General features: G+C 41.3%; 1 long non-coding RNA gene across 1 annotated transcript; it reads left to right on the forward strand.

Moving 5' to 3' along the window:
• The first annotated feature begins 32761 nt into the window (after positions 1-32761).
• On the forward strand, positions 32762-47301 carry LOC126235766 (uncharacterized). Its single transcript, XR_007544807.1, has 4 exons — positions 32762-32910; positions 36356-36486; positions 36597-36772; positions 46500-47301. It is a non-coding gene; the product is annotated as an uncharacterized LOC126235766 (long non-coding RNA).
• The last annotated feature ends 17832 nt before the right edge of the window (positions 47302-65133 follow it).

Here is a 65133-nt window from a genome sequence, read left to right on the forward strand (position 1 = left end):
AAGGAAACAAGAGTTACGAACAAAATACCTTAAGTGGCCTTCGAAGTCATCACCATTAGCTGCAACACACTTCCGACATTGGTTGTAAGACTGTTGGAAACTCTCAGCAACAACTTCTTGTGGAATCGCTCGAAGCACCGTAGTCATGCGTTGCTGGATGTCAGCATCATTACAAGACATGAGTCTGATGCTACCAGTACGATCCAGAGACCAAACAACAATCAGTGGCACTGTGTTCATCATCTTCCTCACCTCCCTGGGATAGAATTCATGATGGACCAAGCCCTTGCTGCCAAAAAAGGCAGTCAACATCGTCTAAATCTTGGATATTGTCAGCCTCTTTTTTTAGCAGGCAGGGAAGACTACCAATACCATGCCTCCCGATCGTATTGACATCACGAGGTATCATCTTCTGTGATGATGTGGATATGCAGCAACTGGTGACCACGCTGCTTCGGACGATTCCACAAGAAGCGTTTGCCGACAATTTCCAACAAGTTTACAACCGAAGTCAAAAGTTTTTTGTAGCTAATGCTGATTACTTTGAAGGCTAGTAAAGGTGTTTTGTTTATAATTCATGTCTGATTTATTTTCTGAGATCATTCCCCGAACTTTTAAGGCTCTCCTTGTTCAAGGAGGTTATAATTCAACTTTCGCTACCTGAGACGACCTCTATGAGAAACGAGTGATCACAGGACAATGAAACTTGGTGCAAACATGTGTATGCACATGCGGAAGAAAAATAACGAATAATCCGTTGAAAGAAGTATATTTTAATATCCACATGAGAGTATAACATTTGTTAATTGCGTACCATGGTTACGTTCCAGGTTACAAACGTTGTTTAGTGTGACGATCATCTACATCCACGGCAGACTGAAACCGTTCTAGAGATTGCCCTATTGCTGCTCGAAACATCTCAGGAGGGATTTTGGCTACCTCCCTCTCTATGTTCATCTTCATCCTCCAAAGTGTGTTAGTGTCCTGTTCATAAACCTTGTCCTTCAGGCTGGAACAGTACTAGAGATTGCTATACTGCTGTGCTCGAAACATCTCAGGCGTGGTGTTGACTAACTCCCTCGCTATGCTCGTCTTCAATCTCCGAAGTGTGTTAGTGTTCTGTTGATAAACCCTTCCTTGAGGTACCACCATAGCCATAAATCAGCAATTCGCCGTCGGCCTGGAGTAGTTCCCAAATCACTAGTTAATTCGAACTTCCGAAGCATGTTCTTCATCCCCACTGCGGAAAGAGGACCTTCCCGTATCCTTTGTTAATTCGAACTTCCGAAGCACGTTCTTCATCCCCACTGCGGAAAGAGGACCTTCCCGTAACCTTTGTTAATTCGAACTTCCGAAGCATGTTCTTCAACCCCAGTGCGGAAAGAGGAGCTTCCCGTGTCCTTTTAATGCATCGATGCTTGAGAAAAGCAGCACCAGTGTTTTGATAAGGCAGCTTTAAGGGTAGAGCCCTATTCACCTTGTCCAGACCCATTTTGACTGTCTCCAGCTGTAATGCACACTAAAGCTCGTGATTCACCCCTACGTCGCCTTCCCAGTACTGTCGCCTACCACTAATAACAAATCAAATACTGCAGCGCACAATCTGGACACGATTCCTATAATGTTGGGTACCGTACCCATACGGTAAATACAGTAGTTTTCTGCCTACACTGACTAAAGTAGTGACAGTTTAGTTATAACAACCCTTTATATCAGTAGTCTTGACATCGGCGTGTGCGTTCACAACGGTGCAGTATCCTTCAAACTGCAAAAAAGTAAGCTACTGAGGAACTTAAAATCTCCTTTTGGCCAAAATGAATTGCTCGAAAAGAGAACATGCAAATTTTCTCTCTATCTGGAACTGCGTGGCGTGACTACGCTGTAGCTTGTCAAACTGGCCATGGAGAAAGGCGTGGCGGACGGAGAGAGCGAGAGGGGGGGGGGGAGGAGGAGGAGGTCAGTGTTGGAGGAAGAGGAGTTCGTAGCCATTCGACCAAAGGTTGTTGCAGTTAGTTGTACTACCGTCGGCTAATCTGAGTTTGTTTTTGCGAGCTTTCCCTCTTGCATTTAGGGTGCGTATAAATTTGTGAGAAACGTGATGGCGAGCGGATCATTCCGCTCGGGAAAAGCCTGACGCGGCGACCCTCGTCTGAGCATTTTATGAGCCACCTCGTCCTGGAACTAGACTTGGCCACTGTTTCTATGTTTCGATACAGTGTATCGATACGTGGAACTGTCTCAGTGTTTCGAAACGGCTATGTTTCACTGTTTGGAAACCGTGGTGTTTCATACCGCTCTGTCTCGGATACCGGGACCAGTTTCGATCTCGAGCCAGACACAGAAACTGTATCGCTGTTTCAAAATAACACTGTTTCAGTCCACTTGTGCTTGGAAGGGACTAATTGTGTCGAAACAGTGACGTTTCATTCTGCTCTTGTCTCGGACGAGATTCGGGCACGGTACAGATACTGAAACACATTTAACATCTCACTTCATGAAATACTTTCAAGTGTGTCGAAATCTTTTTGACACACGAAGCTTAAGATTTCCGAAAATAAATTTCTTATTGACTGCCCTATTCCGAAATGGCGTAGTATCTGCTTTATAAACACCAACAAACAATAAAATAACGCACATTATTCGCTTTCAAAATAATAAAAGTGTGAAAAACATTCGGTTAAATTACACATCTCTTATAACATACACGTGCTGCAACTACAGTCGAGCTTGATAAATGTATGAAGATGCCACTGATACACGAACGACAAGATCAATTGCTGTGGTGGAAAGAAAATTGTGTGTTGTTTCCTACGATGTTTGAAATAATGAAACGACGCCTTTGAGTTATGGCCACCTCTGCTCCATGTGAGCGCGTATTTTCAAAGCAGGGACAAACAATAACAGACAGACGATCCCGTCTTTCAAGCTAGAAAGTATAAAAAATGATATTTCTAAATTACAACTTAGAATAGGTACAGTAGATCTACACAGAAATGAAACACTAAAATTTCAGATGATTTTGTTCTTCTCTGGAAAATATGCACTGAATTTGTATTTGACTGGATTTTGTTTAGTCCACTAAATCTTAGATGTATCTACCTTATAAGAACATTTTTCTCAGATTTGTTGCACGCAGAAGACACTTCCGTGTTTGCTCACGATTCAGTGAGTTTAATTTTTTTAGTACATTTATTTATTTATGCGTTCGAGAATAATTATCTGATTTATGTATGTATATGTTTGTCTGTTGTAAATGTGCTATGTTTGGTTATTACACAATATAGGCATTTTAGTACTTGTGTATCATAGGTAATTCCCACGCAAACCGACAACAGTACTTTGATACTTTTGTTTTTGGCTTTCAGATGCTGTGATAAAAATTGCATTTCGACAGCAACTTAACTTTATCTCTGATTTCCTGGGGAAGTTTGTAATAAAATGATAATACATCTGCTTGTTGTACTTTAAACAAACTTCCTTAACAAGAATCGTAAGTGGTGTAGAGCCAGATCTGCCATGATATAGGTCTCACAAAGGCATTACACTGTATGAATTGTTTCAAATTTTAGACTGGATTTTATACTTCAAGGAAACATACCGCAAACAATGGAAAGTTTAACTGTGAATAAAAAAGTGTGAGTGGCAGACTCAAATGTTAATTCAGTGCCTCGCTTCCCAGAATGCTATCTCAATAAATTATATCCCATGATATACCTTTTGAAGAGCACATGCAGATCATCACTCATGAAACCTATAAAAATTAGGCACTGGAATGCAGGGAAACGAGTTTGGTAAAATCTGTTATGTCAAACATACAAACTCTGACCTCAGTCTATTGAAAATATGAAAGTCACATGACACGAGAACAGCGCATTTGCTGTAGGAAATACGAGACTCCCAAGACACCTTAGGTGAAATTTTCATACTTTCAGCGATATGATTGGCGCTATCACACCTTATTTGTGTTTGTATGGCAATATTTGTACAGTAGAGAGTCAATATGATATAATGTGTGGGGTGTTTCGAAACATTATACTGTACTGTCTCATTCGTTTCGAAACAGTTACGTGTTTCAGTTTGCCCATGTCTACCTGGAACGTTTAGACTTGCGCATACGCAACAGTGTCCACTAGATAAGAGTGCCCCTTTGTTGTTGCCGGAAATCACTCGTGATTGAGGTCGTCAGGGCTCGGTTAAACGGGGCCCTTAGAGTTGGTTACGTGATGCACATTCAGCGACAGCTGTTCCGTCGAATGAAGATGAACTGTGATGCTGTACACTGAGGACTGAATCTCTCTGAGACATGGTTGTGTAGTCACCTGCGCCTGTTTAATTTGTAATTATCGAATACATATGCTGGTGACCAATTGTGCAAATCCAAGCCAATGGAATTGAAAAAAATTCAAAAATGCTGCTCAGACGTTTTCATCATTGAACAGAGCAGATGGTTATATTTAACTTTATTGCTAAGACCGTGTGCATACTTGTACATAATGTCGGGCGATTTTTGTATCTACACAGGTCCTACAGCCGATCGAGCGATTTTGTATATACAGGGTGGTCTATTGATCGTGACCGGGCCAAATATCTCATGCAATAAGCGCAAACGAAAAAACTACAAAGAACGAAACTTGTCTAGCTTGAAGGGGGAAACCAGATGGCTCTATGGTTGGCCCGCTAGATGACGCTGCCATAGGTCAAACGGATATCAACTGCGTTTCTTTAAATAGGAACCCCCATTTTTATTACATATTCGTGTAGTACGTAAAAAAATATAAATGTTTTAGTTGGACCACTTTTTTCGCTTTGTGAGAGATGGCGCTGTAATAGTCACAAACAAATGGTTCAAATGGCTCTGAGCACTATGGGACTCAACTGCTGAGGTCATTAGTCCCCTAGAACTTAGAACTAGTTAAACCTAACTAACCTAAGGACATCACAAACATCCATGCCCGAGGCAGGATTCGAACCTGCGACCGTAGCGGTCCTGCGGTTCCAGACTGCAGCGCCTTTAACCGCACGGCCACTTCGGCCGGCTAGGCACAAACATATGGCCCACAATCTTAGACGAACAGTTGGTAACAGCAAGGTTTTCTAAATTAAAATACAGAGCGTAGGTACGTTTGAACATTTTATTTCGGTTGCTCCAATGTGATACATGTACCTTTGTGAACTTATCATTTCTAAGAACGCATGCTGTTACAGCGTGATTACCCGTAAATAACACATTAATCTAATAAATGCTCAAAATGTTGTCCGTCAACCTCAATGCATTTGGCAATACGTGTAGCGACATTCCTCTCAACAGCGAGTAGTTCGCCTTCCGTAATTATTCGCACATGCATTGACAATGCGCTGACGCATGTTGTCAGGCGTTTACGGTGGATCACGATAGCAAGTATCCTTCAACTTTTCCCACAGAAAGAAATCCGGGGACGTCAGATCCGGTGAACGTGCTTCGACGACCAATCCACCTGTCATGAAATATGCTATTCAATACCGCTTCAACCGCACGCGAGCTATGTGCCGGACATACATCTGTCATGCAGTGAAACATCTTGTAGTAATATCGGTAGAACTTTACGTAGGAAATCAACATACATTGCAGCATTTAGATTGCCATCGATAAAATGGGGGCCAATTATCCTTCCTCCCATAATGCCGCACCGTACATTAACCCGCCAAGATCACTGATGTTCCACTTGTCGCAGGCATCGTGGATTTTCCGTTGCCCAATAGTGCATATTATGCCGGTTTACGTTACCGCTGTTGGTGAATGACGCTTCGTCGCTAAGCAGAACGCGTACAAAAAATCTGTCATCGTCCCGCAATTTCTCTTGTGCCCAGTGGCAGAACTGTACACGACGTTCAAAGTCGTCGCCATGCAATTCCTGGTGCATAGAAATATGGTACGGGTGCAATCGATGTTGATGTGCCATTCTCAACACCGACGTTTTTGAGGTTCCCGATTCTCGCGCAATTTGTCTACTACTGATGTGCGGATTGGCCACAACAGCAGCTAAAACACCTACTTGGGCATCATCTTTTGTTGCAGGTCGTAGTTGACGTTCCACATGTGGCTGAACACTTCCTGTTTCCTTAACTAACGTAACTATCCGGTGAACGGTCCGGACACTTGGATGACGTCGTCCAGGATACCGAGCAGCATACATAGCACACGTCCGTTGGGCATTTTGATCACAATAGCCATACATCAACACGATATCGACCTTAAACGGTCCATTTTAACACGAGTAATGTATCACGAAGCAGATGCCGTCCGCACTAGCGGAATGTTAAGTGATACCACGTACTTATACGTTTGTGACTATTACAGCGCCATCTATCACAAAGCGAAAAACGTGGTCCAACTAAAACATTCATATTTCTTTACGTCCTACACGAATATCTAATTAAAATGGGGGTTCCTATTTTTAAAAAACACAGTTGATATCAGTTTGACCTATGGCAGCGCCATCTAGCGGGCCAACCATAGCGCCATATGGTTTCCCCCTTCAAGCTAGACGAGTTTCGTTCTTTGTAGTTTTTTCGTTTGATGCTCATTTCGTGAGATATTTGGCCCGGTCACTATCAATGGACCACCCTGTAGACAAGATACATTTCTTACCTATAAACACGCTTTCGTAACAAACTCGCAAACTCTTGATTCCTACTAGAAATGGGGGACACGTGACGATTCTACAACGTTGCCCGACATTTCGTAGTGTGGACGTGTTTGTAGACAATGGCCTGCGGTTCTTCTCTTCGCGCAGTGGAAAAAGCTTCGTCGTTTTTTTAAATTATCTTCATTGTTCTTACTGTTAAATATCAGTTATGGAGACGTGATCAACGGTGAAATTGTTGTAGCTGATTGAAGATTTTTCACGAGGCAACATGTTTGTGGGAATTTAATATTTCCGAATACAAAAATCCCAAGAAGGAGTTGGTTATCGAAGGGCTGGTCAAAAAGTATTAAGCATCGCTGGGCGATGTTAAAAAAATCCTGCTTCTTCTACTTTCAAAGTCGAAAGTAAATTACAGCCGAAAGGTGGCCCCTCCACAAAAATTTCAATTTTGTACCAACGTCTCTTCTTTCGATTTCTTTCACTGTACTTTATTATCATTGCACTAGCCACGATCCCAACAAGGTCACCCATGAACAGCGCATTTAAGTGCGCACACGAGACAAAGTATCTGGATCGTCTATATACTGGGTGATCAAAAAGTCAGTATAAATTTGAAAACTTAATAAACCACAGAATAATGTAGATAGAGAGGTAAAAATTGACACACATGCTTGGAATGATATGGGGTTTTATTAGAACCAAAAACAAAACAAAAAAAAAACAAAGTATTGCTAGACGCGTGAAAGATCTCTTGCACGCGTCGTTTGGTGATGATCGTGTGCTCAGCCGCCACTTTCGTCATGCTTGGCCGCCCAGGTCCCCAGACCTCAGTCCGTGCGATTATTGGCTTTGGGGTTACCTGAAGTCGCAAGTGTATCGTGATCGACCGACATCTCTAGGGATGCTGAAAGACAACATCCGACGCCAATGTCTCACCATAACTCCGGACATGCTTTACAGTGCTGTTCACAACATTAGTCCTCGACTACAGCTGTTGTTGAGGAATGATGGTGGACATATTGAGCATTTCCTGTAAAGAACATCACCTTTGCTTTGTCTTACTTTGTTATGCTAATTATTGCTATTCTGATCAGATGAAGCGCCATCTGTCGGACATTTTTTGAATGTTTGTATTTTTTTAGTTCTAATAAAAACCCATGTCATTCCAAGCATGTGTGTCAATTTGTACCTCTCTATCTACATTATTCCGTGATTTATTCAGTTTTCAAATTTATACTGGCTTTTTGATCACCCGGTACATTGTCTAGCGACATGTCCACAGACAGTCCCTCTACAATGTCTATACCCTATAGACAATCGCTCGATTTAGTTTACAAGTCTGTACTTACCTTAATAAATTACGAATTTCCAGTAGAAATGAGACTAAATGAATGTAACTACAAGCTAAATAATCACTGATAATCGTATTTAACACTCCACAAAATGTAATGCAAAAGGGAGGAACCAAAATACAATGAAAATACGCTCGCCTGTCTTCTTCTAGAGCAGGGCTTCCCAACCTTTTCAGCTGGTGGACCCCATCTTCAGTCGAAAATCCATGGCGGACCCCTAGTCAGTCAAGAGCACAGTAACTTTAAATTACAGAGCGAAAGCCATGTTCCCAATAACCCCCTTCCCCCCCCCCCCCCCCCGAAGTATCAATAGTCTTTGGTTTAGAGATGAATGAAAACAACTTGAAGGTCAAAAATCGACTTATGAAATAGGTAGTGCACTGACAAAGCAAGTTTAACATTTAATGATGTCCCGCGCCCGGGTACCCGAGTTCGATTCCCGGCGGGGTCAGGGATTTTCTCTGCCTCGTGATGACTGGGTGTTGTGTGATGTCCTTAGGTTAGTTAGGTTTAAGTAGTTCTAGGGGACTGATGACCATAGCTGTTAAGTCCCATAGTGCTCAGAGCCATTTGAACCATTTTATGATGCCTGGGACCGCATACGTGCCAGCGAGCACTGTAATTGGTTGACAAAGCTCGCTCCGCGCATGCGTCAAAGGTTTCAGCGCATCTACCGCCGTGAGCCTGCGCACAAACGACCTCCATATTGTTGCAAAATAGTCGATCAGAGAAGCCTTATTCTCTGGCACTAAACTGTGTATGCGTTCTCACTTAGGAACCGCAAAGCCTGCTTGGGAATACAACCTGAAGTACGAAAAAAAAAATAGTGATGAATTTGATTTTCACATTTTTATTCAATAATTTTACTCATTATTTTACACGATTTGGTGAAGGGCGACCGCGGACCCCCTAGAAAGAGCCGGCGGACCCATAAGGGGTCCGCGGACCACACATTGGGGAGCCCTGTTCTAGAGTATTGCTGAGCAGTTAGGGTTCCTTACCAGGCACATGGACTGTGGGAAAACCAGAACAGAAGAGAATCGAAGCATTTGAGATGTGGTGCTATAGACGAATGTTGAAAATTAGGTGGACTGATAAGGTAAGGAATGAGGAGGTTCTACGCAGAATCGGAGAGGAAAGGAATATGTGGAAAACACTGATAAGGAGAAGGGACAGGATGATAGGACATCTGCTAAGACATGAGGGAATGACTTCCATGGTACTAGAGGGAGCTGTAGAGGGCAAAAACTGTAGAGGAAGACAGAGATTGGAATACGTCAAGCAAATAATTGAGGACGTAGGTTGCAAGTGCTAATCTGAGATGAAGAGGTTAGCATAGGAAAGGAATTCGTGGCGAGCCGCATCAAACCAGTCAGTAGACTGATGACAAAAAAAAAAAAAAAAAACAGGCAGAATTGACGGAAGACATTGAAAAAGTTCAAAGAAGGGGTACTGGCATTTTATTATCACGAAATAAGGGACAGAGTGTCACAGATATGATCAGCGGGTGGGGATGGTAGTCATTAAAACTTTTTTTCGTTGCTGCGGGATCTTTTCACAATTTCAGTCACCAGTTTTCTCGTCCGAATGCCCTATCATTTTGTTAACTACCATCTAAATGGAGAGAAATGGCCATAGTAGTAAAATAAGAGAAAACAGAGCTCGCACACAAAGATCAAGTATTCCTTTTTCCCCACATGCTATTCATGTGAAGAAAAGCAGAGAAACAGGCTGAAAGTGGTTCTGCAAACCCTCTGCCAAAAACTTGAGCGTGAAAAAGCTGGGTAATCAAATAGATGTAGATTTGATCGCTGTCATTATTTAAATTCATTTCCTTCAGGAACGCCACAACTGTTTGCCTGCAAAAAAAAATGAATGTACGAAACGTTGTAGTGTGTATAAAACAGAAAGAATTGATAAGAGTATCTGAAGTCTGTACAGTCTGGATAATAAAACAAAGTAGCATATGCCAGGTCATAACCAATTCCTGCAATTCAGTACATCACAAACTGCAGACATCCGAAGTAATGTCATTAAACTACCAAGGAAGCATTCAAGAGGCTAAAATAAAGTCATCGCCATAGTACACGTTAACACACCATCTTTTAAACTACCAAACTAACGTTTTATTCTTTGTTTATTTCTCATCAGGCACACTAGATCGTGCATGACGGTACTGTGAATTCCTCATTTTTTGAGAACTTAAGACGATCTGCTGTACAGATTGAAAGTAGTATCCAATGTTATCAGCTGCCGTAATCTAGACTGAAATAAATTTAAAAGTGAAAGTACACGATATTATAGGAATTCCTTGCGCAAGACCTTTACTGTTGGGAATGACTGATTGATCCACCACAGTCTTGAAACACGTTTCGGATAATATTCTGGTACGGATTATCGTTGTTCAGACTTGACACTTTTTCACGAGGGAAAATAACTACGCATTCTGGAACTATTTCATTGGTAAATGTTTGAGGAAGTCAGTTAACCTCTTTCTGTTCTCATATCTTTATTTTAATTTGAAAACGCGCCATAGTTCTATGACTTCAATTTGTAGTACTTGATTTGCAGAATTTTTTTTTTCCTTTCGTCGAGAATGCGATGTGCGGCAGTGTCCTAGTGAAGACCATCATTTTCTGTTGCCGAACAAATGACATGGTATAATGTCGATTATGGTGCTACAATTTTTTAATGCTGAAGATGAAAATATAAAATTATTAGGTGAGTTTATTTTTCAGAAAATTTACTAGATCAACATCGATAGTGTACAGCGAGACAAAATTTTCTGTATCTGCTTCAGGCTTGATACATCTGCTGTTACTGAAAACAAAAAACGGCGCTAGTGGTACTTGCTTGCATCGCCCGCCATCTGGCAACGCAGCAACAGTTTGCACTCACTGACCTTGTTCGCACTGCCCCTCTCGGCATTGGCTGTCAGCTTCTCTTACCGGCACTGTTACGAGGGCCGGGCATGGGTTACGGGTTACACAAATAACACAGAAGAATGTAGCTTTCAACACTCATTTGACCAGTAATGAAGACATTAAAATGATATAATACATCCATCAACATGACGAGATGCAAGTAAATCTTTGTAAGCTAACAAAGTGCTGTAAATTGTACCGAAATTAAGTAAACATTTTCTTTATATTAATTTACATTCCAGATTCTTTGTGTTAAACGTGATAATTTTTTTAACGCCCCGCGTTAGTTGAAGTTTATAGTGAACAACTTTGATAGTGGATCTTCTCTGAGATGCGCTTTTTGTTTCAGCTTGAATGACACAAGATCGTAAATTAAGGAAGGGGAGACTGTTGCACCTAGAGGGTAGTGTAGCCAAGAACATACATTTTTTGGTCAGTACATCAGTTTATGGGCTGATTTTAGAATGACATAAAGGAATGCGCACAAGTAACCGCCGTAATCAGTTCCCACCACTTTCTACCGTTCTTGTCGTTAGGCATGTTCAGCAGCATCTGTAAACAATTAACGTTCTACACATTTAAATGCCGTAAATATATATTGATGAAAAAAAAATCGCAACATCAAGACGGAGTTGTGCGAGATAAACGAAAGATGGTAGGTGTGTTGCTCCATCTGAAAGATGATGTCTTATCAAATTTCGCGCCAGTCGCAAAACAGTGGCGCCAATAGGGGCACTATGCGGATACAAATCTGGTTTGCTTGAAATGTACGCTGTAACTGTCGTGAGCGCTAGTTACCTTTGAGATTCGACGTGAAACTGCGTGAGCAGCAAAAAGGCCTAGTGTGATGTCCGTATAATAACGTAGTAGGGAGCAATTTTTTTTTTTTTTTTTTTTTTTTGAGAATAGAAGTGCGGAAAACGAGGTTATTGGTGACACATTTTGCCTGTTTCTGGTGGGAGATTTTAACAACTAAAACAATTATGCCTTTGGCGGAGGAAATGTAGCTTTTCACGAATTGATAGATGAAGTTTTCTTGGTGCAAAACGCAGTCTTCGTTTTTGACATCCAAAAAGTCTTAACAGGTAGGTGCAGGATCTGTGTCAGTAGAAGAATCTGTGGAGTTTTGGTTGCTACTTTCATTTCAGGATAAACAGCAAGGATCAATGAACAGCAGCGACGAAGGTACGAGGATTCTGATAGAGATCGCGACCGATTCAAGGAATGAGTATTGCAGACATTAGGTTGGGAAGCAGGAATGAGCAAAGCTCTTAATTGTTTACCAATGAATAGGAGTCATGTACGGGGAGCAAGCGAACTTAGTTCAGGGCAGAGTAGCAGTAACGAATACCATATTGATTCACATTCAGCAGTCGCTGTGTGCAAGACTGGAACCATCCATATTTCGCAGTAACAGGCATTTCGAACACAGATAGCATACGGACACAAACGACTGTAGTAGGCGGAGATACGTGGGTCAAGTGTGGCAGTCAAGACTGTAAAGACGATGCTTCATGCATCGTATACACTACAACCCTGCAACATTTCAAATCCCCACCACCATTAGTTTCGTAGTAAAATAGGCGTTGTTTCGTTTAAGAAATGAACGCATAGTCTCATTGTGTGCATTTCCATTGTAAGAGACCGCACATCTCATTTCGGAAATGCTCGTGATTATGAATAATTTATGTATTCCTCCTTTCTCTTTAGTACTCAATTCACGCACTTACGAGCTAACTTCTGTCATTTAATGTTATCGTTGTTGTGGCCACGTACTATAACAGCACATTTAGATTTTAGAGGAACTCACGCAATCAAGAGACTTCACATGGTTGAAGTCGGTCAGCCGTGGGCATAATGTTTACCAGCGACGTGATATGAGGCTTTTAACCTGAAGAAGTCCCTTAAAATGAGAACCACAACACAGTGCTTCTGAGGTACACACGTGTTGCATCAATCCCTCAGCTGTCTGAGTGAGCTTGTGCACGAGTCGCCGGAAGACACTTACTTCCGCTTCCAGTAGATTACATACACTGTCATCGAAGACCCATAGTGAGGATATCCTCAAAGAGACAGAACATGAAACAAGAATACATAATACCAATTTACAAAAATAGTACATATGCTTAATTAAAGGGCAGTAACCCATGGAAAGTAATGCGAACAGACCAGATGTACATTTGAATTGATGGAAACAGAAATGTGGACGACAGTGATAAGCGCCACTATACAAACTAGAGACTCAAATAAACCAACGTTTGTTCATGAAAAATGTTATTTCCCGAAAGTAAGTAATTATTTTTAAAAAATCCAACGTATTTCTGAACAGACGCCGGACTTATATTAACTGGGAGAACACTTAGAAAAAAGAGGTCGCTTACAAAATCCTTGTTCGACCAATAATGTAGCACTATTTGTTAATGTGGGATCCGTCTCACGTGGGATTGGCGGAAGAAACACAAAAGATTCAAAGGAGAGCTGCACAATTCATCACACTGCTGTTTAGTTAGTGTGAGAGTGTCACATCATCAGTAAATGAACCGCAGTAGAGTATTTACGAGAAAGGCATTGTGCCTTGATGTAATCCTCACTAAGAAATCTTGCATGAGCTCACGTTCCAAAATGAGTAAATAAATACACTATTTCCTCTCGGGTAATCACAATGTCGCGAGGATATACCAACAAACGGTATTCAGCGAAGTGCTGTTCAGAAGAGATCTCCACCCCTCGTACTCTTACGGATTTATGGACAGCCCTGCAGGATTCATGGTGTCAATTTCCTCCAGCACTACTTCAGACATTAGTCGAGTACTTGCCGCATCGTGTTACGGCTCTTCTGCGTGCTCGCGAAGGGCGTACACGATATAAGGCAGGTGCAACAGTTTCTTTGGGTCTTCAGTGTAAGACATTTGCTTCCATGCATCATGTGTGAACCACTCTGAAGATTTCTGAGGCAATTCAGCATATCTTCATAAGTCAAGGTCTTATGAGTCCCATTTAGTAATAGTATCCATATCGGAAAGTGTACACTACTGGCCATTAAAATTGCTACACCACGAAGATGGGCTACAGTTGCGAAATTTAACCGACAGGAAGAAGATGCTGTGATACGCAAATGATTAGCTTTTCAGAGCATTCACACAAGGTTGGCGCCGGTGGCGACACCTACAACGTGCTGGCATGAGGAAAGTTTCCAACCGATTTCTCATACACAAACAGCAGTTGCCTGGTGAAACGTTGTTGTGATGCCTCGTGTAAGGAGGAGAAATGCGTACCATCACGTTTCCGACTTTGATGCAGGCCGGATTGTAGCCTATCGCGTTTGCGGTTTATCGTATCGCGACATTGCTGCTCGCGTTGGTCGAGATCCAATGACTGTTAGCAGAATATGGAATCGGTGAGTTCAGGAGGGTAATACGGAACGCCGTGCTGGATCCCAACGGTCTCGTATCACTAGCAGTCGAGATGACAGGCATCTTATCCGCATGGCTGTAACGGATCGTGCACCGACGTCTCGATCCCTGAGTCAACAGATGGGGACGTTTGCAGGATAACAACCATCTGCACGAACAGTTCGACGACGTTTGCAGCAGCATGGACTATCAGCTCGGAGACCGTGGCTGCGGTTACCCTTGACGCTGCATCACAGACAGGAGCGCTTGCGATGGTGTACTCAACGACGAACCTGGCTGCACGAATGGCAAAACGTTATTTTTTCGGATGAATCCAGGTTCTGTTTACAGCATCATGACGGTCGCATCCGTGTTTGGCGACATCGCGATGAACGCACATTGGAAGCGTGTATTCGTCATCGCCATACTGGCGCATCACCCGGCGTGATGGTATGGGGTGCCATTGGTTTCACGTCTCGGTCACCTCTTGTTCGCATTGACGGCACTTCGAACAGTGGACGTTACATTTCAGATGTGTTACGATCCGTGGCTCTACCCTTCATTCGATCCCTGCGAAATCCTACATTTCAGCAGGATAATGCACGACTGCATGTTGCAGGTCCTGTACGGGCATTTCTGGATACAGAAAATGTTCGACTGCTGCCATGGCCAGCACATTCTCCAGATCTCTCGCCAATTGAAAACGTCTGGTCAATGGTGGCCGAGCAACTGGCTCGTCACAATACGCCAGTCACTGCTCTTGATGAACTGTGGTATCGTGTTGAAGCTGCATGAGCAGCTGTACCTGCACACGCCATCCAAGCTCTGTTTGACTCAATGCCCAGGCGTATCAAGGTCGTTATTACGGCCCGAGGTGGTTGTTCCGGGTACTGATTTCTCAGGATCTATGCACCCAAATTGCGTGAAAATGTAATCACATGTCCGTTCTAGTATAATATATTTGTCCAATGAATACCCGTTTACCATCTGCATTTCTTCTTGGTGTGGCAAATTTAATGGCCAGTAGTGTATTATAAGAGCTTGATTAGCTTTAGGGACTTATCAAATGAGCACCAGGCTGGCATTGTTCATATTTTATTTCAGCTCCTTATAATACATTTTCCGATATGGATGCTAGCTTCTAATTGGGTATCATAAGAGCTTGACTGATGAAGATGTGGTTGAAGTGTCTGAAAATCTTTCACGATGGTTCACACATCATGAATAGAAGCAAATGATTATTATGAAAGATAAAAGAACTCTTAAGAGTTTTGGATGATTATCGCACACTGACCTGTTTGGATATTAATGTCCGTATACCTACTCTCCACGAGATATCCAGGGCTCCTGCCCGTGAAATTCCAGTTTTCAGAACAAACAAGAGCTGCTGGTGAACTATCCTCAGTCCACCATAATCATCACAAACCTGTTACATATGAACTCCGTCAATGTAAATCTAAAAGCTACAGAGAGGAAACTTCATCTGATGATGATTATCTATTTTGTGATGAGTGCAACTCTCGGTTTAGCGATGTCCTTCACATGGATATATTATGGATATACAGACAATCCGATGATATCCCAAAAGGATGAAAGGAGTTACTGATATTAAATAATTTCGCAACCAGGACTGTTTTCATTGTGAAATAATTCGATACTGGTTCCTGTAGCACCCTGGCGCAATGGAGTGGAAAAATTTATCTTTCGATATTGTTATGAAGCAAAGTTGTTAATAGCGTACAACAGGGCAAAGCGTGTGAATAAAACTATTGTTGTAGTTATAAGGAACATATATAAACATATAGAGACGCACATACCGTCAATGGAAAACGTAATGTATTCTGTAACATAGCATACAGTTTCGAGTACAAGCAAGCGTTCCAAAACAATTTTAATAAATATGTTTCTTTTTGTGTGTTTTTTTTTAAGTGTAACACGACATTCAGAAAGCAACTGCCACTGCTGCTAAACACAGGTTCGTTTTCCTTCGTAGAACTTGATGAATCTATGGCGTTCGAAATACTGGTTGAAATTCCTTGGTAAATCGCTCATGTGTGGCGGGCCCGAAGCGCGCGACCGATTGCACGCGATTGCGTCAGCGATCCGGCGCTGTGTATGTGGGACCCCATGTAGGCCGTTCTGGCAGTTAACGAGGCACGAGGCGCTGCAGTTGGCGACCCTGAGGCCAGTAGCTTGCACTGCTGGGACGCCCCGGCAATGAAAACTGGGAATGTACCAGCCTTTCTCTCATACTGAGTCACATAAGACGGCGGGAAGTGCGATCGCTGTAAGCCGTAAGCCGGGGGAGCACTAGTACTTCCCCCGAACGAGACACACTGGGGTCAGTCAGTCATGTTCATTGTTGCTGCGCTTATGACGGCACTGCGTGACTAACGGACAGCAAGTAGACAATCATTTCCGTAGTTAAAGTTACAACTGTAATATCTGATGAACCTTGGTAATTTTACATGAGAATACCTGTGCATCTATGCAGATGCTCTCGTTTGTTGGTGTACGACTCATGTACAATAAAAAAAGACGATGTACGTATCTTCAAGACTTGTGCAATTACCCAGGAACTAACGCAAAATATTCTGAATTGTAACGATCCAGGAACACTTGTATTATTACTGCTCCCCACAACCGGGTCCAAAATCTTAGTAAAAGATACCAGTCACTGATGTGTTTAATGAATAATTTACTTAACTTTCTTAATCCCCGTTTACAATATCTGTATTATTTCCACTTTATTTATCGTGTTGCGATAGTAGAAAACGCTGGCGACTGTCTCAATACAAAGTTGCCGCTAACTATGAATAAACGTTTCAGTATTTTTTAAAAAAATTGCTGATGGACCGCTTCAGTAACTGATCTCTCAGTTTCAAGTACACGAAAGTTTTAAACTTTGTTCATAGGACGGCAATGTACATTTTCCCCAGGATAAGAGTCCATACTAACGCTTCGCCTTGGCACCAGTCTAACGCGAAAAACAAACAAAAGGGGGGGGGGGGCAATTCGCTTAGTCTCCCGTCGACATTATTGGAGATGTTCTATTAACGTAACTGGGTATGGATGATTGGTCATTCGAAGTAGACATACAGATTAAATTGTACTATCAACGCATCAAGTTCTCAGTAACGGCATATTACAAAACAATCACTTACACTCAACTTCTTTTTCTTTATTCAAAATACTGCTGATATAATTAAAAATTACAGCAGTTACAAGTTTTACCTATACAAAAACGGAACGATAAACAGAATTCGACTTGGGGGAAGATAATTTGCATTCCGGATAAATGAAGGAACACGCGGGGCAATAATAACCCTACGACCTACATTTTTAGCATTAGTAAATTTAGAAAAAGCTCTTACAGTGTGGACTGGATTAATTTGAAATTCTGACGTTATCATGGATAAAATACAGGGAGCGAAAGATCATATTACTTTTGCAGAAATCGGTTATTAATCGATGGAAATTAAAGACAGTAATTGATACGGGAATGAGAGACTGGGTATTAGCTTATCTCCCACGTTACTCAATCTGCACATTGAGCAAGCTATAAAAGAAACTTTAGGGAAATGTGGAAACGAAACTAAAGTTCAGGGAGAAGAAATATATCTCTAGCCGATGACACTACAATTCTGGCGGAGACGACAAAGGGCTTGAAATGTCACCTGAAAGGAATGGATAGTGTCTTGAAAAGGGGTTATAAGGCGAACATCAAGAAAAGAAAAACGAGGATAACTCACTATATTCGCATTAAATCAGGCTATGATGACAAGTTTAGCAGAAGAGGTTTGCTACTTATGTGGCAGCAAAATAACTGGCGATGGCAGAAATAAGACGATAATAAAATGCAGACTGATAACAGTAAGAAATGCTCTTCTGAAAAAGAGAAATACGGTAACATCTAGGAAGTATTTTCTAAAAGTGTTTGTCTGGAGTGTCTTCTACTGAAGTTTAACGTAAAGACGACAAACAGCAGAGGCTAGAAGAGAATAGCTTTGAAATGTGATGTTACAAAAGAATGCTGAAGATTAGATGGACAGATAGAGTAAGTGACGAAAAAGTTCTGAATCAAATTGGAGGGAAAAGAGTCTCATGATACAGTTTGTCTAAAAGAAGCGATAGGCTGATAAGGAAACATCCTGAGGTATCAAGTATAGTTACATTGTCAATTGCAGCAAAACGTTTTATTTTAAGCAACCATCCTTACTGAATTTGATATTTCGGTATTCGAGATAAGATTACATCTCAGAAAAACAACTTCATCTTTGAACCTCAATTACTTGTGACATTTTCGATATTTATTTTGTAAGTCCAACAGAACTAATATTCCCTCCCTTCTTCGAGCGTCAGATGTATCATTGCTGTAACCTGTATTTTGTGTTAAAAAATAGTTCAAGATTTGTAAGTCGATGCTGCTGGCTGCGTTTTGAAAGAAATCTAATGTAGATTATTATTATCACGCAAAACTAACTTCTGCGTTAACGATCAACAATAACACGACTTCGCAATACCAAGCTCGCAGCTTTCCAAATTCCAACGATGACTGTTTGTCCCAAAGCTAGTTCTTGCACGGGAATGAAAGTAAACTCCTACGAGTAAGAATCACTGTAGGGATGGGAAAATTGTAGAGAGCGACCAGGCATTGACCAGCATTAGCAGGTTCAAGTGAACGTAGGTTGCAGTAGTTCCGCCTGACTAACGTGTTTCCCTGCAACGTTTCTGGTCCGAACTTAAGTGCTTTTTATTTTGCACATAACTGATACACAACATGTCCCAAATGTTCGCGGTCTACGTACTACAAAAGTTGAGGATCCTAAACTAACGGCCATAAATGAAAATTTACTTTTTTTGTTGTACTAAACAACTTCTTATTATAGCAGCAAGTTAAGTTCACAGCACTTGTTCGATGGCTGCATTTCAGTGAGTCATTGTTAGACAGTCAACTAGATTCCTATCAAGCAGTTCCCCTACTGGGGTTTTACACAGCAACGAATTTGTGTAACCAAACAGAAAAAAATGCCGTGGATAAATCACAGACGACTGTGTATTGTCTTCTAAGGCAACGACAGCTACGTCGATGCAGAAGAATAATCAATTTGAAAATACGCGCCCGACGACAATTGCACTTTTCAAGACCTCGTATTGCCTGCCATATTCATTTACGATGAATAAACAGGCCGGCCGCGTTGGCCGAGCGGTTCTAGGCGCTTCAGTGCGGAACCGCGCTGCTGCTACGGTCGCAGGTTCGAATCCTGCCTCGGGCATGGATGTGTGTGATGTCCTTAGGTTAGACAGGTTTATGTAGCTCTAAGTCTAGGGGACTGATGACCTCAGATGTTAAGTCGCATAGTGCTTAGAGCCGTTTGAACCATTTTGTTTTCCTATCTCCAGTCTTCTGCAGTCTGTGTAATTTTGGCCGTAATATTTTGGGACCCCCTGTATAGGCTGAAGTTTGGTATTTCCAAATTCAAGAAAACGACGTCATTGTATTGAAGGTGCCTCTCCATGAATGGAAGAGCTAAATTCACGGACATGAAAACATCTGAGAGATAAATAAATTTGTGTAAACAAATACAAGATTTATAACTACGAGATTTCCAGCACGGCAGTGTTTATTCCTTTTAACTGTTGAGAAAAGCTACAGTTGTGATATAAAGTGCGAAACGTAGATTTCTTATACCATGAAAATACAGTTTAGATGACAGTGGTTCCCAATCTGGGGGCCATCCCTCCCCCTCCCCCCCCCCTCCCCAAGAGGTAAAATGTAGTTTTCTGAGGGGTAAAAACAAGTAATGAAAGAAAATTATTTTTAAAAGATCATTACTACCACAACTGTTTCAAAAAGTTACATAAGTTACCAATAATAACATATTTTCTTTAAATAAAGTAGAGTATCGATATTTCGATTCTCTGAGTTAAGAATGTCCCATAAATCCGAGCCTTGTTAAAAAAAAAAGAAAAAAACCTACAGTACTGCATATTGAACCTCGGATCCGTTTCCCCCAGCCGCTGATGGCACTAAACAGCTGTTGAACGGCACAACACATACGCTTCTCCCGGTTTTTGATTGTTTACAGAAGTATATCTATTGTTGAGAGTGGTGTTTGTCATTGTCGGTAAAGTACAGTGTTGTGTTTCGTTTTCTTTGTTGACTGTTTTGCTTGTACTTCAAAAAATGACTGCTGCCACGATGAAAACCAAAATTGTGCCTTTGAATGTTAGGTAGAAGCATTGAAACGACTTGACAAAGAAGAAACAATAAAAAAAATTGCTCTCGAATATGGTGTCGCTGAAGCTACTGTTGGTGACTAGCCAAGGAACCGACTTAAATTGGAACAGTTTTCTTCAAGTAAATGCTCTGAAGAATCTCTTAACCGAAAAGCTATAAAGAAGTCAGGGTTTAGAAAAAAAGCAAGTCAGGCGTTGTTCATGTGGTTTATTCGTATGAACATCGTTTTATTTCTTTTCCCAGATGAATTTCGATAGTCCGATTTTCAATAGTTCGAGGTTGTTCTGGCCCCGGTCGCCTGAATTATCGAGACTATACTGTGCTAGCATTAACCATGACGGTGTGATGGAGCTTACCGGTTGTGAAACTAATGTATGAACAATATCTTCCATACATAGACCACCCACTACACAAATACTTTGTAGCATACATCTGTGAGACAGGTGCATCATACATGCGTAAATATCTCACGAAAATACCTTCTCCGTGCTTTAAGTATAAGAGACACTCAAGTGAAAACGAGGCAGATGGTAAAAAAGTAAGAAAACTGTTTATAATTTCAAACATCATCCCTCTGTGAAACAAAGCGGTCAGTGCCTTCATGGAGAAACGTTTGTACCCATACATGCAACTTTTCGTTTCGAAGCAAATCAATGGCCACGAATGTGTTTTTTTAGGTCTTCAAAAATATGGAAATCTCATGGAAAGAGATCAGTACAGTATGAAGGACGTGTAAGGGATTCCCAGAGAAGCTTCTACTGCGTGGTCGAAACAACCTTGGACATGCGGGCGGACATTATCCTGCAAAAGAATTACGCTCTCCGTCGACATTCCTGGTCGTTTGGACTTGATGGGTAGCTTGAGTTTTTGCATAATGCCCACGTGCAGCTGTCGTTAATTGTGGTGCTTTGTTCTGGAAAGTCAATGAGCAGCGGGCACCCCTTGCAGTCGGAGACAAAGGCCGCCATGTCTCCCCGTAGCTGTCGTACCTGTTGTTTCGAATACGCTGCTGAAGCTTCACTGGAATGCTCGTACACATTCTCCGTACAGCCCTGATCTCTCCGCACACGATTTTGAAATTTTTGGTGACCTAAGAAAGACATTCGTGGCCGCCAATTTGCTTCGAACGAAGAAGTGCACGCCTGCGTGAAATCACCGTTCCGAAGGAAACAGCAAATATTTTTCGATGAAGGCATTGACCGTCTTGTCTCACAGTAGGATGTATGTATTATCAGGGGGAAAAGTGTATTGTGGTCACTACATTTGAAATAATAAACGGTTTACTTTTTTTTTCATTTGTCTCGTTTTCATTTGACTGCCCCTTACAGTTCCCGTAAGAGACAATAACTGCTTCATTATTCGCTTCCCAACAATAAACGAACAAGTTCACACCACAACACAATAGCAGTAGCTATGTAACGGCTACTACCTTGCTGTAGGGCCTTCACGGCATTATTATTTTATTATTAGTGGTAATGATCAGACACAAAGCACTGCAGTCTGAAGTTTCCCTATTTCTGCCATTTCAGGAGTACGGAGTCCAGCAATCAAGTGACTTTCATGGAGTAGGCCTTAGTGTAGCACATATTTTAATTTGGTTGATTTTCAATGGGAGTGTAGGATCAGGGTGAAGCATGTATCGCTATGGACAGAAGTAGTGCAAATGATTCATGTCTTGTAACAAGTATCTACTCCAGATGTGAATCGTCAACTTCCTTCTCTGAGATGGAGTTGTAAGGTAGCGCTCACGGTGTACTGAGAATCGCTTCATCATTCTACAGGGTGAAAAATATTTAAACCGACAAGCTCTGGGAGGTTGTAGGGGACATAAAAATATTTTTCCCTAATGTCATTTTTTCCTGCGAGGATTATTTAAACCGTTGGAGGCCGTATTACGCTCTTCAGTTGTTAGAGGCCGTATTACGATCTTCAGTTGTTAGAGGGCGTATTACGCTCTTCATTTGTAGGCAACTGCAGTCCACCAGTGTGGTAGTGCATTGTCTCTGTTTACTAATGGAGCGATACACCTGGAGTGAGTACACTGATTGGTTGGTGCGTACTACATAACGCACCACAACGGACGAGCTGCACAGCGGGTTTATCAACAACAATATCCTAATCGCCGTATCCCGCATCATACGATATTTGATGCTGTGTACCAACGTCTGCGTGAGACCAGGTCATTTAGCAGATTACCTGGACAGGGATGCCGTCGCACGGTAAGAACGCTGCAATTTGAGGAAGCTGCCTTGCAGCATGTGGAGCGGGATCCTTCAATCAGCACTCGTGCAATTGCACGTCACATGGGGACGAATCAGACGACTGTAAGAACAGTCCTCCGAGAGCAATTGTTACGTCCATTTCACTTACAGCGTGTCCACAACCTGGAACCAGTTGATTATCCACCCAGAGCACAGTTTTCGCAGTGGTACCTGGAACAGTGTGAAATGCATCCCAGATTTCCATCCTCTGTGTTGTTTACCGATGAAGCAACGTTCGGGCGTGATGGAGTCTTCAACATGCACAATTCACATGTTTGGAGTGAGGGTAACCCACATGCCACAGTTACTAGTGCTCATCAAGTGCGGTTCTTCGTTAATGTGTGGGTCAGCGTTGTTGGAGACTGTTTAATTGGGCCGTATCTGCTACCTAGTTGTTGTCTCTTGGTCATAAAAAAAATGGAAAAGTGTTTGTTGGTTTGAACCGTTCGACTGCTACGGTCGCAGGTTCGAATCCTGCCTCGGGCATGGATGTGTCTGATGTCCTTAGGTTAGTTAGGTTTAAGTAGTTCTAAGTTCTAGGGGACTGATGACCACAGCTGTTTAGTCCCATAGTGCTCAGAGCCATTTGAACCATTTGTTTGTTGGTTTAATTAATTTGCCGCCAGAGAAATCTTCTTCTACCGGTTTAAATACTCCTCATAGGAAAAAATGACATAAGGGAAAAATATTTGTTTTGATGTCCCCTACAACCTCCCAGAGTTTGTCGGTTTAAATACTTTTCACCCTGTATAAAAGAAGGTTGTTACAAATACGTTGCACCAGTTATCTCACTGACTCATTAGTTTGTTTGATAAAATCACTACACTAAATATCATTCATCCTTCGGCCTTTTAAAAACGATTTTATTCAAAGAAAATTATTTTTCGTTCCAGCGTTAGTCAGGTGCCAATATTGATAAGGCGGGGCAGAGGGGAGGGAGGAGGGGGTACTAGGTAATATCTGACTGCACAGGGAGGTAATTGCCTCAGAAAGGTTGGAATAAGACATTTGACAGCCGTGTTACGCACAGGCACGCTTCGACATTCTCAGCCGAAATGTAAGCGTGAGTTTGAGTCCGGTCTGATATCTGTTTATTTTGAGGAATGCCATGCTTGTTTGAGTAGGCTTTTGAACCGAGGAAATGAAAAGTGATCGTGTAGTGATAACAGCGGGGTAAGATAATCTTCGCTCGAAGCTGCAGTGATTGGTCCATTACTGTCTGTTTGTGTTCTGTAGAATACTGGCGCAAAAAATTCTCTCTGTAACGGGAGAAACACATTTGCCGTGGCATTATATATTTCTAAACGGATAACCCTGTGCACGGTTCGTTGTCCTAGTTGCACGTTGTTTATCTGACGGCTCCAGGGACCCAATGTTTCATATAATTATTGATCGATTTAAAAAAAAATTAATTGCTATAATAAATTGCTATAATAATCTATTTATTAAGAGTTTTAATTCCATGTTAAAGTTTTAACACAGTAAGACAAATATTACATTTAGAAGCTGCGTATCCCATGAGGCAGCGTTAAGACATGGCACGCAAATCGCCCAGATTCGTGCAATATTTGAGGATTCTCCACTTAGCAATTTCCAACAAACTTTACACATATCAAACCTTTACGATACTTTTTCGCGCTGAGAACTCCCACAAAACGATGAAACGTTTTCCCTGTTCACACAGTAAGTGCATGAAGTATGAATTTATTACTCAACCTCATTTTGCAGACAGTATCCACATTTACCGCTGAATGTACTTGCAGAATTTTACCACTGTACGACACATAGGTCTGGAGATACAGCATCAAAAACATTGAGATGCGTGAAAAATAAGCTTTCGCTTCTTTAAAAAATTGGGCGGAGGAGGTGAAGTAATGGTTATGATTTAAACTGTCAGTTCTTCTTTGTCTGGGTATGTTAGAAAAACTTGTGACAGCGGTTCAAGATTTTATAAATTATGATGTGACTGAAAATTTAGAACAAAAAGCGATGTTTTCTCACGAAACGGAAGAAACATAAAACGTCTCCTTACGATTTTAACAACTTCGATGATCCTGTCACAAGAGTTTGTTTACAAACTATTTACCTCTGAAATATATATTTCACAAAACATTTACATACATATGTATACATATATACATATACACTCCTGGAAATTGAAATAAGAACACCGTGAATTCATTGTCCCAGGAAGGGGAAACTTTATTGACACATTCCTGGGGTCAGATACATCACATGATCACACTGACAGAACCACAGGCACATAGACACAGGCAACAGAGCATGCACAATGTCGGCACTAGTACAGTGTATATCCACCTTTCGCAGCAATGCAGGCTGCTATTCTCCCATGGAGACGATCGTAGAGATGCTGGATGTAGTCCTGTGGAACGGCTTGCCATGCCATTTCCACCTGGCGCCTCAGCTGGACCAGCGTTCGTGCCGGACGTGCAGACCGCGTGAGACGACGCTTCATCCAGTCCCAAACATGCTCAATGGGGGACAGATCCGGAGATCTTGCTGGCCAGGGTAGTTGACTTACACCTTCTAGAGCACGTTGGGTGGCACGGGATACATGCGGGCGTGCATTGTCCTGTTGGAACAGCAAGTTCCCTTGCCGGTCTAGGAATGGTAGAACGATGGGTTCGATGACGGTTTGGATGTACCGTGCACTATTCAGTGTCCCCTCGACGATCACCAGTGGTGTATGGCCAGTGTAGGAGATCGCTCCCCACACCATGATGCCGGGTGTTGGCCCTGTGTGCCTCGGTCGTATGCAGTCCTGATTGTGGCGCTCACCTGCACGGCGCCAAACACGCATACGACCATCATTGGCACCAAGGCAGAAGCGACTCTCATCGCTGAAGACGACACGTCTCCATTCGTCCCTCCATTCACGCCTGTCGCGACACCACTGGAGGCGGGCTGCACGATGTTGGGGCGTGAGCGGAAGACGGCCTAACGGTGTGCGGGACCGTAGCCCGGCTTCATGGAGACGGTTGCGAATGGTCCTCGCCGATACCCCAGGAGCAACAGTGTCCCTAATTTGCTGGGAAGTGGCGGTGCGGTCCCCTACGGCACTGCGTAGGATCCTACGGTCTTGGCGTGCATCCGTGCGTCTCTGCGGTCCGGTCCCAGGTCGACGGGCACGTGCACCTTCCGCCGACCACTGGCGACAACATCGATGTACTGTGGAGACCTCACGCCCCACGTGTTGAGCAATTCGGCGGTACGTCCACCCGGCCTCCCGCATGCCCACTATACGCCCTCGCTCAAAGTCCGTCAACTGCACATACGGTTCACGTCCACGCTGTCGCGGCATGCTACCAGTGTTAAAGACTGCGATGGAGCTCCGTATGCCACGGCAAACTGGCTGACACTGACGGCGGCGGTGCACAAATGCTGCGCAGCTAGCGCCATTCGACGGCCAACACCGCGGTTCCTGGTGTGTCCGCTGTGCCGTGCGTGTGATCATTGCTTGTACAGCCCTCTCGCAGTGTCCGGAGCAAGTATGGTGGGTCTGACACATCGGTGTCAATGTGTTCTTTTTTCCATTTCCAGGAGTGTATATGTATACATATATATGTATACATATATATTCGACCGCTTTAGTTTGAAGCACATTGAAGCACATCTTTTCCCAATATCATCCTTGTCTAAATTCGTCATCTTTCTAGACACAGTTTTCTACTACGAATTTTTTGAAACAAGCATTCCAATACTGAAAACCTATTCAGTCTTTCGCACCTGTGTCGTTAGCAATATCTAGGGTCCAGTCAAGCAACATAATATTGTCAACACTAAATCATTTTTGCATAGCCATAGGAAATAGTCTAACAACTTATCCTTATATCCGATTAATTGGTACAGTACTGGCGCTTTTCTCGTCACCCTCGTTCAACCAATATTCAACCAATACAACACTACCTTCTTATATGAATGTTCGTGAAGTACTACTACCACCGTATGACAAACCACATAGCACCTGTTTTCTGTTGTTTGCTTGTTCGCATCTGTTGACCTCCCCAGAAAGACGATAAACGTTCACATGGTTCCCGATCACCCACTCTGCAAGATTAAAAAAAAATAGAGTTTTTAAATCTCGAGCTATAGTCAAAGCGACGGTTCAGAACAGTTGACAGCCATTAACTTATAGAAATTGGCAAATAAAGTTCCATCTCATTTTTAACAGAGCCACAAGGAGGTAATATTTTTCAAATTTTTCAGGTAGTGGTGCAATGATAAACTGCCGCACTGACTATGTCACATGCGATATACCAGCCGAACAGCACACAGCTAGCCACTTTCAGTGGTTCCCCATCTCTTCCTTGCGTGTCGTACCCTAATAAAAAGTGGCTTTCAAGAAATTTGGTATTACCTGCTGCTGAAATTTTTCTCGTAGATCTCACGTGACATTAGCTCTCCGTCTGAACAGGCCTCGGACGCTCAAAGGAACCGACAACCGCCGTGTCATCCTCAGCTGACAGGCGTCAATGGTTGCGGATATGGAGGGGCATGTAATCGGAACGCCGCTCTCCCGGCCGTTGTCAATCTTCGTGGCCAGAGCCGCTATTTCTCAATCAATTAGCTACTCAATTACTCTCGCAAGGGCTGAATCAAAGGGATGAATGCACCCCGCTTGCCAACAGCGCTGGCAGACCAGGACAGTCACCCATCCAAGTCCTAGCCAAGCCCGACACCGCTTGACTTCGTTGATCTGACGGGAATCGCTGTTACCACTGCGGCGAATGACAAAAAATTACAACAGGTTTCGATGTAACACGCCTGAACATTCCCTTATTCTTTTTCATAGGCTGCGCGGGGTAGCCGCGCGATCAGAGGCGTCTTGTCACGGTCCGCGCGGCTCCCCCCGTCGGAGGTTCCAGTCCTCCCACGGGCATGGGTGTATGTGTTGTCCATAGCGTAAATTAGTTTAAGTTAGACTAAGTAGTGTGTAAGCTTAGGTACCGATGTCCTAAGCAGTTTGGTGCATAAGATCTTACCACTAATTTACATTTTTTTTTTCTTTTTCTTATGCCCTCGGCTCGGATCGGCGCAGGGTAAGCGCAGTTTTTAACGGATTTGGCGTGGTTAACTCAAGGGGCACCTGAATCGAAACAAGGCCCCCGGAGTAGACAACATTCCATTAGAACTACTGACAGCCTTGGGAGAGCCAGTCCTGACAAAACTCTACCATCTGGTGAGCAAGCTGTATGAGACAGGCGAAATACCCTCAGACTTCAAGAAAAATATAATAATTCAAATCCCAAAGAAAGCAGGTGTTGACAGATGTGAAAATTACCGAACTATCAGTTTAATAAGTCACAGCTGCAAAATACTAACGCGAATTCTTTACAGACGAATGGAAAAACTGATAGAAGCCGACCTCGGGGAAGATCAGTTTGGATTCCGTAGAAATGTTGGAACACCTGAGGCAATACTGACCCTACGACTTATCTTAGAAAATAGATTAAGCTTTTGACAATGTTGATTGGAATACTCTCTTTCAAATTCTGAAGATGGCAGGGGTAAAATACAGGGAGCGAAAGGCTATTTACAATTTGTACAGAAACCAGATGGCAGTTATAAGGGTCGATGGGTATGAAAGGTAAGCAGTGCTTGGAAAGGGAGTGAGACAGGGTTGTAGCCTATCCCCGATATTATTCAATGTGTATATTGAGCAAGCAGTAAAGGAAACAAAAGAAAAGTTCGGAGTAGGTATTGAAATCCACGGAGAAGAAATAAAAACTTTGAAGTTTGCCAATGACATTGTAATTCTGTCAGAGGCAGCAAAGGACTTGGAAGAGCAGTTGAACGGAGTGGACAGTGTCTTGATAGGAGGGTATAAGATGAACATCAACAAAAGCAAAACGAGGATAATGGAATGTAGTCGATATAAGTTGGGTGGTACTGAGGGAATTAGATTAAGGAATGAGACACTTAAAGTAGTAAAGGAGTTTTGCTATTTGGGGAGCAAAATAACTGATGATGGTCGAAGTAGAGAGGATATAAAATTTAGATTGCCAATGGCAAGGAAAGCATTTCTGAAGAAGAAAAATTTGTTAACATCGGGTATAGATTTAAATGTCAGGAAGTCGTTTCTGAAAGTATTTATAGGGAGTGTAGCCATGTATGTTAGTGAAACGTGGACAATAAATAGTTTAGAGAAGAAGAGAATAGAAGCTTTCGAAATGTGGTGCTACAGAAGAACGTTGAAGATTAGATGGGTAGATCACATAACTAATGAGGAGGTATTGAAAAGAATTGGGGAGAAGGGGAGCTTGTGGCACAACGTGACTAGGAGAAGGGATCGGTTGATATGACATGTTCTGAAACATCGAGGGATCACCAATTTAGTACTGGAGGGTAGCGTGGAGGGTAAAAATCGAAGAGGGATGCCAAGAGATGAATACACTAAGCAGATTCAGAAGGATGTAGGCTGCAGTAGGTACTGGGAGATGAAGAAGCTTGCACAGGATAGAGTAGCGTGGAGAGCTGCATCAAACCAGTCTCAGGACTGAAGACCACAACAACAACAACAACTCAAGGGGTGGCCGGATGCCCTTCCTGGCGCCAAACCGATCACTTGACAATGCCTAAAAAGCCAAATTGCAGTCCCGCATTGTATCCAGAAGAAAATACTTGTCAAATGACGAAAACATTATCATTTAGACAATTCTACATGATTGTAGACCTATATCTCTGACGTCGATCTGTTGGAGAATTTTAGAACATGTTTTTTGCTCGCGTATCATGTCGTTTCTAGAAACCCAGAATCTACTCTGCAGGAATCAACATGGATTCCGGAAACAGCGATCGTGTGAGACCCAACTCGCTTTATTTGTTCATGAGACCCAGAAAATATTAGATACAGGCTCTCAGGTAGATGCTATTTTCCTTGACTTCCGGAAGGCGTTCGATACAGTTCCGCACTGTCGCCTGATAAACAAAGTAAGAGCCTACGGAATATCAGACCAGCTGTGTGGCTGGATTGAAGAGTTTTTAGCAAACAGAACACAGCATGTTGTTCTCAATGGAGAGACGTCTACGGACGTTAAAGTAACCTCTGGCGTACCACAGGGGAGTGTTATGGGACCATTGCTTTTCACAATATACATAAATGACCTAATAGATAGTGTCGGAAGTTCCATGCGGCTTTTCGCGGATGATGCTGTAGTATACAGAGAAGTTGCAGCATTAGAAAATTGTAGCGAAATGCAGGAAGATCTGCAGCGGATAGGCACTTGGTGCAAGGAGTGGCAACTGACCCTTAACACAGACAAATGTAATGTATTGCGAATACATAGAAGGAAGGATCCTTTATTGTATGATTATATGATAGCGGAACAAACACTGGTAGCAGTTACTTCTGTAAAATATCTGGGAGTATGGGTGCGGAACGATTTGAAGTGGAATGATCATATAAAATTAATTGTTGGTAAGGCGGGTACCAGGTTGAGATTCATTGGCAGAGTCCTTAGAAAATGTAGTCCATCAACAAAGGAGGTGGCTTACAAAACACTCGTTCGACCTGTACTTGAGTATTGCTCATCAGTGTGGGATCCGTACCAGATCGGATTGACGGAGGAGATAGAGAAGATCCAAAGAAGAGCGGCGCGTTTCGTCACAGGGTTATTTGGTAACCGTGATAGCGTTACGGAGATGTTTAACAAACGCAAGTGGCAGACTCTGTAAGAGAGGCGCTCTGCATCGCGGTGTAGCTTGCTCGCCAGGTTTCGAGAGGGTGCGTTTCTGGATGAGGTATCGAATACATTGCTTCCCCCTACTTATACCTCCCGAGGAGATCACGAATGTAAAATTAGAGAGATTAGAGCGCGCACGGAGGCTTTCAGACAGTCGTTCTTCCCGCGAACCATACGCGACTGGAACAGGAAAGGGAGGTAATGACAGTGGCACGTAAAGTGCCCTCCGCCATACACCTTTGGGTGGCTTGCGGAGTATAAATGTAGATGCAGATTGTGACTTTATAATGCATAAGAAAAACCATCGATTATTACATGTGTGTGTGTGATTCTCTATCGAGGAAGATATGTTACGTCCTCGTTACCAAATCCTCAGTCCAGTCACAATTTACGTTTGATATTATACAGCGTGTTTCACATTTCATGTTACAAACGTCTAGAGGTTGTAGAGGGAATTTAGCAGACCAAGTTTTACATAAGCCCCATGTCCAGAAACGTCATTCTTTGACGCTACAGAGCTTCGAAGTTACAAACGCCGGCGCCTGTAAATGTAATATACACGGTGATTCCGTGATGATACTACATACTATCAATGACGATGGAGAAGCATAAATGTATCAACTTCATGTAAGGGTCCCTGTGCTGGAAACGAACGAGTCGAATTATCAGCGAAAACCGTTCTGATACTTCTGCCAGTTGTATACATGTACTGGTACTGTTGTTGCCAATATTGTAGGGTAGCCAACTTTTAGAGCCAGTAATTTCGACCAAAAGAAGAAAAATGTCAAGTAAATATGGGCTCCACAATGCATACCTTAAGAATTATGAGCACTTCATCAATAGAGGAGATGTGTTTCACACTGTCAAAGAAGAATGAGTGCTCTTAGCTCCTCAGGCATGTAATTTAGAGCCCATGTATACTGGACATTTTTTCTTGTCTTGGTCCATACTATTTCTGAAAGTTGCATGTTCTACATTCTTATCAACAGTACCAGTACACATACTCCACTGTCGGATGTTTCAGAAAGATTTTCGCCTGTAACTTTCGACTCGTTCTTTTCAGCTCTAGGTACCCTTATCTCAAACTCATACGTTTATCTGTTTCCACATTCCTTGAAAGTCAGTAACATCATCACAGGATCACTCTGTGTATACATACATTTACAGGCGCCGGCGCCTGTAACTTTGATGGTCTGTAGCGTCGTTGAATGACGTAATTGCCCTCTACGACATCTACACCCATGTAACATCAATTGTGAAACACCCCGTGTATGATCGTGCTTCCGTTAAATAAGCGTTGGTGTGTTATAGAGCCACATGCTTTTTCGGAAGGTCTTCTGTTCAATGTACCTCATTACATTTGAGCTCGGAATGTTTTAAGATTCTACTACCGATAGATGCCATTGATATTTCTGTTACGCGTTTTGTAGCCAGGTGTGACTCTGCTCTTTCTCCCAAACACTGCCCACTGTTTGTGTAAATTATTTCGAGGGATTTAATGTATTGTTGTGTTTAAGGGCTTAACTCGGCCACAAATAATATGTGGAACGTGAAAGGGATAACTTAGGTCCTGTGGATCTATACAGTTGTAGCGATTTTAGTATTTTCTCAACACCTCCGATACCAGTATGTTTGTTGATCATCTTTAAATTGTACGACAAAAACTGGGACAGCAGTCCTGAATTTTGTTTTGTAAAGGAACATTTGAAAATGGAAATGAGCATTTTTACTTTTGCATCATCGCAGTCTGAGTTTCGGCTGACTTCCATTCGTATGCCGATCCAGATTTATATACTGCGAATCCAGTGAAATGAAGTTATCAGTCTACCGGAGGCTTTTTTTTTTTGCTTCGAGTGTGACTTTGTTTTTAAATATGACGTTTATTCTCAGAACTTTTCACGTCGCAAGAAACCATAACCGCTTGATAATTTTCAAATAACTGAAACATTTTGACGTTTGATCACATTTTCAGTCAAAAATAACGAATTCAAAATACAAGAAAAACCGAATTCACTGCGAAAGACAATGAAAAATCAAGAGACACTGGCGTGTCGTTTCACAAAATGCCCACATCGTCCAAATGATGCGCAAATGTATATTGTTGCATCGTGCCTTCTGTTCCGCCCGGTACCGTACCTATTTTTTATTTAGCAAAGGAATACAAGACTGCCACTCGTCTATAAATATGTGTATAAAGGGAAATCATTTTGTGTTATTTCAAACACTAGAAACCCCCAACACTTCTACAAGTACGGTGCACTGTCACGAGGTTGGTAGTTCCCCCACTTTCCTACTGTGACGAGCAAAGTGCTATATAACCCGAGACAAAGACGCACACGCCGCTTTCCTGTGGAGGATGGAGTCGAAGTAACGTGGAGAGCGTAGAATGGAGGACAGGAAGCCACAGCAAAGTAAGTTGGTAAAAAGTTCTTGTGGATGTTGTTTTCACACGAGCTGTTAAGAGAAACGCAGTTTTACTTGTTGCACGTTAAGTTTCTTTCTAACTTGCGCACACACAGAAGTTTCCAACAGTTTCGTCTCATGTGGCGAACGGGTTGAAAGCTTAGTTTTTCTTGTAGTCACTGTGTTTGCGAAATGTAGTACTGTATTAAGAGTTTCACTGAATTGACACCACTAAAAATGCTTTACAAGGCGATACACGTGCAGGAGCAAAAGATGATGTGGTATTTTACCGTGCAGGAAGCAAACAGCGTTTTTTTTTTTCTTTTAAACTACACCAGTTTGTTAGTGAGTAACTTGCCGTGCGCAGTTATTTTGATATGTGTGTAGAACTTTCCAGTATATTATGTTTGTATGGTGTTACTGTGTCAACATATATTCCAAAGCATGAAAAACAATTCCGTTTGAAGATAATGTATGATTAGATGCGACGTGTTTAAGCATAATTCTAGCTTACGAAGGCGTTAATTGTAGTGCTAGACTTGTATCTGTCTTTGCATGCGGGTAACCGTTGTCTATTAATTGCGCGGGAAGATTGATTCAGTGTTGGTGCTTGTGGATAGTTCTTGAGCGAATAAGATTAAATTTGAGCAACAATTCAAATTTTTGTTCTTGTCGATAGAGTATTTAATGCTTAAATATGTATAATATAATAAATTCATATTGGAGGAATTCCCCTAGCGAACAAGCTTTGGCGGGTTGGGGCTGAAGGGTTTCTAAGTGACATCTGGCATACCTTTACAGTATTATTTCACTATACAGAAAAGGGTATAATCTGTTGCCTTTTATAGTTAGAAATCACCTATTGCTTGCTGTGACTGTTAGTTTTTGGATTTTTAGTGTGGCTTATTAAGATCAGTTGGAACATTTAATATTTTATTGATCCATGTAATCATAATATTGTGCAGTTTGGACATGTATTGGACAAGTCAGCATACATTTTTACAAGTAATTTTTACAATCACATTGTAACAATGTTTCATGAAAGTTTGTTAAATATTATAAGAAAGCAGGAGACATTGTACTTTCACTTGTTCATTCTTAGGAAATGTGCACCATAATCAGGCCTAATCCTGACATGGAAGACAGTTTTTTGATAACTTGTTCTGGACTGAATCATATGTAGGGCCCACTGCTGTCTTGTTTAATAGCTACGAATGTGTTCATTGAATATTACCGGTCTGTCTTTCCTTTGGAAGTTTAAACAGATGGTGGTGCCATAATGCCAAGTTTCTGGAAATGTTGCTTGCATGATTCATCATATCTCAGATTGCGTGTTATACATATTGCCTTTTAAATTTTATTTATTTATTTATTTATTTATTTATTTAGCATCCAGTAGATCACACATGTGATATAGGATTTGTCATTTGATTACACGTAACACATAACAACACATACACATAATAAATTGACAAACATATACAAACAGCAAACAAATTACATACACATAGTACAAAAGTAGTGTACAACAACATATTACCCAAAAAACAAAAGTACATGCTCACAATGAAAATTTTTAGATAATGAACTATGCCTTATACACAAAACTTGTTACGGATATACATCATTTAATTAGTCTGACAGGTTTCAATTCACAGTCTGAGACAGGTATTCATTTACACTGTAGAAGCATTTTTCCATCAAGTATTTTTTTACTTCATGCTTGAAATTATTTTTGCCTTTCAATTCTTTAATTTGAGATGGAAGTGCATTTAAAAGCTTTATTCCTAAGTGGCTAACATGTTTCTGACTTCTAGTTTTTGCTACATAGGGAATGTGGAAGTCTTTACAATGCCTTGTATTGTGATCATGGTAGCTTGAGTTGGTTTGGAGATCGCAGTTATTTTTACTTATCATTTCCAGGCATTTAGAAATATATATTGATGGTATTGTAAGTATCTTTAGTTGTCTGAATAAGGGTCTACAGTGAGTTTGTGGTGGGCTGTGTGTCATGATACGAATAGCTCTTTTTTGCATAATAAAAATGTCATTTAGTCTTGACCTGGTTTTTCCCCAAAAACTTATGCCATAGCTTGCAACTGATTGGAAATAACTGAAATATACTGCTCTAATACATTCTTTGCTGCATACCTTGGATATTATTCTTAAGGCAAAACATGCTGAGCTAAGTTTCTGGGTAAGATACACACTGTGTTCATTCCAGTTTAAATCTTGGTCAATTCGCATTCCCAGAAACTTTGTAGTGCACACTTTTTCTATTTGTTTGCTATCCAGCATAAGGCACATATTTTCCCCTTGACACTTGCTTCCATACTGTATAAAGTTTGTTTTCTTTGTATTTAATGTCAGCTTATTTGAATAGAACCATGACTGGATGTATGAGTGCGTTTTCTCTGCTGTAGTACACAATGATTCTTTTATATCACTAATTATGATACTCGTGTCATCTGCAAATAGTAGAATTTTGGCTGAGCTGTCTGGAGCCTGTATATCATTGATATAAATTAGAAATAACAATGGGCCCAGAATGCTGCCCTGTGGAACACCTATTTGCAATTTGAAGATACCTTTGCTGCAGGGCGAGTTCCACCAGAATCCCCCTATTGTAGTATGATATGAAGGTAAGAATATACTTGTCTAGGGACTAATTGGTGACAGATTTCCTGAATGCCCATAGAGTATAAACACACAGTTGACAGCTTGTTTTGATGTAACTGACATGAGTGTTCCATTTAAGATTTTCTTCAAGCCACATACCAAAAAACCAGGGGAACTTGCACTGGTGAGCTTTTGGTTGTTTAGGAGCAAGTCGAAGAGTTCTCGTTCTTGAGATGAGAGGCTGAAACTCGTGTAGGTTTTTTTTTTTTTTTTCCACATTAGTGATATTTTTCTCACTAAACCATTCACTCAGTGATGGCACAAGTGGTTTAATTATTTCAATCGTGGTCAGCTTTGTCTTGTGTCTATTACCTGGATGTGTGTCATCTGCAAGCAGTGTAGTATACCTTAAAGTAAGCTTCATGTTTGGCATCAGTATATGGCCGAAACAGTAAGGGTCCCAGGACATATATTAGTTCGATTTATGCCAACTTGAGATCACTGTGTACAATGCAACATCGGAAGTGAGGTATCTTGACAAATTTGATAATTTTAAATTATTAAATTCTCCTTCACTTGGCAGCTGCTATCTGGAAAGTGAGAGACTGGTGTTCTTTCCTTTACTTGGACACTTTTTAGAGAGGTAGACATTTGGACTAAGAGATAAGAGTAGTAATATTCAAGTTACAGTTATAAATTTTTTGTTTTGTTGCAAATTGACTGTCAATTTTGTGATGACTTATATGTGGCACACAGTAGTACACCTGTGAAATCTGTGACTATTAAATACATGCTGTGACAGTTTTAGTTGTATATAATTGTTTCTTATTCTAGCATTACATGAAGTAAAATGGCGTACTGGTAACATCTTCACATCATTGCTTGCACACCCCCCATCAGCCTGTGGATGTGTCGCATTTTCAACATGAAGTCCAATATTTATTATCACCATCATCAGACATCAGGTGAGAGTATGCAACACTTCAAATTCTATATTCTAGTTTTCTTCTGCACTGAAGTTTTTTTTCCATTAAAATAAGTTTTCTCATACACTGTGACTGAATGTGTTTTCCAGAAATTAAGCTCATCTATCAGTATGTCATAACGCAGAAATGAAGGCTTCTTCCGCGAGTCTTGCAGGAAAAGGAATCAGAAAAGGAAGTGTACCACACTTCCTTGGGCTGCTGCAAATTTCACCCTTGTACATGTACATTATCTTGGTAACTGAGAACGCACAACTGTTTTCTCCCAGTAAGTATTTATACCGTAATGTATAGTCTTATATCACCAAACTTGGGATTTTCTTTCTTAATTTTGTGCTTTTTATTCAGTGGCTTGTTGTCAGCTCCTGAAATGTTTCTTTTAGCTAGTTTGGCTTGCAGATATGGTGATGGTGTTCTTATTGGTATTGGAAGTTACGGCTAGACTAACTTTTTTCCAGGAACATCATCTCAGTCCTGAGGTTCTGTAATTTTCATGACTGCTTGTATTATCTCGATACCGTAGTGTATAGGCCCTTTTTTGGAAATCTGTAGTCTGCATATTAAGATGTTTGAAACTAGTCTTTTTGATGAAGGTTTCTCGGGTCTCCAGCCGGGTGGAGACCCGAGAAACCTTCATCAATAGTTAACTCCGGGAAAGCCTACAGTCACATACAATTCTTTAAAGCCTACAGTCACATACAATTCTTTTTGCTTCTTTCTCAGTATAATTCCGATGAGTTCCTTCTTTATTATTTCATTTTGTTCCTGTGACAGTAGAGTCCTTCCATACAGTAATTCCATATTGCATATAAGGTTCAGAAACTCCATTTTAAATAGTTTACAATAGATCTTGAAGTGCATACTGAGCCAGTTATGTATCACAAATGTCACAGAGCTTAGTGTGTTCGAACGATTATTTATCTGCTGTTTCCAAATTAGATCATTGCCTAGTTTTATACATGACCACCTAACTGAAACTGCCTCACCCAGTCCAGTCCAATCAAAAAATTATCTACGTATTGAAGAGGAAAGGTCCCGTTACAGAAACTTGAGGTGCACCACATTTCATGTTTGGAACTTATGATCTGTATATTATGCTCAGTTACACATTGCCTCCTGTCACTGAGGTCTGATGTTATCCAGGTTGCTGCATGTCTGTGAATACCAGTTATATATAATTTTTTTATAGTAGGACTGATTGGTTGTGTCAGATGCCATGGGTAGGGCAAAGAAAACTCCATTCGATTGTCCAAGACCTGTCCAATAAATTCTGTTGATTATGACGTTGCTATACCTTTTATTTCCCATTCTGTTATTCGTGTTGAGCTTTCAGTCTTTCGAGCATGAGCATTTCTAGTATTTTTGAAAAACCTGACACTACAGATTCTGGTCTGCATTTGTTAGGATCATCATTCTTTCTGTTTTTTTGTACACAGATACTACCTTCCATTAATGAGCAGTTGACAGTATCCAATAGTGGTGTGTGACATTTCATCATGTCCAGTAGACTTCTTCTTAGCTTGTTTATAATCTTGGTTATTTCCTCATTTGATACTGGGATCAAGAACATGAGGTTGGCTTATCTGTCACTGTGGTCTGGTGACTTCCTTTGTTGTTACATCCATGTTTTAAGTTTTCTACTGTCTCTGTAGTTTTCATGGCTCATTGTTTGCATATATGTGGGTTTCTTTGACTGCAGCTGTACATTTCACTTTCCACGTTGCTTGCTGTCTGCTGTGAAGGGTAGATTTGTCTTGGCTGAGGTGGCAGTCTGATCTGTTGTGTAGCTTGAGGTTTAGGCGAAGTAGGAAGGCGATAACTTCATTGAGAGTTTACTGAGCCATTGACTATGAATCCCGTGGCATTTCTAGGTGGGGAGTGTTTTGAACTATGAATGTGCAAGAGTCCGGTAGGCATTGGGCCTGAACTACCACTGCCAACTGCAGCCAAACTGCCCAAATCATCCTGTACCAGTATTTGTAAATTCCGAGTTGTAATCGGTGACATTTTAAAACTTACTTCTCAGAAAAGTATTTTGTCCATGTGAGTTATGCTGTGAAGGAGTAGGTGGTAACAGGCCTCAAAATGTTTACTCTGTCGTAGACAACAGTTAAATTGCATTCAAATCTGGCATTTTGGAGTCTTGGGGGAAACATTGTTTAGCTTCATTCATTCGTAGTTGAAGCGTTTGCTGCAAAAACCAGGCAAATCACAAAATACACATTCTGAGAAAACTGAAAAACAAAGTTTGACATCTACAGAAGGTGTGTATTTTTGAGAAATTATATAAGACAACGTTACTTATAGCTCTGTATTTTATATGCTATGTATAAAATTTTGAAATTAAAAATACACATTAATAAATCAAATTGCAATTATAAATATTTGGACTTCATGGTTTTTGCACTAAAGACTTCAAAATCTGAAATACTGCATGCAAAATCGGACATGATTAACATGAAAACAAAATAACAATTAATGAATCAAAATTTACTTTTTATTGATTACCAGGCATTTTACAATATCTTTTGTCAGAGAAATTATACATAGTTTTGCATGCCTTATAATGTAAAGTATTCTGTCCTGATGTAAATTTTTTAAGGATATTATCAGTAACTAAATGTAAAATCTACAGTCTCAGAACATTTTGTTGACCTACTTGATTTACTTCATGGTCATTTTAAAATATTCTTACTCTATTTCATTTGGGCTGTGTTCACCATCATTTCCTGCAGAGTTTTTCATAGAAACCCATATCTGCAGTAGGAATATACTTTCTAACCAATTTCATGACATCATATTTGTGCCTTTTAAGAGGTATAGGACCACCATACAGTGATTCCTCTGGGGAGGTAAAGTCACCTTTCATTGCCTTCTTTAGTGGTGCAAACTCTGACATAAGTCATGTGTTGATTCTGGCTGGCTTTAAGTATGTATTTGTGAGCATAGCTGTACTGCAATATTTTATACTGTGAAATTTTGAAAAGCTCATTGTGTTTTGCTTTCATATTTTGTTTTAAAGAACTGTTTAAAGTGGTCTTTGTAACTTTTGAACATGTTTTGTTTCACAGGAACAACAGTTAAGAATTTAGATGTTTTTCTAACAAGTGGATGCCACTCTTCGGGAAGGTGCAATCTAGTTACAACCCTTTTCCTCTTTTCAGTGTTCCCCAAGTCCCTATCACGAGGCAAAAATGAGTGTCCCCGCTCTGGAAAGTAATGTGTAATTTTCTGAAATTTGATGGTATGTGCAAAGACTGAAGAGATACTGTAGAAGTGCCTTGTTTTTGTTTTGGGCAGCACAGCTATCTGAAAATAATACAATTTCAGTTGTATCAGGGGAATGACATGTTTCAGGTACCAATCTAAGCAGGAAATAACTTCATCAGGATCCCTTTTGCCATCACGTTCTGTGCACATGAACATGTGAGCGTTTCCACTGCTGCAACAGTGTATATAAAAGTTGTACATCCACAGTTGTCTCAACAGATAAAATACATCTGTTGAAGGAAGTACTGGAAGAGGCAAATTTTGGTGGCAATCAAATGCTAAACATGCAACAGCTTTATTTTCCCTGGCCCTTTTACTTTCTTCCCTAAGTTGTTCATAGAATACTTCACTCTTTCGCAAATGTACTTCGAAACATTTTCTTTTGCAGTTGCATGCAGGCCCAGTTTCACGAGCTGGAATAACCTCGCCATTGTATGTTACATATGACTCTCCACATAGCCTTTTCAGTTTGTCTCTGTTTCTGTTCCATTTACTAGAATTGCCTTTTATTTTCCTTGTCACGTGTTCATATTCACTATCGCTGCGTGAATCATCGGAAGACATGCCTTAAACACAATATACAGTACAGATAAATGCATGATCTGAACAACTTCACATGCAGCCATGTAAACAACACAACAGCCTGCCACACTAGTGCTGCCAACTACCGGTGCAAGAACCAGGCAAGTCAAAGACTAATGTGTTTCTTCCACCAAACGTAACCATGCATATCTCATTCAGATCAGTCCACAAAAGTCTGGCTCTTGCACCAAAAGATGCACGTTCTGATGTTACATCACATGCCGAAACATCTCATTTTTGACCAGAAATGGACTTATGTGGCTTTAGCAGCAAGCCCGTCAATTTATGTCTGTGATTTCTACGAATTTGAGTGAGAAGGGGCACTCACCTGAGAGGTGGTTTTCGTTGTGAATACTATGTACGTTCTACACGGACATCTATATTTATACTCCTCAAGCCACCCTCTCCCCAAGTGAGCCCACAGCTCTCTTGTTGGTACAGGGATGGTGCGCATGGTTCCCTGAGCCACTGCAGCTTTCCTTCCTTTTCTGGGCTGGTTTACCTTCCTCTTCCGTCTCCTTCGCTGCCCCTACTCCATTCTCTTTGCCTCTTCCTTTCTGTCTCCTGGTGTTCTTATGTTCGTCTGGCTATCCTCCTGACTTCGCTTTGTTGTGCGATTTCTGGTCTGCTTGTGGGGGTTTGACCTCTATCTGTAAATTGGAATCCGTAGTGTGAGCCATATGTGGAAGAACTCCCTTCCTAGCATCTTTGGTGTGGGTTCCTGTCCCCCCCCCCTTCCCCACCACAGCCCTTACGCCTCGCCAGGCAGCTGGTGCTGCCACTAGGTGAGCCCTGTTTGGAGTGGGTGGTACCAGGGCGGATGTTTGGCACATGATGCGTGTTCCACCAAACCCCTTTTCTTTGTGGGATATTGTAGATGACCAGTAAGTCATTGAGAAAGATGAGATATGGCTTACACGCTGAGAAGTTCAGGGTAACGGTACATAGATGCAACATCAATCTTCTACACCGATGGCTCTAAAACGATAGATAATGCAGGATACACTTCTACATGTCCTACTGGTGTGGAACATCATTTACTGCCAGGATCATATTGTAGTGTGTTCACAGAGCAGAGCAGTTAGCGTAAACAGGGTCGTCAGTTTCTCGGCCCTCCACTCCCTCCCCCGCACAGTGTTTTAATATGTACCAACTCAATGACTAGCTTACAGGTTGTAGACTGATGCTACTCTCACCATCTTTTGGTCTCTGCTATCCATGAACTCTCTCTACCCGTGGCTGCGCCGTGTGCTCTATTGCCTTCCTCTGGGTCCCAAGTCATGTGGGCATCCTGGGGAGTGAACTGCTGACCGTTCAGTGTCGCGATACTTACCCCCAATCCCTTTCATGATGCCAGGTGCAGATAAGCAGATTGAAGTCAAGTCTCTTTTTGCCCAACAGTAGAATGAATCTGGTGCACTACTGCTCTTAAAAGGCTCTACATAGTCGGGAAACTACTGCAGTTTGGCGCGCGCGCGCGTGTGTGCGCGCGCGCGTGTGTGTGCGCGCGCGCGTGTGTGCGTGTGCGCGCGCGCGCGTGTGTGCGCGCGCGCGTGTGTGCGCGCGTGTGTGTGTGTGCGTGTGTGTGTGTGTGCATGTGTATGTGTGCGTGTGTGTGTGTGTGTGTGTGTGTGTGTGTGTGTGTGAGGTCCTCTTCCTTTTTCCGTTTGTACTAAGTGCAGCCCTCCAGATTCCTTGTCTTTCAGCAGACAAGTCAAGGATGGTTAAACTAGTCCTCAGTTTTCTACGTGAATGTGGTTTTTATTTTCAGTTATAAAATTTTGCTTTGCTCCTGGAGCAGGGCAGGATGGATGTGGTTGGGGCCTGTCTTTCCTGGGTCTGGGACCCATGACCACTCCCCCATGCAAAAAGCACTCTTTCCCCCCCCCCTCAGTTTTTAGAATTGATGTCCCCTTTTATGCCTTCTACTGTGTGTTTTAACTTCTTTGCTTTATAGTTTGACCCCACTGACTGGATCGACCCACTTTAGTCTGTATAAGTAATGAATCTGGGAAGAAGACGTCGGTCTTCGTGCAGCTGCGCGAACAACAGCATTGGACCGTTCACACAGAAGATGCCATGATACTACAGGAGGAAAAGGCATACGTGCCTTGTAGTCTATAAAGCAATAGACAATAGCTATTAATACCTCTAACTATGTAGGTGCTCAAGTCGTCCTGCATGGTCCAACAGTGTTCTGTGGTGCAAGTAACTTCGAATTGCGGGAGTGATGACCTAACCGTTTTGTCCCATACCCTCCTCAATCAATCAATCAATCCATCTGCGAGTCAACCTTGAAACGGTGTGTGGCAGAGGTTACTTTTTGTACAAGTGTCGCTCGTCCAGTTGTGTATATGTTGGTGGGAAGAAGGGTTGTTGGTAAGCATCAGTATAGGCTTTAATCTCCCTAGTTTTATATTCATGGTCTTTTCAAGAGATATTCGTAGGAGGAAGCAATGTATTGGTTGACTCAGCGAGGAATACATGGTATTAGAACTTAAGTATGCCAGGAACCTTATGACAGTATGCCATAACATAATGTTGAATGCCTCTAGCAGCATCTGCCAGTGAAATTGGCTAAGCATCTGCATGATGATCTTGCTCTTACTGAATGAACCTGTAACAAAATGTGCTGCTGCTCTTTAGATCTTCTCTATTTCCTGTAAGTGTCCTGTCTGGTGCGGATTCCACACTGTTAGCAATATTCAAGTATTGGTCAAACGACTGTTGTGTAAGCTGCTTCCTATGTTGTTGGACTAAATTTCCTGAGGATACTTCCAGTGAATCTGCCTGGCAGTTACCATACTCGCCATTAATGTGGTAATTCCATTTAGGATTATTCCATACGCATGCCATTGAATACTTTATGATCATAAATGCTTTCAGCGATTGTTCTGCAATCGTGTGATCTTCCAGTAAAGGGTCTTCTGTCGACGCAATCATAGTACGTTAACATATGTTTGTGTTGGGGGTCACTTGCCACACTCCCCAGCGATTCTCTGTTAGTATTCTTGCATTTTGCTTCTGTGTATACAACAGCACCAATTGCAAAACATCTCACAGAATTCCTATGTTATCCTGTTGTTGTTGTTGTTGTGGTCTTCAGTCCTGAGACTGGTTTGATGCAGCTCTCCATGCTGCTCTATCCTGTGCAAACTTCATCTCTCAGTACTTACTGCAACCTACATCCTTCTGAATCTGCTTAGTGTATGTATTCATCTCCTGGTCCCCCTCTACGATTTTTACCCTCCATGCTGCCCTCCAATGCTAAATTTGTGATCCTTGATGCCTCAGAACATGACCTACCAACCGGTCCCTTCTTCTAGTCAAGTTGTGCCACAAACTTCTCCCCAATCCTATTCGATACCTCCTCATTAGTTATATGATCTACCCATCTAATCTTCAGCATTCTTCTGTATCAGCATTCTTCTGTAGCACCACATTTCGAAAGCTTCTATTCTCTTGTCCAAACTATTTATCGTCCATGTTTCACTTACATGTCTGCACTCCATACAAATACTTTCAGAAACGATTTCCTGACACTATGCTTGATGTTAACAAATTTCTCTTCCATTTCCAGAATATTGTCCTCAAGTACGTCACCCTTGTATAGACCCTCTATATACTCCTTCCACCTTTCTGCTTTCCCTTCTTTGCTTAGAACTGGGTTTCCATCTGAGCTCTTTATATTCGTACAAGTGGTACTCTTTTCTCCAAAGGTCTCTAATTTTCCTGTAGGCAGTATCTATCTTACCCCTAGTGAGATAAGCCTCTATGTCCTTAAATTTGTCATCTAGCCATCCTTGCTTAGCCATTTTGCACTTCCTGTCGATCTCATTTTAGAGACGTTTGTATTCCTTTTTGCCTGCTTCTTTTAGTGCATTTTTATATTTTCTCCTTTCATCAATTAAATTCAATATTTCTTCTGTTACCCAAGGATTTCTACTAGCCCTCGTCTTTTTACCTACTTGATCCTTTGCTGCCTTCACTACTTCATCCCTCAGAGCTACCCATTCTTCTTCTACTGTATTTCTTTCCCCCATTTGTGACAATTGTTCCCTTATGCTCTCCCTGAAACTCTGTACAACCTCTGGTTTAATTAGTTTGTCCAGGTCCCATCTCCTTAAATTCCCACTTTTTTGCAGTTTCTTCAGTTTTAATCTACAGTTCATAACCAATAGATTGTGGTCAGAATCCAAATCTGCCCCTGGAAATGTCTTACAATTTAAAACCTGGTTCCAAAATCTGTCTTACCATTATATAATGTATCTGATACCTTCTAGTATTTCCAGGATTCTTTCATGTGTACAACCTTCTTATATGATTCTTGAACCAAGTGTTAGTTATGATTAGGTTATGCTCCTGTGCAAAATTCTGCCAAACGACTTCCTCTCATTTCTTTCCCCCAATCCATATTCACCTACTATGTTTCCTTCTCTCTCTTTTCCTACCAGATCATTTTCATACGTTCTGAAAAGTTATCATTCAATCTTTCAGTACCACTCTGCTGGGGCACGCCCGAAGTTACTTCTGTGTTTGAAGAATTTTCAGCTCACAATGATATGCTGTGTTCTGTTTGCTAGCAAAACTACAATCCAGTCACATATTCAGTATGGTACTCCATAAAGTCTAGGAACACCGCATCTACCTGGGTGCCTGTGGCTACTGCTTTCTGAGATTGAGCTGGGTTTCACAGGATTTTTCGGGACCCATGTTGGTTCCTACAGAGATTTTCGGTCTAAAACATGTTGCAAAATTCCACAACAGAATGACATCAGAGGTGTAGGGCTATTGGTTTTGAGCATCTTCTTGGTAACCCTTCTTGAAAATGGGGATGTCCCCCCCTCCCCCCAATCATTTGGAATACTTTGTTCCTCAAGAGGCCTATGTAACACTGCTGCTGGAAGTGAGGTGAATTCTTTCACAAAGTCTGTGTAGAATTGAACTGGGGTTCTATCAGATCCAGTGGTGTTTATTCTGTTGAGCAATTCCAATTGCTTTTCAACACATGGGCACTTATGTAGATGTCATTTTGATGTATTTATAATGATTTAAGGGTGGAACTACAGTGTGATCTGCTGTGAAACAGTTTGGTGAAAAAATGTTGGGATTTTCTGGCAAGTTAGTGGCTGCAGTTAATGAATGTGGTGCCTTTTTGCTATGAATGTTGTGCATGTTGTTTGAGTAACAAAATCACGAAGTTACCTTTACACTGTGTACGGAAACCTTCAGAAGCCTGCTTACGTTCCCGAATTGTATTCTTTTACCCCTAGTGTTATTTATATGATAAATGTTTGTTGGTTCATATAGCTGATAAAGTGTTCCTTGTATAGAGGGTGAGTCCAATAGATTGTGTGTCCCAAGTTTTGTGCTCAGTATGAGAATTGCTGGCTATATGTAAAGAATATACGTGATTTTATATAAACGTGCAGTATTGAACATCTGGAATTTGTAAGCAGATGGAAACAAAACAAGCCACAGAAGAATGATGCACTAGAAAATAGAGAACCTCACAAAGCAAAGCCCAATTTTTAAGACATTGTGTGAGAATCTATACTGAATGGAATGTGTCATTTTTCTTTATCTTTTGCCCATCCCTATATTACTAAAGTCAGGAGTTTATAAAACACGGTTCTCGCATTTTGTGGTTATGTTCAATGACTATAGTGTACCTCTACCTGTGCAGGATTGTGAATATAAAACAATTTGCTAATCCTATACCTCTTAACAATTTGCAAATCCTATACCTCTTAACAATTTGCAAATCCTATACCTCTTAAAGATCTATTTAGTAAATGCACTAAAAGGTGTCTGGATTAACTATGTGTATCTAAGTATCAAATAGAAAATAGTGCCCAACACATTGTTATTCATCAAGTGGTTCATAGTAATTGTTGCTTGTACATGCACTACAATACTCATTTGCTACTAAGGTGAATGTGGAGTGTGAATATATGGCAGATTTATTTACGCTGTAAAATGGGCTGATGGCCGACTACACAAAAAAGAGTAATTCTGTGAGCACCTCTATTGCTGCAAGAGGTAAAGTGTTCAGTTTTTGTAACAATTTTGTGTAACTTGCAAACATATTAAAAAAGACTTCTTGAGGTTGTAAGGAATAAAACTTTTTTTTTCCCCCACAGGTGTTCCAGTTTGAGGTGGTGGGCTCCCACAGAAAACAAGAAAATTGTCAAAATCAAAGTTATATTTTAACACGTTTGAGATACAAACTTATGTAACAGTGCTGAGTGTGTGCAGGAGGAGAGCTCTTGTGCTATTGACTCTCTTAGGGTAGCACCCCAACCCAAGAAAAGTCTCAAAATATAAATTACGCCTCACAAAAAAGCCAACTCAACAAATCTCCTAAAGTTGAATATGGGAACCTAGTCGAGAAACAAACCAAACTAAATCAATCATACCCTTCTTCCTAGCGAACCTCTTCTCTTTGGTCGAGGTTGTTGGGGGGCCCATGTCAGATGCGTTCACACACCAGAGAGCTAAGTGTGAACCATCTGCACCTGTTGAGGCGGGGACTGTAATGTCCCAACTTCCTGCAGTACAGTTCTTTGTTGCTACTTGATGTGTTGCAGTTCTCACTTTGGCCAGTTTTTTTTTTTTTCTAAATTAACTGGACTGCAGTGGGTGAGGATGCTATCCTAAGTAGACTATACTCAGCACATGTAGAACTCTTCTTGCTTTGGGATGAAGTTAAAAAAAGATATTCTCCCTTGTATTTTTGTTTTTTCATTTGTCAATATGATCATGCAAGAGTGCCTGGAGAACAGTTGTGCTTAATTTTATGTTTCAAATTTTCTGTGTGTAAATTGAAAATCTTTTTAAGTGAACATGCTGGTAATAAGGAATGTTTTGTCCCAACTTACAACTGGACAGCAGGATTACCTTACTTCATGTAATGTTTGTTGTAATAAACAAGGATCAAATGGAGTGTTTGTTTGATTTAATTATTTAAATTGTTCATAATTTCAGAAAAAAATCGATAAATTAGGCATTTACCTATGCAGATCTGAGTTATTTTGAAATTGCCAATGCACATTAGCTTAATACACACACAAACATCGTCCGTAGTAGTCTAATGCAATGTTCACGTTTATTAAGCATCTGGGCCTGTGGATCCCCATGAATACAAAATTTTAAGAATATTAGCTGTTAACCCTAGGATGCCTAATGGGGGGGGGGGGGGGGGATGTCCGTTGAACCAACAATTTTTTTTTATGTCCCCCCCCCCCCCCCCCCCCCGCTTTTGCCCAAGTAACTTTCATACTACATATTTCCTTTGAGTTATTGTTTGTTAGCTATTTTATGAAACACTGGTGTCAATGTATTTTATAGAAAATTCCTGCTTTGAAAGAAAAAATATGCTTTGAAAGAAAAAATAAACTTATTAACTTATTATGGGTCCAACAACCCCCCCCCCCCTCCTCTTAGGCTTCCATGCTATAGAAAATTTCCCTTAGTAGGATTTCGTATTTCTCATCTCTACAACAATGCAAGTTAGTTTCTTGGTGATTGGTATTCTTGATATTCACAACAATCAGTTTACTTTCAGAGGAAGGGATTGTTGATGTCAATCAGCTGTTATTTATCTTGTAAACTTGCAGCGAGTTAGTGCAGTTCCCTACTGTTCACACCCAAACTTAGAAATGACTACAAGAATACGTGACTCGTCATTAGAAAGAGTTCTGAATGAAATTTTAGATGAAGATTCTGACTCTGGGAGTGAAAGTGAATATGAGGATGGTGTTAAATGGACTATGATTTAGATCGGGAAAGTGATGTGGATGTTAGAGAAGATGAAGATAGCGTAGCTTCAGGCAGTGACCATCAGGATGTTATTGTGGCCAAGTCTGGAAGAAGGTACGTGACCACACAGCCTAGAATTCCTCAGAGGTCTGTTGCTAATATAGTAAGAGAGCAGGCAGGAATAACTCCAGCTGGTGTTTGCCAATCACCTGGAGAACCCTTGAAGTTACTTCTTACGCCTGACATAGTGGATGTTACAGGTAAAACGTTCAAATGAAGAGGCAGTTAGGCGAAATGTTACTTTGACTAATGAGAAAGAATTGTATGCCTTATAGGAATCGTGATACTTATGGGGGCAAATAAGGACAGTTCTGTCAGTGTACACGATCTTTGGTCAGACCTAGTGGGTCGACCAGTTTACAAGGGTATTATGGCAAGGGAACATTTCAAGGAACTTATTGCAATCATAAGGTTTGATGACAAAAGTACACGCCAGCTAAGAAGGGAAGCAGACAAGTTAACAGCAATCGGTGATCTTTTCAACAAAGTGAATGATAGGTTTCCACTACTGTATAAACCAGGGGTCCACCTCACCATTGATGAGGTGCTCAGCTTGTTTAGAGGGCGCTGCCCCTTCAAAGTATTTAGGAAGGATAAACTAGGCAAGTATGGCATCCTTAATACGCATGACGTCCGATGCAGTTGACAGATACATTTTGAATGTGGGACCCTATGCAGGTAATGTTCAGAATTTGTCGAAAGAAGAACGGGGTTCAGCAGCTGTGGTCAATTTGTCTGGTAGCACCTGTGAAAAAATACTGGTTGAAATATATCTTCTGCAAACTGGGATTGAACTAGTGAAATTGCAGGTAGAAGAAAGAAGTGCCAATGCAAGAGGGTTATCTAACCAAATTGTTCAGTCAGTGGAGACTATTCTACATAAGAAAAAGAAGTGACAACAGAAGCACGTCAGCCTCCTGCAGGGAAAGGTTGGTGCCATATTTGTGTAAGAGAAGCTAAAACATAGAGCAGAAGTACAACAATCTAAGTAAACCAGAACAGTATGGTGGACAGTGTCATAAACGTGTGTAACACACATTCAGAAAAAATTGTGAAGTGTGTCTCTTGCCTTGAAGTTGAGGACCAGTCTATTGTATATGAACACATCTGTATTTTTTATTGTAATGTCAATTTTTTATTCACTCAATCCAATATTTATAACAATTAACAACATTTATAAACTGATGCCTTAGTTAAAATACATAAACCATTTTGATAGTTGTAATTTTTCGTCAGTAAACTTATTTAATATCTGTGGGCTCGCCAACCCCCCCCCCCTCCCCCTCCCCCAGGCATCAAAGTTAGATAAAAAGGCTTGGGCATCCTAGGGTTAAAATAACTGCTTGGAGGGTGCTGTACTTGAACTGTTGGTAATTATTATAACACCTTGTTTTTGTAGTGTGAAATAGTTTTTAAATTTATCTAGAAAGTGAGGCCATAGGTAATAGCAGTGTGTATGTAAGCAAAGTAGAAAATTGTGCTGTAGTGTTTACTAGACAAATTACTAAGTTAGTGGATGTGGCTTTCCAGCCGAAATTTTCATTTTTATGGACACCTAAAAATTCTGTGACAGCTACACTCGTAACCTCTTTCATTTTGTATTCTGAGGTCCAGGTCATTTTGTGACTGTTCTCACGCAATAGATTTAATTAAGTTTTGATTTGTTTAAGGCTAACTTGAACAGTGTTTACTCCAGGTAGGAATATCAACAGTGTAGGAAAAGATGGATTGTTAATTACCACAAAGATGATGTCGCAGACAGGCACAATTTAAAGATACGAACTCAAAGCTTTTGGTCATAGCCTTCATCGGCAAAAGAGAAACATAGACACACATAACATTCATACACACAGGTAAGCACACCTCACGAACACATGACCATCAGCTCTAGCAGCTTGGCCCAGCATTGTGGCCTGAGCTGCCAGAGCTGGCAGCCGCGTGCGTGAGATGTGCTTACTTGTGTGTATGAATGGTGTGTGCTTCTCTGTGCTTCTCTTCTGCTGATCAAGATTGTGGCCGAAAGCTTTATGTGAGTGTCTTACTTGTGCCTGTCGGCAACCTAATGGGCCTTCTTTACAGTAAGTGGCAATGTTAATGTTTTTGTACGTTGTTACGGTTAACTTGATCATTCAAAACCAATTTTGTAAATATTCCTAAACTATAGTTGCTGAAGTTGGCAATACCTGGTTTATGTTGGTTACAACAATATTTGTATTGTCAGCAAAGAGTACAATTGATTGGGAACTTAGGTCATTTCCGTGAATTAGAAATAAGAGAGCGCTGTAAGCTATGCATATCTGTAAGCGATCTTTGGTTTTTAGTGTTTGCTTAGGTAATTTCTGTCACATGTCTCCCATTAATGGAGATGTAGACTGAAACCGTTTTTTCACAACTCCTCATATACCAATAGTTTGTAACGTTTCTAGCAAGATCTCGTGATGTGAGTGAAAGTATTTACTTTTTATGGACAGAAGTACCTTGTATATGCAAGAAAGCTTCAAAATGACAAACTACATCTCTAGGATACAGTGATTCAGTACTTTGTGGCTCATTATGTTAAGCCTTTCAAATGAAGTGCATGACTATATATTACAACATTAACATAAACATTATCATCTTGAATCTGGTACTAACAAAGTGTTTCCCTATTTAAATTGCAAAAATTCAAACGGCTGAACTTTGCTTTACCGATTTGTAGGTAGAGAATTAAATACACAGTTAAGGTGCAGTTTTAGTATATTCTGTAGTTATAAAAGTTCAGTATGTGCTATTCGCAAATACAACATGTCATTCATGTATTTTAGAGGAAGCAGTGCATATAAACCACTTTATACAGTCGCTCTCTTAGCATTCCTGATCTGGTGAGGGCTAAGCCTATCCTAAGGTAGCTGAATCAGCTGGTTCACAGTAAACAACATGAATAATTTCAAACTTGCTAATTCCTTGTGGGTAGTGTACCAGAAAAATATATGGGGTAACACACTTGATGGAACCAGATTCTTACAAATTTTTGGGTTCCAGTGGGAAGGTGCAATAGCTGGTGGGACATGGCGAGATGGTTAATAACCTGGTATATAATCGTTGCTTGCAATATCACACGTGGTGTTCACCTGTATGGATGTTACCTTATTTTTCATAAATTCCTCCAGTATAATTGTTCTTACTTCGTAGCAAAAGGGCACTGCTGCTCCTATCCCCAAACCCCAAAGCGAAACTGATTTAAAAGCAATGATTGTCATTGTGTTTCGAGATTTTCTCTTAAGTGATGAAAGAATGACGAACCAATGATAAATGTTGCAAAGAATATGAGAAGATATAATTTTTGTTGTGAACAAGAGATCAGTAGCATCAAACAAATGCTAATTAGGCATTTTATCCTTTTGGTGCACTTTGTGTAAAAAATTAAGAGGTAGTGTCTGTGAATAACAGGATTATTCATTTTGATGCAATGCAACCAACTAGCACAAAATATACTTGCAAAGAATATATAGGATAGGCATTGATGAAGGGACCATAACTTCATTTGCGTGAAACGATTAGGAAAAAGCACATGAAATTCAAATCGGGTTGGCAAGACGTACCAAACTCCGTCCTCACGAAAGTGAGATCAGTGTCTTTAACAACTGCACTTTGTCATTTGGTTGCTGACTATTAGTGTATTTTCTTTGATTTACACGCAGTTTGCTCCAGATGACTTATAACATAGTTTTGCTCTTGATCACTGCGCACGCACATTGACTCCAGGCCTGTAAACGTGCAGCTGTGCACCCATAGTGAATTGATGTCCTCACATCTCTGCCTGAAAAATTGATACAGCGTGCTGCACATGACGAGTGAGGTGAGCTCAGGAGAATTACGTCACTCATGCTCTGTGGATCTCGGCACCTGATTTGTTGGGTAAATGTAAGTCAAAATTGACTCTTATTCCGTAATTGTTTGTAGAGTTAGTAGCGAAAAACTTTTTAATGTTATTCTGATATGCACAAAATGTTGTTAGATGTGCAGTAAGGATAGATCTCTCTACGGTGAGCCCAATAACTATTTATTTTTATGGCTCTTTCCTGCAGTTTAAAAATTGTGTCTGTTTTAGGCCTTAGTTTTCCAGTAAAGAGTCCTGTAGCTGAGAATGGAGTACATGTAGAAATAGTATGTCCCACAAACAAACTACGAAAGAACTCAGTAACTGTGTGTGTGTGTTTTTTTTTTTTTTTCAATGTATCATCTGTGCGCAATGTGACAGTTCTTTAGACTCTTTTTTGCTGTCATGCATAGTGCTTTTGTTGTCTAATAACAATACTTCCCGATTGTAAACATTCTTGAGGGTTCCATTTGCTTTCTCTAATAGGAGTTCTGGTGTTTCATATGTGATTATGATGTTGCTGTCATCAGCAAAGAGAACTATCAGCAAAGAGAACTTTTACTCTAGTCAGATACTGTCTGGAAAATGCAAAATGTATGCAGGTGAAATACTATGCATTCCATTCACCTTTCTCTGGAACTTCTAGAATGATGCTATTGCAATGGACTTAGAAATACACTCCTGGAAATTGAAATAAGAACACCGTGAATTCATTGTCCCAGGAAGGGGAAACTTTATTGACACATTCCTGGGGTCAGATACATCACATGATCACACTGACAGAACCACAGGCACATAGACACAGGCAACAGAGCATGCACAATGTCGGCACTAGTACAGTGTATATCCACCTTTCGCAGCAATGCAGGCTGCTATTCTCCCATGGAGACGATCGTAGAGTTGCTGGATGTAGTCCTGTGGAACGGCTTGCCATGCCATTTCCACCTGGCGCCTCAGTTGGACCAGCGTTCGTGCTGGACGTGCAGACCGCGTGAGACGACGCTTCATCCAGTCCCAAACATGCTCAATGGGGGACAGATCCGGAGATCTTGCTGGCCAGGGTAGTTGACTTACACCTTCTAGAGCACGTTGGGTGGCACGGGATACATGCGGACATGCATTGTCCTGTTGGAACAGCAAGTTCCCTTGCCGGTCTAGGAATGGTAGAACGATGGGTTCGATGACGGTTTGGATGTACCGTGCACTATTCAGTGTCCCCTCGACGATCACCAGTGGTGTACGGCCAGTGTAGGAGATCGCTCCCCACACCATGATGCCGGGTGTTGGCCCTGTGTGCCTCGGTCGTATGCAGTCCTGATTGTGGCGCTCACCTGCCCGGCGCCAAACACGCATACGACCATCATTGGCACCAAGGCAGAAGCGACTCTCATCGCTGAAGACAACACGTCTCCATTCGTCCCTCCATTCACGCCTGTCGCGACACCACTGGAGGCGGGCTGCACGATGTTGGGGCGTGAGCGGAAGACGGCCTAACGGTGTGCGGGACCGTAGCCCAGCTTCATGGAGACGGTTGCGAATGGTCCTCGCCGATACCCCAGGAGCAACAGTGTCCCTAATTTGCTGGGAAGTGGCGGTGCGGTCCCCTACGGCACTGCGTAGGATCCTACGGTCTTGGCGTGCATCCGTGCGTCGCTGCGGTCCGGTCCCAGGTAGACGGGCACGTGCACCTTCCGCCGACCACTGGCGACAACATCGATGTACTGTGGAGACCTCACGCCCCACGTGTTGAGCAATTCGGCGGTACGTCCACCCGGCCTCCCGCATGCCCACTATACGCCCTCGCTCAAAGTCCGTCAACTGCACATACGGTTCACGTCCACGCTGTCGCGGCATGCTACCAGTGTTAAAGACTGCGATGGAGCTCCGTATGCCACGGCAAACTGGCTGACACTGACGGCGGCGGTGCACAAATGCTGCGCAGCTAGCGCCATTCGACGGCCAACACCGCGGTTCCTGGTGTGTCCGCTGTGCCGTGCGTGTGATCATTGCTTGTACAGCCCTCTCGCAGTGTCCGGAGCAAGTATGGTGGGTCTGACACATCGGTGTCAATGTGTTCTTTTTTCCATTTCCAGGAGTGTAGATTTGCATGAGCATTATGTCATTTGTTGGACTTGGCTGCCAGCCAAGCAGTGGCAGGTACACTGTTTTCTGCTCGTACAATGAAAACAGTGAACCAACTGTTATCACGACTGGAGCTATCGTTCTTTTCAGTACTAACATTAAAATTACAACCTACCATCAAGAGGAGAGTTATTGGCAACACCTTTCAGTTCATTTTTCACAACACTAACTCCATTGCCACTCTTCAAATGTACATTCGTAACATTATTGAAAACAGTAACACGGTGACTCGCATGTCGACAGTGCCTGTACAGCAGCCCGGTCCAATCCAGGCCGGCAGTGAGACCGGATGTGCCACCGCTTATATAGAATAGCGAGCTTATCAGAACCTCAAATTCCGTCTTCAGCCTCACAGTATTCTGTGCAGCCAGCAGAGCAAGGGTTGCTGAGAACAGGGTATCATTACAGCTCGTGTGTTGCGCTATCGTGCAGTCAAGCCATGCGGAGCTATTGAGTTACTCTGGAACACTATGGGACTGTCACAGGGCAGACCAGTGAGCTACAACGCCAAGACGAATCATTGCTTGGCTTTTGGAAAGATAAATGTTTTTTCCCATGGGGTTCAAGGTCCCGTTTACTTTATTGATCACAATATACAGTACAACCTCAAGTTATAGTTAGTTACATTTTTGCAGCATTGGACGCCACTGGCCAGTAGTTATGGAAAATTTTCAACACTGTTATTCAAAAAGTCATACCAAAGATTTTCCACTGCAACACTGAAGAGGCTGTGGCATAATGTGAAACCTTACCCTTCAGTCGTCCTGTGTTGTTTATAATTTCAGACATTGAGTTTTGCATATTAAATGGTTCACTGTCTGTGGGATGGCTGAGAATTCTGGAGAATGAGTTCACAGGAGCAGAAGTTGAAAGTGACTGCATGAGATGCTGTGGTACCAAATGCCATTGCCTTGCACATCACAATGTAATTGCCGAATTCACATTTTTATTAATTTGTAACAGACTTTAGACATCACTAATATATTCTCCTCCACTATGTACAACAGTCTGCCAATGTTGGGGTAACTTCGATTCTGCGACTATGTAAATCACATGGTTTCGAAGTGAAGAACTCATTGAGCCAGTTTCAGAGTGCATTTTCATCAAGAAAGGAAGTCCCTTGGAAGTTGTTTGATAGAGATCAGGGAAGGTGACAAACTGAGGGTGCAAGATCAGGTAAATAAGGTGGGTGCAGAACGACTTCCCAGCCTAACTGCTATGTAGTGTTTTTTGTCAGTATAGCAGAAAGTGGGCTGGTGTTATTGTGAGGTGCTCAGTAAGATTCACTTTGCTCGTGATTCCAATTGCTTCCCCCCCCCCCCCCCCCCCTCCCCCTATCCTGCACCCCACCCCCTCACTGTTATGATAGTTGTGTCCATTTACAGTAAGCCACTACTACAAGTTACTACTGTCGTACAGAAAGTGAGAGAGATGACACACAGGTGAAGCTAATGTACACGTGTTTGACAATGAGAGTCCAGGTACAGCTGGACTAGTTGTGAGAAAGACGGGTCAGATTATAGGTGATCCTTCCCAGTTGGCAGAATGTACTGACCATGAAGTAAACTATGACTAAGAGCAACAGGTAGGGTTACGAGAATAGTTTCACTGAATGAATGACCATTGCAAGGCAGCGTACTGTGTGGCATAAACTAAAGCCCTGTTTATTCTTTCACAGCTACCATGCACCTTAGCTAGAAATGAAAGGTCCACTGATAATGCTTTGAACAGCACTGGAAGATAAGGTTCAGATGTTTTTATAAAAGCAAGGGATGTTTATTCTGATGGTTACAAACTATAATAGCAGTATGGAATAATGAATCAGAATATCCATTTGTGTGTGTACATAACTCACTTTATGTTCAGTGACAATATTACGTAAAGGATAGACTGCTACTTATAGCGGAAATGTTGAGCCACAGACACACACAATAAAAAGACTATAAACATGTAAGCTTTTGGCCAGGAAGGCCTTCTGGAATGGACATTCTCTCTCTGTCTCTCTCTCTTTATGTATTATGTATGATACTTCGTCGATAGTGATATGTGTAATAAAGTATTTATCAAGCGGAAAGTCCGTGTGTAACCGATGAGAGAATTTTTGGCTGATTTAACTATAAAAAGCATATTTCAGCATGTCAGGTGCACCAGTATGAGTTACACATAATGTTTAGATGTACAGTTTTGGTAAATATATGTGCATAAATGCATTGCAGTGCCAGAGTGAAGGGTGTTTAAGTGTGGTTGCAATGTTAGCCATGGCCAGTTGGTTGTATAAGCATATTAGGCAAGGACTGTGTGGGAGCAGCTAAATGTGTTTGGAATTTTTCGTGTAACAGGTATATGAACCAGAAAAATTTCTGCACGAGTTCATTGACTAACGTAAGTTTTCTACCGTCAATTTTGTGAATTTAAACTCTCAACAGCAGTTTGCTGTTCAGGGCTTAGTGAACAGTGGATTGGGCTCATTGCTCAATCCATTATTGCAGTCAAATCAGTGAAGCAGTGTGAAATGAACAGTTTATGAAACAGGATCACATTGTGTAAAGTATGTTTTTATTTCTCGAAGAATATCCTGCCTGCATTATAGTTAAGTTATCTCGAAGTTAGCAGAATGTGTTGGATGTGTGACAATCCACAAGACACCAACCTGGCTGTCGAACTTTAAAATCGGACACACACAAATTGTGTATTTGTAGAAAACTGAATTGAGTCATAATGCCTAATATGTTCCTCCAATTTAATTTTGAATGCGAAAGCCCAATAATTTTACTGAATTAGCTTCTGTCTTTTATTAGAATTACAGTGGAGTTCATGCAAAGAAACTAATTCATTGCTAGATCTAATTTCTCATGAGTTTCTCGATAGAATTTTGTGGTGTGTGTGTGTGTAGTGTTGTATTATGTGTAACATACTGCTGAATTAATCCTTGGAGCGGAAGGTGCAATGATCAAAAGAAATGACCAAGTCCTGTGGCACACAGTCAGAAATTCCTTTACGAAAGTGCATCTATTTTTAACTGAGTAAGGATTGTCTCCTGTTGTCTAAATAGAACTTGATTATAATTGAATATTGGCTGTGTATGCCAGCAAATTCCAGTTTTGCAAGTAGGATACTAAATTGCTATATAATCAAAGACTACACTGAGAACACAAAGTACAATAGATACAAATTTATTATCTTCAAATGCAGTTAGCCCTTGGTTAACAACTTATGTGACAGTGTCAGAAGCAGTACTATTTTTACCGTGTTGAGAACAAAACCATGTGTTGGAGAAGAAATGGTGATGTTTGAAGTAGATGTTTGGCTGGTTGTATGTAAGATATCAACAGACTCCAGAGGAAATTGAAACTGTAGGAACAGTTCAGTAGTGTTGGGGCAGATGCTTGTTCCTATTTTTGAAGACTTTAGAAATTCAGAGTGCATGCAGAAAAATTCCAGATTGTAAACATTAATTAAAAATGAAAGTAAGGACTCTCTGATAAGGCATATTGCATTAAAAAATACATGGTCTGAGAATTAATAACTGTCTATACTTTTAAGGTACTAAAACTTTGACTCAGCTTTTATAATATCATTGGGAGTAATAACATTCCAGTGGAAAAAATTCCTTCTAATGGCTCAGCACTACGCAGTTGTAATGCAGACATACCATTTTGTTTGATTTTGTTTTGCATCTCACTTACTGATTATTAGAAATTAATCATTAATTTCTTCTGGGCCCAGAAGTACGAGGTCTGTTCAAAAAACTCCGGAACATTCGTTATTTCATGCCAATGGTGGGTTGGAGTGAAATGCAGTTGGCATCCCTGCACAAGGCTGTGTTTAATGTATAATTGCCAGAAGTTTCATTGTTGTATGTCTGTTAGTTATTGTTCAGTGCTGTATTGAGTAGAACATTGTGTCGCACAGTTGGAAATTTAGAGATGGAAAAGTTATAGGAGCAATGTGTCTACATTAAATTTTGTGTGAAACTCAAGAATACCTTCACAGTGACACATCAAATGATGCAGGAAGCCTACAGTGTTGAGCGCTTAAGCTATACTTGGTGTTACGAATGGTTCAGAAGGTTTAAGAACGGTCGTACGGAAGTTAAAGATGGCTCTCGTTCAGGACACCCTTCGATGTGTCCTGACGACACTCATGTCAGGAATGTCAGCGAAATTGTGTTTGCCAATCGAAGACTGTCAGAGAGATTGCAGAAGAAAATATTTCAGTTGGAACATGTCATGAAATCCTTACACAGCATCTTGGAAAGTATTGTGTTGCCGCCAAGTTAGTTCTACGGCTCATGAGTCAAGACCAGGAAGACCTTTGCTTCACAATCTCCGAAGAGCTTTTGGATCATGCAAATGAGAATGAGGTGTTCTTTAAGAGAATCATAACTGTTGATGTGATGTGTGTCTACAGTTATGATGTTGAGCCCAAGGTTCAATCTTCACAAATGGTCGGGAAAGCCCAAAAGGAGCTCGTCAGGTCAAGTCAAATGTCAAAGCCGTAGTGATAGTCTTCTTTGACTTTGAAGGATTATTTCATCATGATTTCATGCCACAGGGACAAACTATTAGTCGATGGTACTATTGGGATGTGTTGCGATGCCTGCGAGAAAATGTGAGAAGTGAACGAGCTAAAATGTGGTGAGACAATTCATGGCTCTTGCATCACAATAATACACCCACACATTCATCCATGTTGGTGTGTGGCTATTGCACAAAAAACGAAATCACTGTGCTGCCTCATCCTCTGTATTCTCGAGGCCTGGACACTGTGGACATTTATTTATTTCCAGAGTTGAAAAGCCCGTCGAAAGGACAAAGATTGCAATGATAGCCAAAATAAAAGAAAATTCGCAGACAGTGCTTCATGCAATCCCAGCAAGAGGCATAGCAAGACTGCTTCTGGAAGTGAAAATGATATTGGGAGCAGTGTATCAATTGTGGAGGAGAGTATTTCAAAGGGAGCATGGATAATAAGTATAAGATAAGTGTAGAAAAATGTTGTGGACAAAGTTCTGGGATTTTCTGAGGAGACCTTGTATGTCTTGTGCGTGGCTATGGTAACTTCCTTGTTTCAGAAAGTTACGTATTGCTGTGTGTTGGATGGAAGCACTTTTTGTGTAGGGGAGCTGTAATAGCAGGCAAATTTGTTTGTTCGCTATAAAATAGTTGGCACCAGAAAGGGGGGGGGGGATTTAACATTACACAGGTGAAATCAACTTTCAGAGCTGCAGACTCCAATGTATAAATGTGGACAAGTGTTGGTGCCTGGCCTAGTTGTCCTATTTTCAAACTCCCATTGGTATGATCTCATTGAATTTGTATCTCCGCAGCTGACAAAATGTTAGTGGCATCAGTGCTGGTTCCCAAGTTTTGCTAAGCTGAAATCCACAGTAACAATATCAGATGGTTCAAAATATTTGTGTTTAAATGAAAAATAGGCTGAGTTGAGCACGAGTGATTTTGTCTCTTCTTGTCCTTGCAGCTAGTGAGCCCCTCTCATCCTGGGGTCTTAACCAAACCTAATCTCACTGAGGAAGGGTACAGTCTGATTAAAATTACTTTGTGATGGAGGTTTTAGTGAGTTGAGTGGTAGGGTCATCCATCACATCTGCCAGCAGATTGTAGTTCTTTCTCATGTGCCAGGTGCTCACTGTGTTGCCAAGTTTGTAGGCAGATGCAGAGCCCTGCATAAAATAGCTAGCTGTAGGTGTGCAACACTCACTGCTCCCCTCCCCCCTCTTGGCCCTCCGGCAATCTGTCAGTCAGTCAAAGTCATTTTAATCAGAGGAGAATGTATATATGTGTTATAGTGTAAGTACTTATATATGAGGCTATCAGCGCAATTGTGGCCTATCCGACATTTTTGGAAAAAATGAGATATTCACACAGAACATCACTTTATGCCCTACCATTATGTCCTACAATTGCTGGACATGTATTCGGACACCGTGGACAATGTGGCAGCGTCAGACATTGTTTGTGCACCATGCAGCGCCACACGAAATGGGGCGCTATAGTAGCCTATACCACTGCGGATGAGTTACGTGTCATGTTAGCAGAGCCCAATCAATGTGGTACATCGAAGGATACCACACCCTCTACATCATACATGGACGTATTGGAGGGGGATCGTAGTACTGGTAACGTAATTGCACTGCAACAAGGGAGAGAACAGGTCAGGAAAGCACACACATTCAAAAAGAAAAGCGATCAAAAAGGGAAGAATACATTAACGTGAAAGGAAATGTAGTGCCAAGGAATGCCCCACCCTCAGAGCATGCGTGTATCAGAAGGAATGTGGTTGACATTTTTCACCTGAACACCAACTACATCTATTTGACTCGTTCTATGCATTAGGTAGTTTCGACTTGCAGTTGGCATACATTTTTGTTTTGGTGAGGGTAGTCCCAGAGGCACACGGGTATTCCTCTGGTACTAAAGAGTCACGACGAGTAACAACGCGCCTATACCATTTTTAGAATGAAGGAGGAGTGGATGTGAAGGTGTGTGAAACATGATTTAAGAACATCTTGCAGATATCAGACGGTAGGATTACAGGGGTTCTTTTGCACAAAGTGCAGCACCAAAACACCAATAGCAAAGATGGTCGCGGTAGAGAACTTCATAAAACAGTTTCCAGCAAATCAGAGCCATTATGCACGAATGAATGAAACAGTGGATTGGAAGTATTTGTCACTAGACCTGAGCATGGGGAAGTTATACCATTTATATAAAGCTGAGCAGGATGATCTTGTCTCTTACTACATATTTGGTCAGATATTTGGTATAAGATTTACTCTGTCCTTTCATCCCCCTGAAAGTGATTCCTGCCATAAATGTGACCTCTATAACATCAAACGGGAATGCATCACGATGCAGAAGGGAAGCATCAGTACAGCGATATGACCGTGATTGCCTTTGATTTGATGAGGACTTGACTGACACTGGTACTTACGACAATTATATGTTAGTACAAGCGGCAATTGTGGACATGCTGCCTTTTAATACACGACCTATGTACCAAGAAAGCTACCATGTATGTATGGAGTGAGGGCGAAGCATCCTGAGGACTGCAAGAAATTGAATCATGTCTCATGGACTACATTAAACATAACGTCCAAACAAAGCAACTGATTATATACTTGGATCAATGTGGTGGGCAAAATCGGATTATAAAAACTGCGTTACTGTGTCAATTCATGGTTCTGCGTGCAGAGTTCACACTGGAAGTAATCCACCATAAGTTCCTAGTCTGTAGGCATTCATACCTACCATATGACCAGGACTTTGGTGTCATTGCGAAGAACAGAAAATTTCACCTGAACATATACGCACCCTCTGACTGGTGATCAGTGTCATTATCACTGCACGAAAACAATAACCCTTCACCGTTATACCGATGACAAGGAATGATTTCATGTCCACAGTACATGTGGAGAGAAACATATGTAATCGAAACGTGTCGAAACAAAATACCAGAGTGCAATGGTTCCATTTAAGTGGCTTCTGTATATAGCATCCTCTCCCCATACCATCTTTCATAAGTACTTCAATGAGCCAGATGTCCCATGTGCCGATGTCAGTTTTGCTAAACGAAGGTCGAAAGTAACTGAGACTGTGGATGTACTATATCCCAATGGACACACTATTTGCACATTGAAAAAGACCAATTTAATGACCTTGCTGTAATTCGTACCCCTGGTGTACCATGCTTATTACCATAACTTGGACATCTGCACAGCTGTGTGGTGATGCCATCTCTGTAAATCATGATACGAACGATGAACATTAACACCTCATGTTTATCTTGTCCAATGTTTGACTACAGTGTGTAAAGCAATAACAGCCTATCCCACATGTTTTGTGTGTTATGACCAATTGCGCCGAAACAATAGTGGCCTAACCCGCTCAAAAAATGGTCTAAAAACAATATTACGGTTAACTCCATGTATAGCCGATTACCGGACACCATACCACATTATGTATATCACAATCATTGCTATACACTGCAATCACTACCTTACACATCAATTCTACAAACGTCAGTGTCTTCCAGTGGACATTCCCACAAACCAGTGTGCTGTGGGTTAGGCTACTGTAGTGCTGATGGCCTCGTGTGCCTATTGGATGAATTGACATTCCTCCTTATGGTAAGTAATGACCAGTAATTCTGTCTCATAATTTTATAGTTTTCTTGAGCAAATTTTCCTTTTGATACAATTATTCTTTTACTTTGTTTTTGAATGTATGGGAACTTTTAGTTTCCTGTCTGATGTCTATCAGTAACCTGTTATAGACTCCATTTCAAACACTACCTAGAGATGTGTAGTCTGTGTGGAAATTAGTTTTATTCCTTGTATTGTTGTTAAGAATTTCTGAGTTAATTCCAAATTCAGTTTTGTTATAAAGCACAGAATACCATTAGGCAGAATAGTATTGGATCACGAGTGTAAGAATCCCTATATTCCTGAAGAGGCTTCTACAAGATGTTTAGTTCCCAACTTTACATAAATTTTCTTATTATTGCACACTTCTACAGAGTAAATACTTTTTGACCTTAGCTGTATTGCCCATTGAACAGTGTTGTATGAAAGTACGCTGACAATACTGTCTGTAGTTCAGCAAAGTGTGAGAGATTTCCGAGTGCAAAGCAGGCAGAACAGCACTTCTGTTTAATTTAGCCACATGCTGGTTCCAACTTAGTTCTTTATTCATCTGGATGCCTTGGAATGTTACACATGGAGCCTCGTCCAATATATTACCATTGGTCGCTACTTCTGATACCTGTAACTCATTTTTGTTTGTTTAGAATTTTAGTTTTTATGAAATTACAAGGTGTACAACTTTGCTTCCGACGTTTGCCGATAGATGGCGACAACGGTAAGTGGCGGTCGAAAGAAACAGATCAAAGACTTCAGGCAGTTAGCTTTGACCTCAGTCAACATAACCTCATTCAAACTTTAGTTGATTTGTGTCTGCATTATAAAGTTGTTCTTGATTGAAAATGTCAGTTTACGAGCCCAGTTCTCATCATTTGTGGGAGGTGTTACTGTTTTGTTTCAATATGAAGAAAACAGCGACTGAGTCATCGAATGCTGTCACGTATGTATGGTAAGGACGCTATTAGTGAAAGAACATGTGAGTGGTTTCAATGCTTCAAGAATGGTGATTTTAGCGTTATAGACTGGCATAGTGGTGGAAGAGAGAATGTTTTTGAAGATGCAGAATTGGAGACGTTGCTGAGTGAAAACTCGCATCAGACTCGAGAAGAATTGGCACAATTAGTGGGAGTGATACAGCAAGCCATTTCAAAACGTCTCAAGGCTATGGGCACAATTCAGAATGAAGGAACTTGGGTCCCGTGTGAGCTGAAACCAAGAGACGTTGAACGGAGTTTGTGTGTTTGTGAACAGTTGCTTCAGAGGCAAAAATGGAAGGGATTTCTGGATTGCATTGTGACCGGGGACGAAAAATGCATTCATTATGATAACCCTAAATGCAAAAATCATGGGGATATCCCGGCCATGCTTCCACGTCGACGGTCAAACCAAATATTCACGGCTCCAAGATCATGCTCTGCATTTGGTCGGACCAGCTCGGCATCGTGTACTATGAGGTGTTAAAGTGAAACAATCACAGGTGCTCATTATCGAATGCAATTAATGCATTTGAGTAGAGCATTAAAAGACAAACGTCTGCAATACAGCGAGAGGCATGATAAAGTGATTTTGCAACAAGACAACACTCGACCCTACATTGCAAAAGAGGTCAAAACCTACCATATTCTCCAGACATTGCTCCCTCTGACTATCACCTGTTTAGATCAATGGCGCATAGGCACATGGCCTGGATGACCAATGCTTCTGATCTCATGAAGACCTCACAAATTGGATTGATTCGTGGATTGATTCAAAAGATGAACAATTTTTTTGACACGGGATTTGTATACTGCCAAAAATGTGGGAGAAAGTAGTGGCCGTCGATGGAAAATACTTCAAATGATACATGTGAAGTTGTACACCTTGTAAGTTTTTCTAAAATTAACAATTAAGTTGTTAGCTGGTAATCAATTGTAAGCCTATTCCATTATCATGGCTGAGTGATTTGTGAGCCCTTTATTAGTGTGCTCGTGTCATCTGCAAAAATTACAGTTTTTGGAATCCTATAACTGAGCATTGGTAGATGCATAGAGGGAAAAATAGAGAAGAGAAAGCCATGTAACTCCATGTGTGTGATGGCAGAGGTCAGACTCTGAATGAATACACCATTCCCAAAAAATATACACAAGTCTCGACAGACAAAAATTTAATGATGGAACTAATATAAACATAAGGTCAAGAACAGGAGTAGGCCCAGAACCAAATCTTGTGTGACACCACATGTAATGTTTTCCCAGTTTGAATTTGATCTTATTTTTGTGGTATCATCTGATAATGTGATGTCATTTTACAGTAATCTACATTGGCAAAGTTCTTGACAAGATCACACAACAGAGTAATTTTTCATTTTTAGCTCTTCCAGAACTGAGTGTGTGAGATTATGTATAACTTTCTCCAATAGAAGCCTTTACTGAAACCAAACTTAGATATTGTTAAAAGGTTATTCTAAGAAAGATGGTTCAGTATTCTTTTGAGAATGTGAGAAGGAGAGATATGGGTCTATTGTTAGAGATCAGTTGGTTATTTCCACTTTCATAAATGACTGTTACTTCAGCATATTGATTTATTTATTGAGTCCTTTGATCATATGTAGTACAGTGTACAGGATGATATTGGACTTATTACTAAGTGTAAAATGATACATATTTAAATAATCATTTTTCAACATGCTACCAATTTCAATAGTTGTAGTTCTTACAATGATACAATGTTGCAAATTACAGTAGCTTTAGTTCTTAACAGTTATTCTGGTCCAAGTATTCCTTTACTGAGTAGAAACAGTGGTACTGTAGATATT

This window comes from Schistocerca nitens, chromosome 2 (genome assembly GCF_023898315.1).
Source record: "Schistocerca nitens isolate TAMUIC-IGC-003100 chromosome 2, iqSchNite1.1, whole genome shotgun sequence".
NCBI lineage: Eukaryota > Metazoa > Arthropoda > Insecta > Orthoptera > Acrididae > Schistocerca > Schistocerca nitens.